This window comes from Phoenix dactylifera, chromosome 2 (assembly GCF_051530095.1).
Source record: "Phoenix dactylifera cultivar Ajwa chromosome 2, Ajwa_hap1_PhDact_Kaust_v1.1, whole genome shotgun sequence".
NCBI classification, from domain to species: domain Eukaryota; kingdom Viridiplantae; phylum Streptophyta; class Magnoliopsida; order Arecales; family Arecaceae; genus Phoenix; species Phoenix dactylifera.
The window spans coordinates 24,950,697-25,011,644 of record NC_143191.1 but is presented as its reverse complement, the minus strand read 5'-3'; the positions used below and the strand labels follow the sequence as shown (position 1 = coordinate 25,011,644).

Below are 60,948 nucleotides of genomic sequence, written 5' to 3'. Positions count from 1 at the left end.
GAGATGGATCCGTCAAAAAAACTCTGCATCCTAGACCCTCATCAATTTATCCCATTCTTAGCATGGTTTAGAGAACAGTTCTCTTATTGATGTAATCAATTATATTTTTTTCCATATAATCAATCTCTTTGCTGTTGTTTCGGTAGTTGTATGTTATTACTTCCTATTAGTGTTTTCTTTCTTTGCAAATTCGCATCATATTAAAAAGTTTAAAAACTTTTACAAAGGCAACTAATCTGCTTTCCTTGATTGACCATATCTATCTAATCCACCTGATCAATCTGTAACACCTGAAACCCACTATGCATGGATCTGTGATTTTCAGGAAATAGCTATAGACTAGATAAATCCTTGAATGTTTCTTGTATCCATGCAAGCTGAACATAAACTGATTGCGAAATTGCTAAAAAGCCACAGCACAAAGAAGTCTGGCACACAGTAACATAAAGCTTTTTGACCCCATACCCTAACAGGAAGGACTAGCACTGAAAAAGTATTATTCAACAAAATAATGCTGATGAACTGCAACATATATTAACATAAATGTGAGCATTCATTTCCAAGAGATTTCTTGCCCAACTTCATACAACGATAATGTGATTTCATGATACACCAGCAAAATAAGACAATATTCTTATTTATACACCAGCAAAATAAATGTTATTGTTTGGCTCTATAGATTGTGTCTAGTAGGCCTAGTGCCCATTTTGACTTTTCATTGATTCCAGTCCTCCAGGTCTTCAATTTGAAGCTTAGCCTCCAAAATTCTGAATCTGAATTGGCAGGCCAGCTTAAATCTTATTGTACATCGGTTTATTGTCTCAGGCTCTTATTGTACATTGGTTTATTGTCTCAGGGGGGCTTGCAAATTTATCAGAATCAACATTCAAGGCCAAAATCTGAGTGAAAATTAGCATACTCCCGGTTATGCATTTTCAAGCATTACTCTTTTACTATGTGCGACTTACCTTCCACATGGGAATACTGAAGACTTCTGGTCTATGGTACATGCAAGATCACAGTGGAAACTCTTTCTGAAGAACATCAAGGTTTCGTGAATCACAAGCTTCAAACATGTCATTCCGAGATACACAACTGTACAAATGGAAAGAGCATATTATCACATGCTTTTTGGTATGTTTTCCTCTAAAGAAAAACTTCTGTTTGTTTCAATGAATTGCTGCATTTTCCAGTTTGAATGCATATGTGCAAGAAAAGAAACTTATCAGCAGCATACCTGAGAGAAATCCGTAGATATTGCCACACATTGTCTGCTTTAGGATTCATTGAAAGTGCTCTCACATAGTATCGCAAAGACTCTTCATACAGACCCTGAACAAAGAAAGAAGAAAAGCAAAGGGGCGAAGTGTTAGGTAACCAAGCTACAAACAGAAACAGTTGGCTCATACAAGCAAAAACAATTATGTGTACTATAATATTGTTCTCTTCCAGATATCTATCTCTTAAAAAAGTTTATAATCCCTTTACTTTTCAGTTTCTTGTTGATGTTCGGGTTTTATTGAATTATTTTTAGGGGCTCTTCTGTTGCAAGTCTTTGTAAATGTTGTTTCAATGAAAACTGGATTCACAAAAATAGGTATGATTGTGATAGACCATAAAATTACTTTGGTTGTTTTCCCTTTTTTGGGGTTGTATAAGAATAGAGTTTATAATTGTTTATAAACAATACTTGCAAGAATCTGATTTGAAAGTAGATGAAAAGTAGTACTCCCCAAGAACATAGAGAACAATTGTTCTATGCAAGCCCAAGATAGGTTTTATATGGTTATAGACAAAAGAAATCTTACATTTATGTATCGTGTTTGGTTTATTTACAATCATCATTATAATGAATATTATTTGGCATATGAATTCTCCAAAATTTATAAATTTGGCAAGAGAGAAACTGCAATTTATAGAGGTTGAGAAATCACCATGCATTGATTATTGAGAGGTGAAGGGGGGTTTGGCTCGGACTTGCTAGGAATATAATGGTGTTGCCTGAAGTAAGAGCAAAAGAAGAAAGGGGGGTTTGGGGTGGAGGCAAGGGCTTAGCAGAGAGTGAAGAGAGGTTTTCTCTCCTGATTTGGGAACCTTGTAGCTTCCAAATCCCTAGATTTTAGTGATAACTAAAACCACCTTGCAGGTGGACTTTGTTATCTCAAAAATTGAGGAATTGTGAGGGCACGGTAATGCCTCTCAAACCCATTAAATACTTTTTTTATCCTTTATTTCTCTGCAATAGGTAAAATTTCTGATCATTAGTTAACCGCAGATGATAAATACACGCAACCAAACAGCCCCTAAAGGAAAAGTGGAAAAGAACAATGGGAATAATCCAGCTTGCTTCCATGATTCACCTTTTTCACAAAAAGGAAAACACAAGGAAGCAAATAGGAAAGAAGACATCAAGGCAAAACAGAAATTACTAGTCATTAGGTGTTGCACAGACTCGATCTGATCCGGTCAGTCTATTGGTCCCAGATCAATCGAAGATAGGGGTCCTTAAACAAGGGTGGGACCCCAAGTCCCTCTAGACGGTCATTCCGGTCTGCCCTAATATATCCTAGCAAAGACAAACTAGAATCAATACATCATGACCTTAGTTACCAGAAGCGGGTCAATGCAGGTACATAGAAATGCATATCTTAAAAAAAATTAATAAGAAACAATCGGAAAGCAGGCGTAGGTACAAGTTTCCAAGAAGATTCAGAACCAAGCACACTACCCTAAATGGAAGATTCCTACAACTAAGATACTGACATTTTGGGATGGCCTTGTGTCCCAATAATTCACAGCGATGCCAATTATTTCATGCGTTTTTTATTCTTTGTTTTTAATGGTTATTTGAAGGCTCTCTTGTTATTTTATTTAAATTCATGACTTTTTTCCATGATATAATTGATAAATGGTGTTTCATTTAAATTCATTTTTCAAGTTTTTCAATCTATTGGTACAAATACCAGCATCAGCACCTTAAACCCAACCATTGACTCAAACCCTAACCCAAATTTTGACAAACTACTCCTAAAAGCATCAAAATAATTTAAAAAAATAAAAAAGGGCATGCTAATGAATCACCAGGATGCCAACTCGTCTCAAGTGTCAGGATGAGAGTGTCCTGATAATGTCCCGAATTGGCCCCAGATTAGTACGGGCCCTGGGACCAGGATTAAACCCTTGGGTGCAGGCATGGATCATTACCTTACTAGAAACATTAATGCAATAAGCTACTTGAGAGTGTGACTGTGAACAACTACCAAAAGTCCCAGACTCCCAATTGTGCCACTCAAGTTCCTATACCATGAAACAGCACACAGGAAAACTAGAGTGGGCAAATTTGTCTTCCTCATAGTTGTCTTATGCATTCACCTCGAGTCTTCCCACTATTTCCAATTAAAAGAGGTAATATATCCCACTGTTTCTCCTCCTTATTTTAAAGGACAGATAAGAAGCCTATAACAACATACACAGGTCAGTGATCACAATTGGCCAAAGGCAGCTTATCTTGGCCAAGAATCAAAGAGAAATCTCCAGTGAGATGGGAAAAGGCAAGAAGCAATCCCTAGTAATTGCTCGAGTAACCAGAAAGAAACAGTACAAACAACAAAGCCAGTTTTTTTACCATCGTCAGATTTACTAAACAATGTGTAGCATGAATCACAAAACCATCACTTTTTTCACAAGCTAACTGCAGAAAATAAACAATTAAAATTAATTTCCATCTGGTAAAGGTTGTATCGGTTTTAAAGGAAAAGAACCTGATTGGCATAGCTGATACCCATATTGGCCCATGCACGGACATAATTGGGCTTCAAGTCTAGGGCCTGGGAAGAGAGGTAGAACAAGGAAAACAAGTAAAAAAACTACAGAAGCCAAAAGTTGATAATCCACTAGATTAAGCAGCAGGAAACTACGAAATGCTCCCTGTTAAAAGGATTCACTATTCATTTGAAAGAATGCAACATGCAGGCCCATTAAAGTGTGAAAAATGCATTCCCCAAAAACAATGATGTGATATTCTACTATCTAGAAGAAAATAACTATGGAGCTACAACTCTTGTAACAGAGCTGCAACCAAAGAAAAAATTGATGGATACAACTCTGTGAAGGCGACAGGAAGCTTGCAAGGATGCATGCCAGTTGCAGATTTTACAATGTTAGAATTTGGACAAGTAATATGGTCTGCCTGACATCACAAAGGCACATAAAAATGTGATGTGTCAACTAAATAGCCCAAGGAATCAAATCAATGGAGATATCATGGCCTCTTTTTGATCTTTTAAAGAAGGTAAAGACCTGTTTAGGAAATAGTCTGAAAAGATGCAACGGAAAAGATAATAAATCTACCTGTTGGTATGCCAATATTGCATCTGCACTTTGAATGCTGTTTGCTTGAGTTGCACCAAGTTTGTTCCAGAGAGAGTAATCACGTGGTTTGAGTTTTAATGCTGTCTGAAAGGATTTTATGGCTTTGTCATATTCCCTTGACAGGTTGTATAACACACCAAGTACTATATGGACATCAGCATCATCAGGTGACATTTGAGCAGCTTCATTGAACAACCTTGCTACCTGATATACCATTTAGTTTTTTTAGCAACAACATTAGATGCAATCCCCACTATATCAGTTAAAATTTTTTGAAAAAAAAAGGGTTGATAGAGCAAGTTGATTGACCCAACCAACTTGCTTCCATTGCCATCTTGCAGTAATAAGAAACGAACATCAAGCTTAGTTTTCCGAAGCCACCAAAACCAAGAAATAGAAGGGATGGTTATTTACATCATTAGACTATTCACAAGGTATTTGTCAAGGATAAGCCCTAAAACCAGAAGACCTGGTGCACCGAAATCCAAACTATTGTGCATGAGGGTTGAAAAAAACAGATAAAAACTGACGAGCTTCTCTCGTCACTCATCTTAATGTACTAAGAACAGTGACAAGAACTTGAACGTGATTGTCTGGACTCTGGAGTACTTACATCACCATAATATAGAGAATCAGCTTGCTCTGGGGGGGTAAGCCCCCCATACTTTGGATGATTTTGAAGCCATTTGTAAAGATACTTCAATGCCTCTGGTTGCTCTAGTTCTGTAAATATCATGGGAAGAAAAGTATCTCAGACCAGAAATTGGTTAATGATCTTAAGTATCTATACGAGATTATTGGTAACATAAATAAGTAGAATTCAGAGAAAAGTGGACAGAAAAATCAAGCATAAGTGTTAAGAATGAAAAGAACACCAAGAAACAGAGCATGGTCGGTTCAAACAAAAGATAATAATCAGCGAGGGAGAAAAAAAATGGCGAATGAAATTTCTTAAAGTTTTATCAGCTAAAGCAAGTATTTACTTTGGACGTGAAGTGTTTCCAAAAAGTGGACATAAGAAAAGCGATTAACACTTTTGGTAGTCATCAGTCTGCAACAAAGAACAAAGGTAGTCACAAACAACAGTGCTTCTAACGAAACAGTGAAGGCAAAGTACAAGTCCAGATGTCCCATACTTATTTTCAGTAATAATACGAATGATTCCTCATCAATTAAAACATGCATGTCAATTATTTGCGCAAAGCAAGTGTTAGTAATTTAGAATAAAAAGCTAGTAAAAGAACTCAGGGAAACATGCCCCAAAATTATTACCTGTTTAAGTAATAGGATTTATTGGTTTAGAATACATAAAAGCAGGGAAAATTGGCAGTCTAACATAAATTATCTGACACACAACAATTACACCAAAGTAGTCAAAGATCACGGTTCACGGCACATAGTAATTTCATGAAGAGTTATCCTTACCATTGGTATGACTAACTCCAAGAGCAAGAAGCACTTCAAGGTTTGTTGGATCTACTTCTTGGGCACGCATCATGGATGCAATAGCCTGAAATGCAAACAATTAATTTACCACAAACTGAAATAAACAGAACCCAAAATGCCACATCTGGAATGAAGCGACATATATGAAGTATATGACAGGATTTTCATCTTTCATGTCTATCAATCTCAGCTTCTGTCCAGTAAGATATAACAGAAAACAAATTTCCTTGGTTAAAGCAGTAAGGCACCGAAAGAAACTGGATGATAACCAAATTCTCCAATAAGACTGCTACCTCAGAATTTTCTGACACAAGCAAACATATAATGACCAAGTTTTAATTATTAAAAGACCTATTTGACAGGTAACACACAAATACAGACCAATGCAAAAGTATGACGGCATAAATGCATCTTATGATTTCATCAATGAGAAATTATGTGTGCTTGAGGTTTAATACAGACTGACATTCCATCTTCACAAGTGCTGCTACTTGACATTATACAAAAAATGGCCATATTAACAAGCATTCTTCATCAGCGTAGAGCCAGACTCATCCAACCTATAATAATATTTAACAGGATGTAAAGCATAGCTTCACTTATTTTCGAGATGACCCATTCCAATATCCAAAAGGGGCTTGTGAACCAAGCATCGCCACATCTTGCTACAGGAATGCGACTATGTAATTTGAAAAACCAGAATCATTGAAATATACAGATGATATTTTAGAATGTGAAGCACAAAATTTGATAGAGATACATGTATCATATGCCAAGATGTTCAAACTTCAAACACTCCTTTATATGCACCAAGGTACGTCGTACCGGTAGGCATCCAGTGCACGCCCGTGCGGGCGCTGAAAAATGCGCACAGGCTCGGAGAACTGCACGCTAGGCATGTTTTCCTGCACATCTTCCTGCACGGGGAAGCTTTTCCACGTTGCAGCCAGCGCACCTGTTGCGGACCCCAAAAAACGCCACCACAAATCAGCCACGCCAAGCCAAGTGCATGCCGGCTCAACTGAGGCCAACCTCGGCCAAGGCCAAGAATCGGGCCAACTCCACTGCATAGAGGCTTGCCCAGCCCTCGGCCAACCAAGTCAGAAGAAAGCGCTCAGGCTAAGCCTATCCACATCAAACTACAACAAGCTAAGCTCGACCGCATTAGCGCGCGTCCAGCTAAACCCAATCAAAAGGGCTGTGCACCAGCAAGCACAAAGAACCCATGCGCGCCCAAGTAGCACGCCACCTAGCTCTCAGCCAGCCCATGCCCAACAGAAGACCAAGTCAACAGCAAGCCGAGCCAAGTGGCACTCATCCAAAGGCCACAAGTGTGGGAGCATAAAGGAAAAAGCCCTCCATTCCGAGAATGCAAACATCAGTAATCCATGGAGGAGTCCTAGGACTCTTCCATTGCCATCCGATCTGTGAGAGCAAGGGCCCAGATTCAGCGGGCCAAATATCAGCACCTCATGTGCGTGCCAAGTCACCAATCCGTGGACATGAGGAAATACAAACAAGGCAGGATCATCAAGGTGCCAACCAAAGGCAAGCACAAAATAAGAAAGATCTCCATGCTGCCAAAAGAATCCCCCATGCGTGTGACAAGTCAGCAATCCATGGCCAAAGAGGACATCAGCTGGACACTTGTCAAAGGATGAACGGATCACGCGCTTCGGCCAACCAAGCGCGCACCCAAAGGATCCAGCCTTCCACCTTTGCAATTTCAGCATGTGACCTGCATGGGAGAAGTTTGAATTTGAATTTCCTATGTGGTCGATTAGGAAGTCTTTCGAATTTTAAATTATCCCGCCAATAAGCCATATGTGGCACATGAGTCTCAGGTCTATATAAGAGAGTCTTAAGCCTCTTGTGAGGAATATCTTTGATCATTGTATTTGCTCATTTGAGTTGTAAGTCCCTTAGGAAGTCGGCCGCAAAGCTTGGGAGGCACTTGTGCCAATTTTCGGTTTAGAGGTTAAGCCTTAGACTTGGGCTAGAGTAGGATAAATCAATCCTCTCTAGATTGTATTAGGTTAGTATGAACCCTCCCCGTCCTTACTAGAGTTCTTGTTTGCGCTGTCTTTTGGAATTGAATCCATTGTTTTCTTCCCCATACTGTGTGGTTCTTCTTGCCGGGCCCTTAGATAGGATCTTCAAGCATAGACAAGGATTCCAAGACAGCAAGAGATAGTCGCGTTACCCGCCTAAAGATGGTCCCATGACAACTATCTCATCTTCCTCGGCGGATTCTTGGCGCGGGGTTTGGGACCACAATGTCCCGCGGGCCAACACTGGTGCTTTCTTTGAGATCTTCGTCGGAAAAAGTTTCAAGAAAAGCTCCGTCGAAGACTCTACTTCGAGATTTCATTGAGATAGATCGTCAGGCACTCACCTTCATGAGGTCCAAGGAAGGGCGATCTAAAGAGGTAACGCACTAATCTATTCCTTAGAAAATTTATTTTCAAATCTGAGTTTATTTTGTATATCTTTGAAAGATCTGAAGTTTGGATTCAAATCTGGATTTTTATATCTTTGGTGAGATCTGAATATTTTGAGGATTTTTGGTCTATTGATGTATTAAGAGAACTTTTCTTTGTAAGGAAAAAAGAGTTTTACTGGTCTGTACCTTGTTCATATAGGGATAACACAACGGGAAGGCTACTAGTAATACCCAGTGTTATTTGACCCAACTGTTCGTTGGAGGGTATATTAGGGGCCGCATAAAGAGAGGCTACTAGTAGTACCTTGTGCGCCTTTTCTAACTTTAGTGCTTTAGGGAACAAGTAGTGCATCAAAAACCTCTTTAGGTTGAGTGATTTTAAATCTTGTAATCTCTTTTTGTATAACCCATACGTGGGATATTGGTGATTAATTGAGTGGTGTAACATCTTTCAAAGAGGAGGGCCGGATCATCTCTTGGGTGACAGCCACAGGAGGAGTGTTTGTGTTTGTTGGGGGCTGATTTTACATAGATAGATCATAAAGTCGGGAGGTGATTCCAACACCCAACAAAGAATAGTTGAAGTCCTTGAAAATAGTAATGCCCAATTCGGCCGAATCTTAGAAAGTGTAATGAATACCTTGGCCGATATGAGGCGAGAAAGTAATGTCAATATTGAAAGATTAGAGAGAAGATTTGCTGAAAAAAAAGTGATGCAAGTAATGGGTTAAGAAAAAATATGAGGGAGACGAAAAAAAGGAGTAGAAAGAGGAGAAAAAGTAGTTGATAGATGGGCCAATGGTATCCCTGAAGAGGATCGGTCCAAGAGTTTGTATGAAGAAGAGAGTGAACCCGAGAGGCATCCTCACCCTCGGAGGCCCTAGGCCGAAGAGAACAAGAGGATAGAAGGAGAAGAAACCGGGTAGAAGTAGATAAAGATGTAAGAGTTTCGGGTTTCCAGGAGAAAGGGATTAGAAAACCCAAGATAGATTTTCCTACTTTTGGAGGTGGTGATCCTTATGAGTGGTTCGACAAAATTGAGCAATATTTTCATGTTTATGAGATCTCACGAGAAGAGAGAGTAACCCTAGCCAGCTTTCACTTAGAAGGAAGAACTAGTAGATGATGGAGGTGGCTAAGGAACCTATATGAAAAAGAGAAAAATAGGTTGGGGTGGACGGTATTTGAGAAGGAGTTCATGACTCAATAGGGGTCGTCTCCTGTTGTAAATCATCATGGCCAGTTGGCCAAGCTAAAGCAAGAAGGCAAGGTGCAAAGCTATATCGATGAGTTCCACCTATTGCAAACCATGGTGGACGGGTGGTCCGAAGAAGCTTTGCTTGGCACCTTCATCGACGGGCTCAATCCTTGGCTTGCCAAGAAACTCAAACTCAAGCAGCCCACACGCCTTCAAGATGCAATGAGAATGGCGGAGATCCTTGACCAACGCGGCTACTTCGATCAACGGCCGGCCAAAGAGACATCCAACTGCAAGGACATCAAATCCTTGCATCCGAGAGCACCACATGCAGCTGCAAGCACATCCAAAGCGCAGCCCCAAGAAGTAAAAAAGTTAACACATGAAGAACTTCAAGACTACTTCAACAAGGGTTTATGTTACAAGTGCGGTACCAAGTGGGAGAAGGGCCACCGATGCAACCGCAGCCAAGTTTCTGTGCTAGAGCCTTGCAGTGAAGAAGACACCAATGAAGATGTTGCAACTTCAAATGGAAGCCAAACTGAGGCTGATGCATCTGATGAAGAATCCGACTGCGCCTTCATGATTCGTGAATGTAGTGACTCGGATTCAACTGGCGACCAAGAACCAGGTGTTGAACCCGATTCTGCACCAGAAATTTCTGCGGCAGCAGAAATTCCAGATTCTGCATCACTCTTCCAAGCCGAGGTAACTTTGCAAACCAATGCTATTCAACATGCAGAATTTCAGGAGGCCGAAGAGGAGTCCAGTTGCATTGCCATCAGCGACGCTGATTGGAGAATCTGGGACCAGATTCGAGAAGCTGTCAAGCTAGACGCCCGAGCCTAAGAAATCAGCGAAAGGATTGAAGCCGTAGTCGATGGAGTCACCAACTTCAAGTTGAGATATTGACTCATTCTCTACAAAGGGTATGTCTATGTTTCACCTTAGGAAAGACATACTAGACCACTTCCATAATAGTAAGGAGGGAGGACATTCAGGATGACTTCGCACATACATTCGTGTGAAACATTTTTTTTTTGGAAAGGGTTGAAATGATGTAAAAAGAATGGTAGCCCATTGTGATGTATGTCAAAAGATAAAATATGACCCTAGGGTACCAATGGGGCTATTACAACCAATTCCTATACCTGGGATGATTTGAAAAAACCTATCCATGGATTTCATAAAAGGCCTACCAATGAGTAGAGGATATAAAGTCATCCTAGTGGTAGTAGATAGACTTAGCAAGTATGCCAACTTTATAGGCATCAAGCATCCCTATACAGCTAAGTTCGTAGCCAAGGCCTTTGTAGAAGTGGTAGTCAAATTGCATGGCATTCCAACGACCATTGTTTTAGACTGTGACCGAATCTTTTTGAGTAACTTTTGGAAAGAGTTGTTCACTTTGCAAGGCACCAAACTAAAGGCCAGTTCATCATATCACCCTCAGACTGATGGCCAAACAGAAGTTGTCAACCAAACCTTGGAGCAACACCTCAGGCGCTATTGCCACAGCCAACAGGCACAGTAGCAAGAATATCTGGTATGGGCCGAGTACTGGTGTAATATCTCCTACCATTCATCTATCAAGACAAGTCCCTTTCAACTCGTCTACGATAGGCCTCCTCCAACCCTGACATCCTACGAAAGAGGCACAGCCCAAACAGATGAAGTGGACAACAATTGATTTCAAGTGACGAAGTTCTGGCCAACGCCAAGAGTGAGCTTTTGAAGGCTCAACAACGCATGAAAAGGTATTATGATCAAGGGCATAGAGAGGTAACTTTCGAACCTGGACAATATGTCTACTTGAAGATAATACCTACATAGCAAAAAGCCCTGCAGAAAAGTTCAGCTTCAAGTTGTCCAAAAGGTATTATGGCCCTCCCCGTCCTTACTAGAGTTCTTGTTTACGTTGTCTATTGGAATTGAATCCATTGTTTTCTTCCCCATATCGTGTTATTCTTTTTGTCGGGCCTTTAGATAGGATCTTCGAGCATAGGCAAGGATTCCAAGGCAACAAGAGATAGTCGCGTTACCCGCCTAAAGACGGTCCCACGACAACCGTCCCATCTCCCTCGGCGGATTCTTGGCACGGGGTTTGGGACTGCAAAGCCCCGCCAGCCAACAGCGCCCCCCTGTGCGCGCTAATGCCACTATGTGGCATCTATGGGTGCTTGTTCCCACCGGCCGAACCAGATGGAACCGGACCGGTTCCGTCCAGTTCGCTCTTGTACCGGCTGGTAGGGGTTTCGTACCATTCGGTTCCAGCCCAAATAGGGCCAAAACCGTTTTCCACGGCTATACCGAACCGGTCAGGGACTGGACCGGATCGGAACCAGACCGAACCGGTCCGGTATGGGCTGAACCGGCCAGTACAGGCCGGTTCAGCATACCATGATATGCACATTAGTCGCATATACGTGAGAAGAACATTGGCCATTGCAATTGTACATAAAGGAATATTTGTCCATTCACTGGATTTCAGTTGTATTGCTGCAAATTTGCAACCTAACCAACCCCTACACTCATGTTTCATGATATCAAATCTCATGTGTGGCTTTTCTCTATGTGACCTTCAAAAGCAATTTATGGGATATTAACTTGTTGTGATTGCACATTGTTCATCCAAACAAGTGGACTTTAGTTGCATGATACAATTTCGCCAAAATTGCTGCATTTCTTTTGGGAAGACAATTGATTTCCCATCTTTTGTTCTGCTTAAAAGTCCCTGAACTTATGAAGTCTTGTTTTTGTAGTGGACCAATTTGTTATTAAATTAATGACACCAAGCCGTTATTGCAGCTGATGCTACTGAATCCAATTCTTTATTTTTGTAGCAAGAACTAAGATGTCTTTCCCCTACTTGTTGCATCAAAAACTAAATCTCAGGCTTCTGATAAAAAACAAGTAGTTCTAATGAGATTTGTAACATAAATACCTTTACACTTTGCAATGATTTAAGCAGCCAAGTAAGATGGATTTTGTACGACGACACTGCAAGAACTTCAAAAAAGCAATGTAGCACAGCTTGGTAAGGCATTTGTTTTGGGTACAAATCGCATGATTCAAATGTTTTCATCCTACATATTACTTCTTCTATGGGCAGGAACAAGGGATTAATTTAAGATAGATTGAAGTTGGATATTGGCTTTTCCAAGGGTCAATTACACCATTAGACTTTGGCATCAATTGTACATGATCTGCCAGTAATATTGCTTGCTATGATTGCCAGGAGGACTTTTTTTCTACAAAGTCAGCCAGCCGCTTTAAAACTTGCATAGAGTTGCCTAAAAATCCTAGGTGCAGGATTTTCTTTCTTTTAATTACCTACAGGTTCAGGCATTTTAAAGTTGGTAAGTTCCACCTAATGAATAGTACCTGCAAGCAAATCCCAACTTGTCCTTCTTTATTGGTTATGTCCTCTGGCTAACTCTTCTAGAGGTGCAGGAGAATACAAGAGAAAAGCAAATCAAACATATAATACATATAATATATATATATATATATATATATATATAGAGAGAGAGAGAGAGAGAGCTCTCTGATACGGTAGAGGCAATAAGGCATAGGAATGCACATCTTAAGAAAAGAGATGAAAAAGGTATCCTATGAACTTATTAAGAGCCTCTGAAGAACTCCATGTCCATTTAACATGATAAGATGAGAAAAAAGATGAAAATAAGATTTTTCCAATTTTCAGTAATAGAAGAGATAGGCTGCGGATCCTTCTAAGAAGGGAGACAAAAGAGACAGATGATAAAAAATTGGAAACACAATGTAAGATAAAGAACAAAACTAGGATTACAGCTGAGAAAGTAAAGAAAAAAGAAATGAGGATGGGAAGATGAGAAAGGAGATGACATATACACACGCTTTCATGCACACATGCACATGCACGCACACATAAAGCCAGAGTGTGTGTGAGAGAAAGAGAAGCGATAAAGGAGAATGACTCATATGGCTTAGGCCATTTTTGGAAGAGCTGTTGGCAGTAGAGCTTTTAGTAGAGCTTTTATAAAAAGTTGTTTGTTGTTTGGTAACTGCATTTCTAAAGTGTTGTGGCACTTTAACATGTGTTTGGTAAACAAACTGAGAAACTACTTTTGGTGTGACAAAATAACCATAAAGGACATTGCATAGTATTATACAACAGAGCATAATAAAATATAATACTTATTAATACATAAATACATGATATAGTATAATATTACTATAATGAAATATAATATTATCATAATAAAGTAATAAAATATTGTATACTATAGCAAAATAATTTAATATAATATTAAATTATTTAACACCATATCAATGTATTATGATATAGTGTAATATAATATTATATTTATAGTATAATACAATAATAAAGGTATAAAATATTATAATTATTATTGTAAAATATTATTTCGTGTAATTATTATATTTTATTATGGTATTTTGGTAAAAAAACAGCTTGTCGATGTAGCCTAAAAGTGCTTTTTTGGAGAAGCTCCAAAATGAAGCTTTTCCCAAAAAGCTGTTTTTAGCTTTCTAGAAAAGCTAAAACAGCTTTTCGAAATTTTTACCAAACATCCCTATTTCATCTAAAAGTGCTTTTAGAGGGCCAGAAAGTATTTTTTGGCCCTCCAAAAGCTCTGCCAAACGGGGTCTTAATCCTTCTTTTTCCCCATTTCGCACTATGACTTTTCATGAATTCATAACCTTGTTTCAAATGTCATTTTATAGATCAATTCCCTTATTCCTTTTGGACTGATCTTGACAACCAAGTGCAAATTATATCCACTCTTTATAGTGCATTACACAATGACTTTCGAAAAACTCATGACTCTTTAATATCATCACATCTAAGAGTGTGATACGACATTCGCCATGCATGCTGTCACCTCCCAAGATGTGATTTGCTACCTTTCACTACATGAGCACCACCACTGCATACAAGCAGGGAATGTAATATCCCTATAACTAAAAAAATTAAGACTTGCAATAGATAGTAAATAGTCAATCCAAATGATGCCCCATCATTAAGTTGGCCTCTTCCATCTTTTTTGACATATTTGTCAATAGTCGATTATTGCTGCAGTTCTAATGTCAAGGTTTTAACTTGAAAACCTACACAAGGGGAAAAGCAAGTCAATCAACTCAAAGATGGCTTTACAATGGTTAACCACCCAACTTACAAGCATGGATACCCTTAAACCTAGCCCTGAAATAGGAACAAGATTTAACAATGGAAAAGATAGAAAAGAATCTCCTTAGTATATGTCTTTAAAATATATCAAATGGTTCTGATGCTAGATTCTTCTTCATCGGACATTTAATATCCAAATGTGGTTATACTGGATATGTCAGCAAGTCTTCAGTATTTGTTTGCCAACTGCACTAGTCAATCAACCATCAAAGGGTGTCTCAATCAGCCAACAGCATGATATCATGACATTCTATGTCAGCCATCATCTTTTGCTCCTCTTGTTAGCCTTTAACACACTCCAGGTCAAGTGCATATCAACTTGATATTATAGTGCATGCATCACATTTCCTTTTACGATTTTAATTTTATTGCACTTTGAGCCACATAGAATTGCTATGAAGTCTCTCTTTTCTTCTTTTCCCTCCATCCTACACCCACTTCCACCCCTCCAAACCTTCAATACGTTTTTTTCTAGTTTTAATTGGATTTCATAACCTCTCCCTCTGTTATTTAACTGATATATACCTTTTTGACTAAATGCTGCTTTGCAATTACCCCTTATTTTCTTGTTCTTCTTGCCTCTATGTTCATCTCTTTCTTGCCTCTGGGAAGATTTCTTTTTAAATAATATGCGAGTTTTCATGCTTTGAGAAACTTTCATAGAAAACATGGTATTTCATCTCCTTTGCACTTTATGACTTCTCCTTCGATTATCGCTATCTGATTTACATCGCCTTGGTGCATTTAATTGTGCTTTATGGCCTTCACAGTCCATTCTTGACCATATGGCTGCAAACACCCAAAAAGTTCCTTCCTTAAACTACCTTCCATTCATAGATGTTCAAGCTTTGGGTGGAGGATCACTATTGATACTTGTCTTGCCACATTCAGCATGTGAGCTATTCTAAAGGCACTTGAACCAAGCCTGCCGCCCATGTAAATTCTTAAGTTACTTATGACATATCTGATACCATCTCTAGCTTTAGGTTCATGTAAAAGCAAGTGGCATCATATTAACCAGTACAAGTTCTCCAATCCAGGGAGTTGGTACAAGTTTGTTCATCAAGTAACCAACCTCCATACAAGTCAAATATGGACAACTCAGTAGTTGTTACTGAGACCTAATCTTCCTAAATCAAAAACATAATAACTTTTTAAGATTCATTATATTTTGAATAGCATCTGCTCCCGCAATGAATTAGGATCCATTTCATAGTTTGATCTTCTTTTTTACTACTAATTAATCCAACATCACCTGTCCACCTATTACATCATTTGAACTTGTGACCATCGCTGATCCCTTTGAAAAACTAGAAAAGATAGAGTGAGAAATATCACACAAAGAGGCTAATGAAAGACAAAGTGATGAAGAGCCAGTTCAGATGGTATAAAACTGTCCAGAGGATGCCCCAATGAGTAAAGGGGCTCAAATATGAGTCTCGCACTTGAGAAATGGAAGATTTAAGATAGCATGGATGAAAGCTATAAAAAGAATATGGAAAAGTTTGCAATAACACCAAACACTTACAAGTAATGTTTTACATAAAGATTCATGAAGCAAATCATTATATTTCAAACAACACTTGCACTAGTCCGACCAAGGTTCGATTGTACCGGTGAGCACCGGCACCGGTACGGTTCCGGTACGGTTCCGGTTCGGTACCGGCTTGGAACCGGTACCGAACCGGAGACGCGCGCGCGGAAATTAAAAAAACAAAACGCGTCCGCGCGCGTCCCAGACGCGCGCGGACGCTTCAAATGCCACAGAGTGGCATTTAATGCCACTCTGTGGCATTTAATGCTCCCACGCGGGCTGCCAGCCCGCGTGGGCACGGTGCCCCGCGCGGGGAACCGCGCTCGGGCGCGATTCCCTGCTGGGAATCGCGCGCGGTCGTGCGCTCCGCTCGCGCGTCCGCGCGCGTTTCCCAATTAAAAAAAAACGCGTACGCGGACATGTCAAATGCCACAGAGTGGCATTTAATGCCCCCACACGGGCTGCCAACCCGCGTGGGCACGGTGCCCCGCGTGGGGAACCGCGCTCGGGCGCGATTCCCTGCGGGGAATCGCGCGCGGGCGCGCGTTCTCTGCTCGCGCGTCCGCGCGCGTTTTTCAAAAAAAAAATGCCACAGAGTGGCTTTAAATGCCACTCTGTGGCATTAAGAGGCCCACGCGGGCTCCAGCCGCGCGCGGGCGCTCTTCCCCGTGCGTGGGGCGCGCTGCCCCGCGCGCGGGCACTCTTCCCCGCGCACCCACGCGCCCGGTTCGCACCGGTACCGGCTTGTACCGGCGCGAACCGGGCCGGTTCGCGCCGGTCTAGGTACAGAACCAATCGATTCCGACCCAGTTTGGGTCGGTACAGGTCGGTTCAGCAGACCATGAGTCCGACACCTTGGCAATTTGTGTAATTCTTCATATTTGTTCCCATACATGTAAAATAGTATTATTTTCCTCTAGCCTAAATTTGAAGATCTTATTCAACAAATTCCTCTAGGTTAATTCCAAAAATTTTCAAACTTTAAATGGTATTATATTCGGCCTTCAAGTCTTAACTCTACACATCATTGCTTAAGTCACCATCCTTTCTAGTAGAATCTCCACTACTCAACCCCATGCATTGTGATCTTGCTCTACCTTCATACTCCAAGTGCATTATCATCATTCAACAGTTACAACGACTATCCTTTCCTTCACGAACTGAGTGTCTTTCACAAACATTCCCATCTATGTGCATATAATGCAATCCATCTCTACTTTTCCCCCCTACATTATTCATATGCTACAAATATTTATCTAACCCTCTTTATATGTGACTTATAAGTAATCAAGTGCCAAATATTTGTCCTATTAATTAGCAGTTTAGCATCTTTATTACTGTTAACATTCTGTACCTGGCTCTGGAGAACTTCATTCTATAACAAGGTGTTATGAGAACATGAGTTTATACAATACTGTTTGCACTATCATTTTTACCCAATTCACTTAATAAGTTATATCATTTTTACTTGCACGTAAAAGTTTCCTTCTTGGAATCTATCATCTCTCTCTCAGTTACAACAGGACCCATTTAGAGGGATAACAACCCCTATCAAATACCATCATGAAGAAGATTTTCTACATTAGCTTACGAGAGAGATTTTTAGGACAAACAGAATAGAATATACATGGGGGCTTAGATAAAGGGATGGATGTCATTTGCACAAGGATGGCTGACATGGCACGTTGCTTGCCATGGCATGCCATCCCATGCTGATATGTCATGTCATGACAAAATAATAAACAAATCAACAAATAAATAATAGACTTACGAACTCTTTTAGCCAGGTGCCAAGGCATGTCAAGTATCAACCTATGCCAAACTAAAATTACTAGACTTATGCGGGCATCGCTTGATATTGAGTGGCTCATCATATATTAGTAACCAGCATAATGCATATTGTGAGTACTTTCCAGTATAATATGTGCCAATTGGCACAAACTACCATAGATCAAAACTTAAAACCAAGAATTGCTAAAACGACCCAAACCGGGCAATTTGCCTATATCAAACCGAACCAACATGAAACCAAGGATTGCTGAAACAAAGGTTGGTTTAGCCTATAAAACTCTCCCCCCTTCTCGATAGGTTCTCTTGAAGTCTCAATTGTACCCTAGCTCGCTCAAAGCGCTCTCTTTCGATGCTGGCCACAGCAAACAAGGCAAGTCCCCTCTCTCTCTCTCTCTCTCACTCTCGCTCTCCCTCTCTCCTCAATGGGTTCTCTCAATCATGCCCTAGCTCGCTAGAAGTCTTTGCTTCTTTCAATGTCGACCGAGTTGTTCAGGGATTATGGCTGCGGCCACCGACGAGGTAAGTCCCCCTCTCTCCCGCCCCCGCCCCCTCCCCGCCCCTCTTTGGCAGCAATCATCACCTTCGACCCCTCCTCTCACTTTCTCCCTCTCCCCCTCCATCCTTCCCTCTCTTCCTCCCTCTCCTTTTCCCTCTTCCCCTCTACATGAGCCCCTTTCTATCTCCCCTTCTCCTCCCCCACTCCCTCTCCCTCTCACTGATTCGGTACACATCGGATTGGCACAATATGGACTCCTACCACATAGAACTAGCCACCAGCCAGTACGATCCTTGGTACCTTCCAGCAAACCTTGCTTGAAACCATATAACAGGATAACATGTTTGAAGTTAGAATGGAAAAAAATCCCAAAAATTGATACGGAAACAAAACTAACCATATAGCGCAATAAAAGAATTGATTCACTAGTTTTGGAAAACCCAGTAAATGATAAATAATCATACTTCATTTCATGAAAATTTGCTACAATTGGGAGATCCACCTGCTATCATCACCAATGCCAAAGTGCATGTTTGGGGATGTTTGTGGAATCTCATAACACCACATCATGAATTCTGCAATCATAAACTAACAGCGAGAAGGACAATAACTTTTTACAGGTAGGAGTTCATTTACCTGTTGATCGTCATCGTTTTCTGCATGTGTTATTCCCAGCAACCTCCAACCTTCAGCATTGTCAGGATTCTTTAAAACTTCAGCCTCTAAAGCAAGAACAGCTTCACTTAAAAGCCCCTTGCGAAAGAGCTCTTGCCCTTCCTTCAAAGGATTGGGATGACCAACATAAGGGTTCATATCAGAAAAGACATAAACCCCTCTTGATGCACTGGACTGTTGCTTGGATCCTAGTAGTTGTTCATCGAGGTACCTATTAGTAGAAGACTAAAAGGTTAGTGTAAGGAAAGAAATTTTCAAAAATTTATCCAAGTCAATTGGGAAAGTATGCTACAATAGAAGATTAACAACTTGCATTCTCTTAACTGTTCAAGAGATTTCCAGATAAATGATCTTTCATAGGAAGTTAAGCATATCACTTGACAAAAGGATTCTGAAAGGTTTATAGTTTACACGGCCGGAGGGGATAAAGAAATTTTAATAAAGAAGCTAGTAAAGATAGCATATGCATAATGATTTACTTGAAGCATAATCATGACCATTTTAAAAGAAACTGTGCAATTAGACTTACTTATCATATGCATCTGCCCAATTATCTGCAGAACTTTCCCCAAAAAGACCTTCACTGACCTGCTGTCCAAATTCCTCGGCCCAGTCTTGGACATGCAATTTGGAGAACTCATTTACCCATTGATCATCAGCTTTGTGCTGTGGATGTTCCTTAGCAAACTCATCCGCCCACTTATCTGTTCCTTGTGAAAGCTAAGACATCAAAAATTGGTAGCACATAAGTCATCAGCTAACAAGCAGACTTTGGTGATTTCAAACCATGAGGTCCTATACAAATTTTCCAATTTCAACTTAATGAAGTATAATAGGGGAAAAAAAAAAGGAAAATGGTGCAAATGAAAACAAAAATTTGGTTTTAGATAATGAACATGACTAGCAGAGCACATAAAAAACCAACAAAGTTTGCTGTCATACTTCTATGAATAATTCAAAAAGAAATTAAATACTCTAGTATACTTCGCAATTAGTACAGCATAAAATAGTATTTTTCATGACAAATATAGAATACAATAATACACTTCATGATGAATACACAATATAATTTACCTTCATGATGAATACAGAATATAATTTACCTCTCCACGTACAAACTGATCAGCCCAAGAGTTAGGACTGACATTATATTGTGCTTGGTATTCATCAGCCCAATCAGCAGAGATAGATCCAGTAGCCGGCTTGATTTGATTCTCATCAACTATAAGCTCACCACGGCTCATCTTTGAAACAAACTGGAGAAACTTTGAATTCTTGTGGAACATGAAACAAAAATAATGTCAGATCTAAAGTACGCAGTATTGGCCCGAACCGGACGGTACAAGGCATACTTTACCATACCAGTTCGGTACCGATATCTAGTACAGGTGGCGTACCGACATGCGGTAAGCCAAAAAAACTCTGTACCGTACCAACACTGTGCTAGTGTGGCACCGGTACGAGGTCCGGTACCGAGACAGCAAGCCTTGGTCAGATGTCTACAGTACAAGAGATTTAAAGAAAACAACATTAAATGAGATTAAGGACAGTGTGGCCTATTAAGGCTAGCTAGTAACATTTAAAGTTCAAAGTTTCTTCTCTTGGGAATACCGGATACTCTTATTAAGCGCAAAAGTCAAAATGTTAAGATGACCAATATTCTATGATGAATTCCATATTGATGCTTCATCTCCCTTCTGTATAATTGGTGGTATAAACTAACCTAGTCTTGGTCAATAATTCTATATCATAGCATATTGATTGACACACTAGGGCATATCACATTATATATTTTCCATGTATGTACATATATATGCATCCATTCATACATGAACACAGATACAGAAGCACAAGCACACACAACCACCTTCCGACCCGCATTGAGACATACAATTTTAAGAAATTAACTAATTAAGTCACTATTTATGGTAAAGCAGCACTAAACCCAAACACAATATTAGTCACAATTCAAAACAGTCATAAGTTACATAGAGATGAAGCTGTTGGTTTGCACTGCATCCTCAAGACAACTCCCACCAACCATATATTTGAATTGTCTGAAATCAAGGAGATGCATGAAGCACAAACCACAATATACACAAAGCAATAGGAACACTACAGCCTAACCTTCTTCAAACAAATTTCTACTAAATATAATTGAAATTGAAATTTTGCACAAAATGGCCATGTTTCGTTAGCTACATAAAAAAATGTGTCAAGTAGGCCAGTGCTCTCAGTATTCATTGAGATTGAGTGACTGGAAACAAAAGAATGATGACTGCAATTTTTTTCTACAAAGAAATTACAACTGATATTTTTATACCTGAAATTTTGGGTTGGTATTTTGTGCTAAAGTATGTGCAAGCATACGGCTCTGCTCCATAGCTGCTACATTGGACATGTTTCCGCCACTTAGCTGACCAATTGAAGCCATTTGTGATTGTTCCTGAAAGTGAAGAAATTGCCAAGGCCTCATTAGCACTGATTTAAAATTGAACTGTAAATTATCTGATAAATTATAATACTAAAAATAGAAGACCTTATCCATGCTGAATTTTTTTTGTGTAAAAAGCTTTCTCCTGACAGTCAAGGATAATAATTTGCCACATATAAAAGTGCAGAGTAACATGAACTCAAGGGCTTGTTGGTTGCCTGTGAGTGTTACCAAAATAGATAATTATGGAACCTGGATTAATGTAAAATAGGATTTATGAAGAACAGAGGGAGACTTGTTTCTCACAAAACTCAATCTTCAGGTTTGATGATCTATCAGTTTTTCTAAAACAAGTATTATGCATAGCAGCCAAAGAGGTATTTATAAAACTCATTTTTTGTAGGCTACCTTGAATTGGTTTACGTAAAACCTGACAAACCAAACAGCCCTTAAGTCACTTTATCATTAAGCAGGTGATTGCCAGCTACTAAGCCCAAGGGGGAAGAACATTTTAAGATTTGCAAGAGTACATAAATCATTCTAAAGGGTAGAACTCAATGACTATGTCTTATCTAAACAACAGTAAATCAGGTTATAATTTCAATCATCTGCTAATTAAACAGCAGCTATGTTCGTAAAAATTTTTGGATGTCACAGCAGAAGCACCAACCCTCAAAATTTAAGTGACAGATGTCACTAAACAAGGATTTATTTGATTAAGTTCGATGGCATCCAACCAACATCCAACGATCGTCCAAAAAGAGCAATTTTATATGGGTTGGTAGTTGGTGGAATTTAGATCCAGCTTAGAATGGGCTGCTGGCAGCAAACAAACAAAAGGTAGAAACTGTGCTTAGTGTAATCTCAAACTCCATGAGTTTATAAAAGATTGTTATTTGGAGGATTTATTTTTCTTGTATCTAGATTCTAGATAAGAAGGAAAGTTACACTGAAATTTGTGGAGCCAGGCAGTTAATAAAATGAAGCAAGTTTAGAAACCAGAGATAGGGGCAAATGAAAGCATGAAAGGGAAAACAAGTGGGAGCAAGAAGGGATTGGAGATTCCCTAATAAGAAAAAACACCTGTACTCAGATGAGCTAAAAATAAGATATCTTTAAACATAATCAGAAAGAAATTTGGCAGTGAAGTTAAATTTAGTCAAGCTCAGAGTACTACATCTAGCATTTATATAATTCAGACAAATCCAGGTAGAGTTGATTCATGACAACGCCGAGTTGAATTTTGACCTGATTTTCAAATAAATCCATGAAATATAGCATCCATATTGTCTGACATATACATAAAAACACCATCCTCAAACCCTCACTAAATCCACTAGATCTAGCAGGGTAGAGGAGAATGTAAAAGAACCAACTCAACTAGGAAGACTTGCCTTCCTAACTCAGAATTTATAACCAGGTATATGTCATAAAAATAGCTTCACTGAATCGAGGTGCATGGCAAGGCAAATTGCCTTTTTCTTGAATTAAATTTGGTGTATCATCTTCTTATGCTCAGACTTTACACCAAGGATTACCACAAACGGTATATTTAGTTTCTCAGCATTTTTTTGACAATTTTCAAGGGAAAAGTAATATTTCAAAAAGAAAAAAGGAAAATAATATTAATTCATTCCAGCAGCAGAAACACCCATACTTATGATTGTTTTCCCCTTCTTTTTTCAGAAGGGGTGACCAGTATCAATAGGAGATAAAAGTGCATAATAAATTGACTCTATAGATCACCATCATGAAACAAAAGAAGATAGAGAACGGACTCCTGAAACTGTTCAGAAGTCTATATAGATGCATCTACTAACAGATGAGCATCATCCCATGCTATTTATGATTGGAATATGCCAGTTAACTTATGTCCATGCCATTAAATGATCTCACAACACCGTTATATAAATCATAAGTAATCCAGATATACTAGCACATGCATTTTTCAGTAACATTAGAGAAGTTATTCTTTTAAGGGGCTTTGGCAGTACATAACAATCCAATCATGCGATTCAGATTATATTATCTGCAGGACTCTTTACCTGCTCAAATTCAGATGCCCAACCATTAGCACCATGTAGTTGTTCAAAAGAATGAGCCCATGCCTCAGGGTCAGCAATCTCCCTCGGTTGATTAAATTCAGTAACCCACCTATCTGCAGAATTAGGCATCCCAGATTTCATGGCACCTTGAGACTCATTCCAATATTCTTCCAACTCTCGAAAAGGTCCATTCATAGGGCCTCTAATTCGATGATCACTATCAATATCCAGAGAGTGCAGCAATGCATTTAACTGAGACAGGCATTAGTTATATATAAGACCAGCAAAATTTAAAAAGAAAAGGCACAGAACTCGAATGATTGTAGCTACTAACATAGCAAAATGGTGTACAAAAGGAAATAGATGAATCTAAGAAAAAAGGCACATGATATCTGTGACTTCATCTAAACAATTCAAGCTAGCACACCGAGGGATAACAAGGTTTTCTTTGGTAAGAGAAAAAGAAGTTTCTTTCATTGTTCCCACTAATCACATTCAAAGGCCTCTTTCAGCTAAGAATATGAACATCAAGTAATATACAGAAGTAGATATTGACTGAGCATTAAATCTGGGCAGACTCCAGATTGATCAACCCAACAAACCTGAAAACTTTCAATGCAGCCCACAAAACAATAGCAATGACTTATAACTAAATATCATGTGTAACAAATAGGAGACTTTGGCCAACCTGGGCACTAATGAACTCTTCGCTTTTATCTGCAAAAATATGCCTAGCCATTATGCAGCTACGATCACGTATGCATTGTTTGTCAACTTCAGACAACCCAAGAACTGGTAGTGCTGCCGGACGGAATGGAACACCAGCACGACCACTGTCCACAAAGGAATGCAGGAAACTAGACAACACTCTCTGTGGTGGTCCTGCAAAGAGAAAAAGTGATATAAATTGTGTCGACGTTTAAAGAACTAATATGCTTTTGCACTTCTCTTCCAATATGTAATCGATAAGGTTTGATCATAGGTTTAGAAGCTTTACATCAATATTTTCTGTATCAAGATAGGAAGAAAAATTATGGCTTAAACAAATCAGACCAGGGTCTACTGTGCCGATACCGGGCACCATATCAGTTGCCCGACGAAACAAGTCAGTACGAACCCGCACCATGCCGTGTTGGGCCTAACACAGAAGACTGTGGGAAAGAAGAAGAGAGAGAGAGAGAGCAGGGGAGGGAGGGAGAGGGAGAGGGAGGGAGACTGGCAGAGGGCCGGCGAAGACTGGTGCTGGTACAAGCCCTCTGGCAACCTCCCTCCCTCCGTTGCTCGCTCTCTTTTCTTCTCTTTCCTTCTCCTTTTCCTTCTTCGGTGACGGCGTCTGGGTTTTTTTGTTGAAACCGTCCCGGTCCGCCACCGGTATAACTCGGAACGCCCCAAACCGGACAATTCAGGATGGTTCCGCCGACCTTGGATCAGACATAATCTAATAATAACCCCAATATCTAACAATTGTGGAATATAGAGATGTATCTGTACATCTAGTCCATATAGGGATTCATTAGGATTTTTTTTTCAGATCTGCATGACGATACGGATATTGATGCATAATTCAAGCAACATATGAAATATGAATATCTGGATACTAGAACACATATACGGATATAGAAATCAACATTTCACAAAATAGCTTTTTCCTTATCTTAATAACATATTTAGAATTTAATTAAGTTATATGATTAGTTATATATAATACTTCCTATAAAGAACAATATATTCAATAGATCTATTTACTTATCATATTTGTCATATTTGACACATTCATATATGTTTGAAACAGATATAGGACCATAGGTGCGGTGATATCCAATTTCCACCCAATATTTGTTTAAAATATAGTAGCATTACTTGTATTTAATTTGTTTCTGGATGTATTTTATGCACATATGGATATTACTGATTTCGATCTGTACCAAATGTGTAAAATAAAAATAGACATACTTTAGCAGATTTACATATTTAAATTCATATCTCTTGAAATGTATATGGATATATCAATATCATCCATGAATGATTAAAATATCTCTAGTCAAAAGAAGAATGTGCATCCAATCACAAAAAATATATACATCAAGAAAAGTTCAAATAACACATAGTAACAGACGTATAACAATGCAGCCAATAAGCTCTTGCGTACTGCTCTTGAATCAGTTTCGTAATGAATTTGATTGAATTGGTTACACACTCTCTCTAATACATGTAGCCATCAAAAGAGATGAAAAATAAAGATAGTAAAATGAGTAGTTAGTAACAAATAAGAATTTGTTTCTCGTGTACAATTTAATCCAGAAATATTGAGAAATTATTTAAAAAGAGTGTGATTAAAACTTTTAAATCATTTATGGTTATCCTTGAAATTTGCTTTATAAACATCAAAAGCTTTTTTAACAATGTCAAATTAAAAAATGATGTGAACAAAACTAAAAAAACCATATATGAGCTTATTAGGGAAGGGGAGCAGTTTGGCAGGGTGTTTAGAAATAGAGGAAAGAAGGATCCAGTGGATACATTGGTTACAGAAGAATAAGGAAATGGATTAGCATGCAGGGTTGTTTAGAGAGAAAAGAAAAAAGTGGCACGTGGCTGGTGGCAGGTGGCAGGTGATAAGCATATAAGGTGGGAGGGTTAAGGGAAAAGGTGGTGGTGTTGAGTTTGGGTGGGTTGGTGTTGGGTTTCAAACTGTTTTCAGATCAATCCAAAGGTCGCTCATACCTAGCACAAAATATTATTTTTTCTATTCAACACAAGCCCAGCCCAGAGCTCCAGCCAGAAGTCCAAATTTAGAAGGCTCAAATCCAATAAGCTTTGAACCAGCTCAAGCCTACGGTGGATACTAAGCAGATGCCAATAAAACAATTTAGTCTAATAAATATATTGCCTGACAAATATCACCTAAGAAAAACTCAATTGGAATGTAAATTAAAGGATTAACATTCCACCCAGATGATGATACAACTACACCATCAAGCTAACCCCACCCCTTCCTCTCCCACCATTCAGATTGAATTTCTGCTATTTCAATTAAAGGAACCTTTAAATCTAATAGGAGATCACTGAAACATTCCAGTTGGTGCATAATGTTGTCCTGTGGTGCTACTTTACAAATCCCGGACTGCAGCATATGCATTCGCGAATCTATATTTAATCTCACTAGATGTTAAGATCATAGCACTCTGTAGGGCACTTAACATCTTATCCAATAATGATTATCATGCTTGACAATTTTCATCTGACAAAATTGGAGTGCTATAAGCCTATAACAATCCTTGGGTCATTTGTTGGTGATCACTTTGGATGAAAGCTCTCACCAAAGAACCCCAGTTTCTTCGAAATCGGCTTGTCAAATATTTCAAAAATATACTTTGCACATCATTCACTAAAACTCTTGCGACTCATTTCTCATACTCCACTATTTTTTACCTTGCTTCTCTCGCCTAATTGAAAACATATCCATGAGACAAATTTTTATCTAGATCATGTAAGGACACAACATTCTCACTTCCACAAAAAAAATCTCCCTTCCATATATGTGATCTTATAGGTTTCTAATAAGAACATGTTCATTGCATTCTATAATTCCAACATGATACAACAACTGATAAAAAACCAAGGCTACTCCATCTCTATGATCAAAACGTGTTCCTGTAATAAGCCAAAAGATCATAAAATTAGGAAACATTCTGCAAAGATTCATTGGAAAGTGGACAATGTTAGTCATGCTTTAACAAGTTTATAAAAAAAAAGTATTTTCTTTGAGAACAAAATAAAAACCTTGATATCGCATAGGATATGGATTTTGGCGGCCTAGAGTGCAAGGTCTTGACTAGACTATCTTCGTGAGATTGACGACCTAAATCTTCAAAGGAGAATGACCAGGGATTTTTTTCAGATAACAAAATAATACTTGATGAAGCTAAACAGATTCTCTGTCATGCTTCGCAACCTATGGGAAGTCATCAAAGGGTACATTAAGGAGGTGTTATAGTCCTTTCTTGACAATAATGTTTGTTTTGCACTGTCTTCCTGCAACTACTATGACTCCTATTCACAAGAATTTAGCCAACAAGAGCAATAGATTGTGAAGATATCAGCCTAAAACAAGGGTTTTAAAACATCTATTAGTTGTACACTAGCTCTATACATAAAGAAACATACAGGTCAAATTCCAACGAAAACAGTGCAGTTATTCAAGGCTACAGAGAAGTTTCTCTTTTTTTATTTGCCATGAACTACCAGCTTTCGTGTTGACACACTAGCATACAAGTGATATTTAGTCTAGATACAAAATGTTAAGTTTCTATCATGATGCATTGAATAGGTTTCTCAGCTTTATGATAACACAAATGGACTGTTATAATTTGACAATATCTGTTATATCCTTCACCTTGAAAGTTCACTTGGGGTACATGGTAAGAAAATTCCAGATTGCACCCAATTTTTCCAATTCGGCAGTTCGATATATGATTTATCATTCATGGACATTGATAAGATCCTTCCATTTAGCAGCACCTTAGAATGGCATAGCCAAGTATGTTGTTATAATTTGCTTAAATGCCTCTAATTATGCCTTTAACCTAGAATTTTCTAGGGCTACAAGGTAAACAAATTTCTGATATCATTGGTAGTACACTTGGTATCATGAGTTAATGAGAAAATTATCTGAATGCAATTTTGAGCACTCAGTTAGCAATTTAGCAAAGTCTAGAGGCACAATTCATTAGATGGGGAATAGGATTACCAATATTACTATATTATTTAATCTTTCCTGGTCTCAATATTTTTTTCTTCAACTTTTATTGCAATTGTGACAAATCATCTTCAAGGGGAGGTCCATTTACTTTGAATTGTTAGGCGGGCAGCTGCTGTGCTTTAATGACCCTAGTAGCATGTCTCTTTGGAGAAAGGAGCAATCTAGTTAGATTCCTTGAATGTCAAGTAATCTTTTGTATTGTTATGGCCCCAATGGAAAAGTAGGTCTCTTTCAGGAAAGGTGATGAAATTTCAGCTTTCTAGAAAGGAGATGAAGTGAGCTGATTCAAACAATTCTTTCCTCTAGAAAGGGTCCTGGAGATCAAGGATTAAAGTATCATGGTGCCAAACCCATGCAAATTACAAATTGACAAGATACCATACTACATCATGCAAGGTTCACCATCTCGATGCCGGACCCTGTACCGATACCATTCTATTACAATGTCCGTATGCAATACCGAGACAGCAAAGTGTGCTGAGTGTTGGTACGGTACTGATACAGTATGGTATTGACCAGTATGGTGAACCTTACTATCATGTCATGCCATGTCAGTCGCATGCCACAACTAATGGCGAAGGAAATAGACCCATTTTGATTTCTATTAGCCCATGTTGATCTCTACCAATCCAGCACACACCAACACAGGTCATAGGCTCATGATGCAAGCATACACTCCCCTACACCATGCATATAGTTCTCCAACACAATATGTATTGTACAATAGATAGTGCAAGGTACCTTAATCCTTGCCAAAGAGCTTAAAGGTCATTAGGGTGATAGTCTAGTTCAAAGTGGATCAGAAGCAATAGTGTGTTTTTAACAATAATGTGGCTTTATCTAAATGTCGCATGGCCTTACTCCTTTAGAATTGCAAAGCTGGAACTTTTCAAGTACATGGTTGTTTTCACAAGTAGGGGTTAAAATTGATAACGTGATCTTGTATCCTCGAGTTTCTACAAGATTTTGACAACCTGCTTCTTTCTTTAAATTTAGAGGACAGTTTTTGACATTGGAAAGTTTGGCCCAACACATCGAACGCCATTAAGGCTCCACATGTTCATTTAGATTATCATTTTAGAGAAGATCCAATCTTGCGACAAGTTAATGTAGGAAAATATTCTGCAAATCATATGAGAGTATTAATAAGTACTTTCTATATTGCTACTCCTTATGTCCTTAAGAAAGATATTCTGAAGCATAGGATTACCACATATCACTTATATCTGTTATGTGAGAGGCTATGATGCTAAAAGGAAATGAATCTTCAGCCACACCCATGACACTGAAATGACTGGGATTTCCGAGAGATCTTCCATCAAGTTGCACTCATATAGATGTTGTTGTATCCATCTTATTCTAAGTATATTCCTTTTAAAGATTAGTGATAGTCCTTTTTTTTTAATAATACAGGAAATTATTTAAAGGAAAAATGACAAGTCACAAAAAGAGACCCAAAAGAATCCAAAGGAAAAAGTGGCAATATATTATTAACAGAAGGTTTTTATGATCTAGAATACCCTTATTAGCAAGAAAGTCTACAAATAAATTGACAGCTAGATGATGCCCGACTTTTATTATTCTTAATCCTACCAAATGTTTCCCTTTATTAGCTAAGCAATATTATAACTTGAGTCACCCTCCACGATATTTTCATTAACTAAAACTTCCCCAGATTCTTTAGTTTACATGAAAGCCTTCCCTAAATAAGAGGTCTTCTGCCACTTCATCTAGATTACCAACATAAGCGAATAATACAACAATTTCTCCACCCGAACAATGAAAATACTAATGAGCTGCCATTAAGCTATAACTCAATTATATTCCAAGTAGGAGTTACCCAGCTTAGTAATAAACTTCCAATTCTCTCCAATTAACACCAAGAGATGTCGCCAGGATCTATGAAGAAACCACTAATATAAATCGCCATAAGTATCTTCAAACATTTCACTGATGACAATTTTACTCTTAATTGAGGTGGCAAGTTTTTCCCTCCTGTTCATTTATCCCAACATACTGCCCTTGGTTCTTGCACTATTCTTTCAAACTTCCTTGCCTGAGATAACTAATCCAGCCAATAATAAGAAAAGATACACCAACCTATAATCAAGAAAGCAAATTCATCTGTATCAAACCATCTTCCAATTATAAAAAAGGTTATTTGGCTTATCAATGTCTCCAACTAAAATGTATAAAGGAAAGAAAAGTACCACATCCGAATTGCTATTTTGCATGTGCTCCTAAATAAGATCCTTAAACCTCCAAATGACTGTTACTGATTTAGGAGCATATGAATGGATTAGAAAAAATAGTATAACCGTATTCTGGTATTAGAAGAAGGAACTTCGTATCAATCCTACATCATTGCCTAGTGAAATTTCAAATCCTTGAGTGGTTAAAGTCCAAATCAAAATGAGCATTCAGAAATATTTATCAAATTCTTGCCAGCTAGTTTAAGTGCCTTCCCCTATTAAAAGAGAAAAAAAAAAGAGTAGCATGATAATCATGACCTAAGCCAAAACTAATTAAATTGCAAAGGCTTTCCAAGTATCAAATATGACTTTTTTATCCCTTCAGTAAATTATGTTCTATTAAACGCCTCCATCCAAAATGATTAAACCAATTTATCTTCATTCTAGATTTCTAGTAACATTTTTTTTGCGTTACATTATGCACTTCCACTACTGAAACAAATGACCATACTATGCCTCTTCTTTGATAAAGTATGCTTTACTGAAACAACCAAGGCATCTAAACCAGGCAAATTATAAGAAAAAGCAGGCTGGTAGGTAGATACCATAATGAAAATAAAGAAGCCAAGCATGAAGATAAAAGAATATATATCATGCTAAAAGCAAATTGTCCTCACAAGATCCTGAGGTTGGTGCATTAAAAATGCAGCAACATAGTAGAGAAACTTGCTAAAACTACCACAAGGTAGCTTTTTTTATAAGCAAGCTTTAAAGAGGTAAATTTCTGTCCAAACAAGCATGTAATTTAAGGAAATAGCAGATGAAAACATCAGGTGAAAGAAAAATGACATATGCACCTTAAAGCATACTGAGGAGCAATTTTGTGCATTTCTTAGCCAATTGAACTTGCTTCTAATTACAAAAAACCAGCTAAAATTGCTGACATATGGCTGGTTTACAGGATTATTAATAACAATAAAATAATAAAAAAAAAATATCTGAGAGCATACCATCCCAAGTGGGTTGAAGGACAGAACTGCCACTATGGTCATAAATTTGCTCAAACTCAGCAAAGTGAGGCTGACCTTCTCTACCCTGAGCATGGGAAAGAACCGGAGGTCGATGAATTTCATCCCAAGCATCTTCAAAACCATGATCAGCAGTTCGGAAGCCATGTAGAAACTCAGAATTCTGTGGAAGGTCAATTACAGTTAGAGAGGTTCTACAGAGTAAGATTTTTCCTTTCAAAGGGTAAAATTATACCCGGGCATCCAGTTGCTGATGCTGCTGACCCTCATATTCTGACCCCGGAATGGTTGTCAAAGGAGCTTCAGGCCCAAAGTCAGAAGATGAACCAGGGACATTAACTGAGGTTCCAGGAAGCCCCTTCAACTCCTGTTAAAAAACAATAGGTAATGGATCAACTGATTGAACAGGGGAAGGAGAAACAAGGAGGGAAAATCAAAGCACTAAATAGGGACATTCATGTATTCACAGATGTGCACGAGTTACAAAAGCTCCATCAACTGCTATCGACTATGTTTACTTGACCAGCACCTGTATTCTAAAGTTGGAAATGATTTATACAAGATTTCCAACAAGACTAAGGTCGAGAAGGTTGAGCATTTACCATGTTAAGCTTATTTAACTACATTCAACTGCTTATCTCTTCTCTAAAAAGGCAAGAACACATTTTATTTGCTCGAAATTTAAACAATCAAGTAACAGGAACTTTGTTCCAACAAATAACTAAACAAGTTTATAACCATTTAGTAATTAAATTTCACCTAATGTCAATCATACATCACATGGCATGAGTCAACCAAATCAAAACATTTAAAGAGGGTCTCTTGTTTGCCCTCTTTGTATCATGACTCCGTCTAATATGGTGTATCCAAATGGCTAAAAAAAAAAAACTCATGCATGCAAGTCAGCTCAAGAAACAGACATTTCCTCAAATGACCCAAAGTTATACTCTTCTGTAAAAGAGCTGAGAGGTATATCCCCAGTGAAGTTGAAAGCCTCCTCTTGGACTTTCAAACTTTGGATTAATCGAGTCATTTTTAAGATTCTGAAAGCCCAGCAGCTAATCAAGTAGGCAATAGGCATTGATAGGACCACGATCATCCACCATATAGAGATTCAAAAATCTCTTCTTTCCTCCAACACCATCCCGAAGAACAAACAAAATCAGGGATGCTAATGTTGATACTGAATGCAAACACATAAATCTAATACCATCTAGATGTTTAAGCTATAGAAAATGCACGTGTTGGCAGAAAATTATGGGTGTCTTGGCTTCATGTCTTACACATAGGCTATAACCGTTATGGCTCTCCCTGCTATGAAAAATTATAAAAGGATACAAGTTCACCATCAAGCAAGCCTTAACTAAGATGCTACTAAGATCCTAGTCACCTGAATTGCAGAGTGGATTAAGGTGTAGGTGTGGGTGGAAGCAGTTATGTCAAAAAGATATAAATAGCAAGCGAGCACTTAGAAAGCATGTGCAAGAGCAAGTTTCTGAAAACATTATGAAATGGATGCAAAATCCAAAGGAGCACGTACTTGAAAATAAGCTAAGGATCCCTATGTGGTTGTGTTGTTCCAGCAAGAATATAGAAAGATAATTAATTCTCAAACCCTAATAAAAATCCAAAAGATTTTCTTGTCTGGGGCAGTATTCCTTCAGAAAAGTTCTAAGAGAGCCTCAAAGAATTAAATTTTTGAGACTTTGCACCAAGATTCAGCTGAATGAAGCAAAAGATAAATGCGCCTTGTACTTTTACACGTTTAAAAAGCTATACATGACAGATGACCCCAGTTATCAATATTCCTCGCTTAGCAACACAAAACTCCTATGGAAAGGGAAAAATAAATGCTCACACAAGTAACGACAATTTTATTAGAATATGTCGAAAACAAGAAGCAGAGTAGATTTCTCTGAAAGGTGGACAAAATTCAGTGGAACCAGTGCATAAAAACACGTCTCCAGGTCAATCAAAGAGGTGTGGAGAGATAGACCCGTATTATCAACTATCTACACGGATATTAATGGTTTCTCGACAAAAGATGAGGTTTTGAGTAGAATTCTTCGAAGAGAAAGATTAAAAGATGAATAATTTATCAGTTCCGCCGTTAGTTTGCACGTGAAAGTCCAAAAGAAGTTAAATCATCAAAACAACTCAACAGCTGGACTTTGTTTAATAGAGAGTAAACAAGTTGTGAAGTGAAAACTTCTCACAAGAAATCCAACACTTCTAACAAACTGCACATCAAACACCATCCACGAGTTGAATTCTCGAAAAATATGCAAGAAATTTTGAATATCCGGTGGTTTTGATCGATTTGATCTAAAAAAAGAACCGACCAAACGAATTCTTGAACTACGATTCAAGATTCGAGCCACAAGAAGGTACCTGGGCCTTGGACGACGACCCAAGAATGGTGTTGGCGAGGGCGCCGAAGGGATTGGAAGAGGAGGCAGTGCCGGGGACGGCGCAGGCCGCCCCACCGGTGACGAGATCCCTCGCCGCCATCGCCGCCCTCCTCTTCGACTCGTCCGAACGCTGGGGCTCGCTCGACTTCGAATATCCTTCGATGATTTTCTTGCCACAAATTTATGGTTTTCGTGGCGACGAGAGTCGCACAACGGAGGATGAGACCACCGTTTCGGTTCGGGGTCGGATATAAACATACCCCTCTCTGCCGCGGTCGTAATGGGAATCCGTTCCCACGGGAGCCATCCAATTACCTACCCAATTATTTAATCAAGCCGGAGACTTCTTGGAACCTGAGATGGTTTTGCTGGAACAGTTCGATGCAGCGGTTCTATAATTGATGGATCAAACGGTTGAGGTCATCAGGGGACAGCTGTTGATTGAGGGGATGGATGGTTGATGATTTGGCTTCATTGAGATAACGATGGCATGGGTTGCTTTCCCAGGTAGGGCAAACCACATCTAATGGACCATTCTAATACCCACTCCACATTAGCCATCCTTATATTTAGGCTTCGCAGTAGAGTTTTTACAAGTAAAGATTTTATAAAAAGTTGTTTGCTGTTTGGCAACCACATTTCTAAAATACTGTAAAATTTTAATATGTGTTTGGTAAACAAATTAAAAAAAATATAACAAAATGACCATAAAAAATATTGCATAGTATTATACAATAGAGCATAATAAAATATAATATATAATAATACATAAATATATGATATAGTATAATATTATTGTAATATAATATAATATTATTGTAATATAGTAATATAATATATATACTATAACATAATAATATAACATAATTTGAAATTATAATATAATATTATATTATATTATATTTATAGTATAATACAATAATAAAGATATAAAATATTATAATTATTATCATTATTTATTAATACTTTATTAAATATAATATTTTTAGGAACTATTTTGGGTTTCTTGTTTTCTTTGTTGGGACTTCTACATATTTCTACGATATAAAAGGACATTTTCCGTAATTATAATATTTTATCATGGATATTTTGGTCTAAAAAAATTATAAATCAAAATAGTTTTTCGATGCATGCTAAAATTTATTTTCCAAATAAGCTCCATTTTGAAGTTTCTCCCAAGAAAGCTAAAATAGTTTTCTGATTTTTTTACCGAACATTTCTATTCCATGCAAAAATACTTTTGATGGACCGGTACTAGTCTACGAGACCCACCAAAGGCTCTGCCAAACGGGGCTTAAACTATTTAAGATCAAAGCAACCGGTCTATAGACCTGATCCATCCGATAATTTCTCCTTACAAGCCAGTAGATCTTGCTGTGATGGCCCGTGGGGGTACATAGCATTCACCAAGCTCCAACTGCCACGTAGGAAGAGAGTGTAGCAAGTAGTGGAGCAAGGATGAGCGGCAATACTAGTTCTTTTACAAAATAATAATGACTAGCATTTACAATGCAAAGTGCACCCAATTGCTGGAGCTTTTGCTAATGTTGGAGCTAGGTCCACTGGAGTTACAGAATGGACTAAGGACAACCTTGGACCTTGTTAGGACTGATAAGAGTTCTATGTTTTGTGGACTCTGCAAGTGTAAATGTGTAATGTTTGCATGGTAGAGGGTATATACACACACACACACACACACACACACACACACATATACATATATATATACATATATATATATATATATATATATATATATATATATATATATATATATGTATATATATATATATGTATGTATATATATATATATATATATATATATATGTATGTATATATATATATATATATGTATAGATATATATATATATATATATGTATATATATATGTGTATATATATATATATGTATATATATATATATATGTATATATATATGTATGATATACTGTAAGGATCATATCCTATGGGACTGCCAGCTTTGATACAACAAGATGCCATGTCCTATTGACAACTCATGCAGAGTATACTAGAATTCATTGACTTGAACAATTGAACAAAATTAATAAGGAATAAAACTTAGAAGTTTTCTCCATCTTAAGCAATAATTTATGACATGCTTTAAAAATAGAAAAGCACTTTTGGAGAATCCTAAATTTAAAATTTAAATTATGAATCGCAATTAATGTTTTTAGATTTCTCATTGAGAAATAAAATTTGTGATAAATGTGAATAGTTCATAAAATACATTCCAATTCCTACATGAACATAGGACTTGCTGCTCACAATTGCAATAGGACTTCTTCCAACAAAAACAAATAAAGGAAAGAAATTCCATAATGCAAACGAGCCATGATAAAATAAATTTGTATGGTGAAAAATAGAAAAGAAAGAACTTCATCTTTCAAATTCATCAAATTTGGATTTGGATATATCAATTTTCTTAATTAATCATATTTAAAATCAGTGAGTTGCGTGATCTTGTGTCTTTGCTTTGGCTTTTGCTGAAGCTTCTTGATCCTTAACCCACCCTTATAAGCTATGTTGTCAATGTTTTGGAAATTGAATCATTATAAAGTATGCACTTTTGAAAAATCACTTGCCACTATATTAATGGGTACACCCAACCCCAATGAGTCTGGAAGCCGAATCCACGCTACTTGGTGTCTTTGGACCACATCCCATACACAGCAACCACCATGTCGGAACCATCGGGAGCGAGGAGCAGAGTCGACCACGATGGAGCTGGGAGCGAGAGGAAGACTCGCTCTGCTAGTGGTTCCATTGCGTGGACGGAGGAAGCGGAGCATGTTTGAAATGGGAGCTGAAGCAACCGTGTGCATAGCCTGGGTCTCTCGTGGATGTGGGACGAGAAGAAGAGAAGGATTCCGAAGCACGTTCGAAATGGGAGCTGAAGCCGTGTGCATGGCCCGGGTCTCTCATGGATGTGGAACGAGGAGAAGAGAAGGATTCCGAAGCAAGGGGCGTGGACGTGAGAGTTGATGAGTGATGGTGAGGAGTTGATAAGTGATGGCCCGGATCTCACGACGGGAGGGGAAGAAGTATTTAATTCTGTGGAATGTCTTGGGTTTGGGGATGTGAAGTAAGAGTTTAGTTTTTATTCATCTATCCTCTGTGATATATGGGTTTCTCTGACCCAAAGTAGAGACCTTGAATAAAGCTCACCTATTTTTTTCAACCACCCACCTCCTCTGACTGGGACCTATCATCTGGTATTAGAGCGATATTATGTCGAATAAGGATAGGATAGAGCATTTGGAAGTTGAGATGAGTACTGTGCAGTACGACTTGGCAACACGGATGGATGGGCGCCTTATTGAGGTCCTAGAGGCTATCTGACACCTCCAAATCTCAGTTCAGTCACCACCACTACTTGAGCCAACGGCATCATTACCTCCGTCACCACGGGAAGGAGCCCTCGGGCGAACGGAGGATGGTATTGTGATCCAACGTTATCCAAGAATGGACTTCCCACGGTTCACCAGGGATGACCCGATCGTCTAGCTTGATCGAGCTGAGCAATATTTCGATGGCCAAGAAATTCTAGCCAACCGGCGGGTATCCACCACTTCGTTCTACTTGACAAGGAAGCTAACCACTGGTGGCAGTGGATACGACAGACATACCAAGACGAAGGAGCCGTAATTACCTAGAGGGTGTTTAAGCGTGAACTGCTGGCTCGGTTTGGGCCCAATGAGTATGTGAACTTCAACTAGAAGCTATCACGTATTCAGCAACACGGGACCATGCGGGAGCATCAATAGGAGTTTGAAAAGTTGGCCAATCGAGTCAGGGGTTGGCCACCGGATGCACTCATCGGCACCTTTGTCGGAGGACTCAAGGAGGAGATCGCGAAAGAGGTGTGCATAAGGCGACCCCACTCTCTGCGGAAAGCAGTTACAATTGTCTGTATGCGGGAGGAGAGGCTGGAGCAGAAGCGAAAAACACTCCACAGTGTTGCACCACGAGTTGCTGGCGTCCTGAGAATCTAAAGCCTGCTTACTACCACACCACGGCTACCTGCACCGACCCCGATCCAACGTATCACCTAGGAGGAGATGCAACAGCGGTGGGAATGTGGCCTTTGCTTCAAATGTAATGAGAAGTTCACTCCAAGGCAGCGATGCAAGACCCCTCAGGTTTATTTAATCGAAGCCGATCGCTTGGAGGAGGCCAAAGGGTCTAACGGTGGCGAAATCGAGCATTACAACAAAGACAAAACCGAAAACGAGGCACGACCGGTGATCTCTCTACATACTCTTTCCGGATGGGATGGGCTTCGAACGATGCGAATGGTGGCACATATCCAAGGACAACCATTTACGGTCCTTATTAACGGTGGCTCAACCTACAACTTTGTTAGTAATCGTGTCGTCAAATTACTCCAACTTCCCATTGATGCCACAGTCAAGTTTGGACTCCGAGTGGCAAGCAGAGAGGTCCTTCAATGCCAAGAAATATTCTGGTCGGTGGAGGTGGAGCTATAAGGGAAGAAGTTCCTAGTTCTATATGCTGCCGCTTGTAGGGTTGGATGTCGTCCTATGTATACAATGGCTAGAGCAACTCGTCCCCGTGCTCTGCAACTGAAAACACCTGATAATGAAGTTCTAATGGAACGGCCAAGAGTGTGGGCTTTCCAAGCAACCAGCCAGACCTGCCCGAGCCTTATATTCTCAGAAAAGATAGAAGGAGATCAAAGGGAATACTCAACTCTTTGCGATCATGGTTAGAGGCACAGAGGAACATCCATCTGAGGTAGAGAAGAGAGAGCTGCCTATAGACCTCCAAAGATTGCTAAAGAGGTACTCCTCACTCTTTGAGAAACCTCAAGGACTACCGTTGAAATGAGCGTTTGTCCATCGAATTCCTCTACAAGACGGAACTTCAGCGATTAACGTCCGGTCGTATCGATATGCTTCTTACCAGAAGAATGAGATCGAGCAGCAGGTAGCTGAGATGTTGGAAGCTGGGAATATCCGAGAGAGTTAGAGTCCTTTCTCCTCTCCAGTCCTATTAGTAAAGAAAAAAGACGACACATGAAGGTTCTGCACAGACTATAGAGCTCTCAATGCTATCACCAAGTTGGATCTCAGAGCAGGATACCACCAGATTAGAGTCCACCCCGAGGATGTCCACAAGACGGTTTTTTGCACACACAACGAGCACTTTGAGTACCTGGTGATGCCCTTTGGATTGTGTAATGCCCCATCGACTTTTCAGGCTGCTATGAACTCCATTTTCAGAAGGTACTTGCGTAAGTTCATTCTGGTCTTTTTCGATGATATCCTGGTGTACAGTACCACTTTGGAGCTTCACATGACTCGCCTCAACACTGCACTAAAGATTATGTCTGACCATCGCTTCTATTTGCAACCCTCTAAATGCTTGTTTGGACAATAACAAGTTGAGTATCTTGGCCACATCGTCTCCACTGCTAGAGTGCAGATCGATGCCACCAAGATACAAGCAATGAAGGAATGACCGCGACACATAACTGTGACAGAATTAAGGGGATTTTTGGGATTAACCGGATACTACCAAAAATTTGTTAAGAACTATGGAGTCATAGCCGCCCCCTTGACGACATTGTTAAAAAAAGGGCAGTTTCAATGGAATACATAGGCTGATCAAGCATTTCACCTCCTTAAGCAAGCGATGACGACCATCCCAGTGCTCGCCAACCCCAATTTTTCAGAAACCTTTGTGATCAAAACCGATGCTTCAGACAAAGGGCTAGGCGATGTGCTGACTCAAGAAGGGAAGCCAATCGCTTACATGAGTAAGGCGTTGGGTATAACAAAGAAGGGGTGGTTTACTTATGCTAAGGAAATGTTGGCGATCATGGAGGCAGTGCGGATGTGGCGGCCATACTTGCTGAAAAGAAAGTTTCAAATACGCACCGACCAAAAGAGCCTACAGTATTTTTTGGAGCAGCGCGTGAGCACGCCGGAGCAGCAGAAATGGGTAGCCAAACTGCTGGGGCATGACTATGAAATCACTTACAAACTCGGGAAGGACAACTCTACTGCAGATGCTTTATCATGCCTACTCGAAGGGGCTGCACTTCATGCCCTCAGTTGCCCCATCTTCGACATCTAGGAGGAGATACAGGTTGCCAACCATGAAGAACCTTACCTGCAACACAAGATTCAATAGCTTAGAGCCGAGCCTGACCGCATGAAGAATTATCAACTCAAAGGAGGGATTCTATACTACAAGGGTCGGGTTCTGATTCCTCCCAATTCGTCGTTAAAAGCAAGGCTGATGGAAGAATTCCACAACACAAAAATCGGTGGATATTCGGGAGCACTAAGAACCTACAAACGGATTTCCCAAGCCTTCCACTGAGACTTGATGAAGAAAGACATACAAAGATTTGTAGCGGAGTGTGTAATCTGCCAACAGCACAAGTACGAGGCTTAATCTCTGGCCGGACTCCTACAACCCTTGCCGATACCCGTTCAGGTGTGGGAGGATATTTCTATGGATTTCATCGAGGGTTTGCCTTGGTCCAGAGGAAAGAATGTGATATTGGTCATCATCGATCGGCTCACTAAGTACGCAATTTTCTAGTGCTATCCCACCCATATACTGCAAGGGAAGTGGCTGAGCTCTTCGCCAACCAAGTTGTACGATTACATGGTATACCAAGGTTGATCATCAGTGATAGAGACCCTATATTCATGAGCAACTTCTGGCACATATTCTTCAAGCTTCAGGGGATATCACTGAACATGAGTTCAGTTTACCATCCTCAATCCAACGACCAGACTGAAATTGTCAATCAAAGTGTCGAACAGTATCTCCAGTGTTTGTGCAACCAGTTTTCGAAGACATGGAAGCACAACTTGGCTTGGACGGAGTACTGGTACAACACTACCTATCATGCCACTGCAGGCATGATCCCCTTCCAAACACTATATGGACGAGCTCTGCCTGTTGGGTTACCCCCACATGCGTTGCGACGATCGCAGCGGAAAGACACGTGCGGGGGCGTTCATCTCATGAACGTTCTAGAGAACGTAGATTTCAAAAATTTTCTAGAGTTCTCTAACTCAGTTTTATGAAATCTAAAGGGAAGATTAAAATTAAAAGACATGATTAATTTCAGATCTACTACAATTCCTAATTGTATAGAATTTATAAAGATCTAATCATTACCTTTGAGCGGGTAGAACTTCACCGCTATCTGATGATCGTAGGATTTCTGGTTCTTTTGAAGCCGCACAAGCGTCCGGCCTCTACAGGTATCCACACGAGGTACAGATCGCTCCAAGATCTCACCAGGGTGCTAGCTCTCTTGCAGAGATCACTTTTGATGGCTGAATTCCTCTCTCTTTAATCAACTCCTTAATTACTTTGAGAGAAAGAAGAAGGAAGACGACGAATGTCGAAGGGGAGGAAGAAGAAGACGACGGCTCTTCTTCTTTCTCTCTTGCTCACGCCAAAAGGAAGAAGGAGGGAGAGGGTGGCGGCTGATTGAAGGCTCCAATTCGCTTATGCATCACGCCTGGTCCCTTTAAATAGGCATCTCATGCCTACACAAACAAGGAATAATTTCATCAATCAATCAATCCTTGATTCATCCCTCCAAAATCAACAACACCCCTTACTTAATTCTATCACAACCCTTACTTAAAAGTGATTGGAGAGAATCCAAGGGATGTGCTCGTGCCATGTAGCAATCCGCGTGAAAGAGGAGGAGGAGCATCTAGCCCTCCATGTGGCATGGGATCAAACTAGGAAAGGAGGGGCGGATGCCCCTCCTTTCTTCATGCGTGTGAGAAGGAGGAGGGGCGGACGCCCCTCCTTCTTTCCTTCTTTGTTCCACACGGCATGAAGGAAGATCCCTTTCTGGTTTTTCATGCATTTATTTTCTAATCTAATTAGGAATTACATAGTCCCACTTGGCCAATTGAATTCTAATCTAATTAGAACCCAATGTTTCTCCAAATTGATTTATATGAATCCTAATCCAATTAGGACTTGAATTGGACTTCATGAATCAAGTTCCTTATCTAATAAGGAGTTCTAATTAATTAGGCCTTCCCATCCTTATCCAATAAGGTTAAGCCTAATTTAATTAGGTCCAATTAAATCAATTAAATTGCAATCTAATTGCAAATTCTTCTTTAACTTACTAACTTTTAGCGGGTTAAACCAATTGTCAATCAAATTGACAATCAATTTTAATTGTGAATCTAAACCGCAATCCAACCGTCGGAACGATCAAAACCTCTAATGTGTGTGACACCGTAGGTTCTATTCTGACTGATAGTGAGATATTATGATCTCCACCATAATATCATCGAAACTCCTTTCAATGGGTTGAAATGATTTCAACTCTACTCTTAGGGTTCACTGATCACCAAGTGAATGCCTTTGAGTCTCACAATCCACTAGTGACACCTAGCAGCATATAGTGACAACCCAGCAGAATGGAAGGGATGAACCTCTAGGTGCAGTTAGCGTTTGATACAGTACCTCCACTACAGTAAAAGTGTGAAAAGCCGACGCTTAAATGCCGACGCTAAGGGAAAGCGTCGGCATTTCCTGCTCCCGCGCCAACCTTTCCCGACGCTCTTTGTGAGCGTGGGAAATTTGAAGCATTGGACGACGCTTAAACGCGTCGTCGTAGACTTGAGGCTAAAACGACGCTTATAAGCGTCGCCAAGGCCCCCTTAAAACGCAGCGCCCGACCCCAAGCCCGCATTCTTGCCCTAGCTACTCCCGATACCCCTTATTTTTCTCTCCGGCGCTGCCCTTGCCTTCGTCTCCGGCGCTGCCCCCATCTCCCTCCTCTCCGGCGGCTGAAAGCCACGAATCGGACTTCCTTGACGCCAACGGCCACGTTCCAGAAGGCCTACCTCCTCTCCGGCGTCGACCGACCGACCCCAACGCGCGCTCCGCCCGAGCTAGTTTCTCCTACTCCATTCTCTCCCTCCGTCTCGCTTGTTCTCCTCCTTCTCCTCCTTCCTCAACACGCTCCTTCTCCTCTTCTTTTGTATAAGCCTTGATCGAGCTTCGTCCTCGAGAATCACACCAACTATGGCAAAAATATGTTTTAAGGGGATCGGAGCAGCTCAAACTAGGTTAGTGCCTCCTTTGTAATGGAGATGAGCAACATTTGATATTAGAGACATCAATATGTGCTGTAAACGATAAGCCACCTACTAAATTTTTTCTCTGCGGAGAAGATGGATTAGGATCGACAAGATCGTGCCTACTGTCTAGACTCTTTTCAGCACTTCTGGGTTACTAATAGATTTTTGCAGTAATTTTTGCATACTCAAATTTCTGGGCTACATAATTTGGTGCATTTTGAAGAAGTAATTCTCATATTTAGTTAATCTTGTGGAATTATGCCTGACTTAAAATATGTTATTAAAATGCACTTTCAGAAATTTAGAGCCTCCATTAATTCAAATTTCTTAAAAAAAAATGTGTATATGATACAGTGTATACATATAAATATATATACATACTTACATTGTTCATACATAGATACTTATATGTGTGTATATATATTCATGCATATGATGTATATTCATTGATATGCATGTATTAATAGTTTATGTAAATGCATATGCACATGCATAGATTCATGCATATGTTCAGTGAGATGTATAATATTTGTAACATATGTGCGCATGTACATGTATACATGGACTTATTTAAGTGTTCATATTATTTGCACAGACTATTTTAGGTATGAATGTTTGCATTTATGTATTGTTTTGGTCAAGAGCGAACTATGTAGGACAAAAATGATTGCTAGCTTATTAATTGGCAATTTCAGCATGAGCTTTTGTCCCTTGTTATGACTTGCATTAATGTGAAGATATCATTTAAGTCTATTTTGTATCATGGATGAAACATATTGACAGCTTTGAGTTGCTCTATGTACCTTAAAGTTTGTTTGGCGTCACTTCTGTATAATGCTTTTTCTTCTACTGTTGCTGGCTCCAAGAACCTTCTTAGTCTATGATATAGTCAATTTAGATAGTAATATCTTATTGTTACATGGATATGTTTGGCAGACCCTGCCAATCTAGATTGCACAGAAGGGTAAACACCTATAAGATAATCATAATAATTAAGATGATTTAATATTTATAAATGCATGTAATATGTCCGTATAATGTTACAGGTTTATGTGTGGTTTATCACTTTGATCACCAGAATATGACAACAGAACAGTTCTATCGTTAACTCAAGCAATATACAAAAGGGAAACTAGTTAAATTCTGAAATATGTGCATTTCCAATTTGATGCAATGTACAGACTATTGCATGACTTTATGTGTTCCTGTTTTGTCTAGTTTGGTCACCCATCAAGCAATGGAAAAAGTAAGAATAGTAAAAGAATTTCTTGTTCAATCTTTATTAGAATGTTGATTTAATTGTTCATATGACAACTAACGAAATTCTTTTTGTTACGAACAATAGAAGGTTTAGGTGAAGACTTGTTGCCTATATGAGATAATTGGAGATAGTTTTTTATACAAGGAATTTGTTGTAAGTGATAATGATGGCCTTTATGTTGATTCAACATGTGCTTGGAAAAAAGAGACATTGATGTTCATCCTGAGGTTTATTACTTTGTGGATACCTTTGCTCAAAATGGCTTCCAGTAATGGACTGTTATTTTTGTGATCTCTCTGCAATAGGTTTTTCTCACAAATCAGCAAAGTTTGCCCATTTGTTTGGAAAACAAAATGTTCACTTGTCCATTTTGATGACTATGTGAGTAGGTTTTGTGGCAAGTTGGTTGTTGAAGAATATAGGTTCTTCCAGAAGATATGGTGTTGGGAATTGTATCCTAAATGTCAATCGTCAGCATATTGATGATTGAATATTGTAAATAAATTGACAAATTAATAAAGTATTATTTGGCATTATTCATCATTTCATCTTCAAATGAACTCTTATATGATGAAGTCCTTAGGACTTATGTTATGATAAAGGAGGATTTATCTTTGAGTCCTTAAACTTGTTCGCGACCAAATGATATGTTGTTACTAGGACGACAACATTATCGAGATTAGGTCGTTGTGTGACATATACGTTGGTTGTCCTCTTAACCAAGGAGTGTGGAGACACTGGTATGCCATACAGGTGAAGTGTAGGAGTACATTTCACTGAACGTGACCAATTCCGGAACGCTCTACTGTCGAGAGATGTTCCGAGTGGATATGGGTATAAGTTTGGCCCTCTGACCTGAGACCGCAACCTGTGACTAGCAAGCAACTCACTGTACTTTGGTACCGGACTACCTGAATTTCTAATTCAGTGACGGAAGGTCACTGGGTGCAGTCAAGTACTTGCGTAGTCAGTTGTGAGTCAAGATGGAATTGACCCCTCCTGGAAACAGGAATAATGTCTTGTGATTAATTTAGCAAAACCTTGGCCAGGGTAATCCCAGTGAGGAGTCACGGGATATCTAAAGTTAATCACATAATGGATGTACTAATTATAGGGTTGACAGTGAGCTCTAAGTCATCCTGGCATTAAGAGTCAAAGGGATTGAATTATACAGTAACCATAGTTCAGGGTTCCAGAATATTTGCTTCGCATATATTCGGCCTATTCGGACGTCGGGTACCATTGCTAGATGGTCACATCGATTAGTGTAGGAAGTCGTTCCTATACTACCGGCTTAGGTTCGAACCTATGAGGTCACACGCATAGAAGATTCCTGATTGATCAAGAAGGCTGATGAATGATTAAGAATCATTCAGGGGTAATTTGGTCAATTCGATTGGCAAATTATCTTATAAAATAATTAAAGTAATTATCGGAGGATTAATTAGTAATTAGATTGCTAATGAACTCAATTGGATTGAGTAATTAGACTAAGGATGAGCCAAATTGAATTAGATTCAATTCTGGGCTCAATCAGGGTTTTTGACCTGATTGGATTAGGTCTGAATCAAGAGGACTTAGGTTGACCAAATTAAATTAGATTAAATTTGTGCTTAATTAGGGATTGACCTAATTGGATTAGGTTCAACCCATGGTAATTGAATCATTCTAATTGTTAGGATTTAATTAAATTAAATGGGTTTGATCTGAAACTATTCGGATCTTGAAATCCACTTGTCACATATCCATGCATGGCGCCATAAATTGATTTTTAATATGATTAAAAATTAATTTAATTTATTTAATGGTGCCATGGGACACTTGGCAACATCAGGGACCTCTTTCATTATTAGATGGGTCGAAATGGAGAGATAAATTCATAAAAAGAATTGGATAAGATCAAATTCTCTCTCTTCATGACATATGCCATCCTTATCTTTATCTCACTTCTAATTAAGGTTGAATTTCGAATTTAATCACCACAAAATCACCACGTGACCCTCTAATCTGATTAGGGGCATGGGAATTTCGAAATTGAAAGAGAGAAGTGGCAACATGATGAATGGTTTAGATTAGATCAAGCTTCATCATGTAATGGCACATGAACTTGAATTTTGAATTCAAAATTCAAAACCCCACAAAATCCTCCACAAATATGGGATGGTTGGCATGAAGTTAGGTAGGAGAGCAACATTAAAAGGACCTCCATCATCTGGTGGTCGAATTCAAGGAAAAAAGAGAGAAAAAGAAGAAGAAAAAAGGGAAAAGAAAAGAGAGGAACCCTAGTTCATGCATGGAAAAATTCTGCATTCAATCTAGCTGACTTCTTCCTCCTCTAAGTCCATCGCGCCATTAGTGTTAGGGGTCCCTGATAAGAGTCTTTAGATCAGATCTAAGTCCTCTTCAATCCCTTTAAACCTTTCCTCCAAGTTCTTCCAAGAAGGCGGATCAAAAGTTGATAGTGTTTGGAAGATCAAATTTCAGCCTCAAGAAATTCTGCGCAAGCTAGCACTTCCGCAGGATTGGATCTCTTCAAGAACTTCGCGTGGACTTCTCGTAGAGGCCATTCGTGTGCGTGGCTGCGAAGTCGAGGATCAGATCCACAAGTTTCATCCATCATAAAAGGTATTAATCCTACATTAATCTTTTATTATGGTGTCAAGATCTAGGTCTAATTCCCCGAGGTTTTACCCTCTTTTGGGGCTCCTCACGGAGATATCTCCAGAATCCATTCAATGGATATTCGGAGATTAATCGGAATAGAGTTCTTAAGTTTCAGATCTGATAGTTAATCATGCATGAAAGTTTTAGCATAATTGTTTAAACGATTCCGGCATAATCCTATATGTTCTTAAGGTGCTAATTTCTAGATTTGATCTTGTAAGCATGCATGAATTAAATTGTTTGATTCGATTTTTTCGCTGCATTTTAAAACTTAAAAAGAACTACGTATGGCTTGATCCCCCTTATGAAGGGGTACGTAGGCAACCCAATCAGGTTCAGCCATGGTTTTAAAAAAAAAAAAAATCCGCATGCTTAACACCGAAGAACCTAGGATTCACTTTCAGTGGTATCAGAGCCAGGTTCATGTTTAAACTTTTATGTTTTAATTCTTGTAATTAAATCTGAAATCATGAGCATGCTTAGATTAGATCTAAAGTATTTTTTATGATTGATTTAATTGCTGATTATGCATGATTAACTAGATCTGAAATTTTGAATGCATATGATGCATGTTTGTGTTAAGATTTGTAACATAAATAAATCTGAAATCATAATATTGTTTAGATTAGATCTAAATAAAATTTATGATTCATATGATCTCTGATTTTAATGAATAAATCAGATCTGAAAATAAAAGTGAAAAAAACAAATACATAAGATGTATGTTGTTTGTATTAATTCATGTTGTTATGTATATGTGATGCATGAACATTAAATATAATGACTTAAACATGAATTTAATCTGATTACATGTGATTAATTACAAAAACTCAGATCTGAAAATATGTTTTAAGAATTGAAAGATTGTAATTAATATGTAATTAAAAAGAAATATGCAATGATCAAAACTTTCATAAGTCTAAACTTAATTGAGAATTAAGTGTTATGAAATAGAATTGTAACTCAATTAATTGACATTGCATAATTCTTTGGGCATATGGGTTAGCTTGAATCAAGTTCCTAGGATTGGGTTAGACCTAAGGTTAGAATCATACATGGACAAATAGAATTAATTGATCAAATCTAATTAAGTAGTAACTAGATTAGGTCAAGAAAATTCTAGATCAATTTACAATAGTTGTAGATGGATCAAGTCCATGTCTTTGATTAGACCAAGATGGAACTTGATTTAGGCTCAGAGGTGTAGCCCGAGTCATTTGAGTAATCAAATCGAAATTGATTAACCAGTCGGTGTCTAAGGTAAGTTTGGCAGTTTTGACCGGTGGTTTTTAATTGGGAGCTACTCGCACTGATTCGTCTTTGCCGAGTTAATGGCATATCCCTTCCACCGATCTCACTTACCTGGCCGACATGGTCAATCACATTTTGATTGGATCACTTAATGATTCGAGTTAGCCCATGCCTATAAGGAAAATCAGTTTGACTGATTTAGGTGTCTCCTTAACCGGTTTGAGTCTAATCTGATTTGGTGAAGTCAGTGGGAGAAATTAGACTAACCGAATCTTCTCATCTATCCTAATCATGAAATCCTCTAAAATTATTAGGTCCTTAAAATGAAATGGTTATGGGGATAACTAGGTCATAGCCTCCCATTAAGTTGGGTGATAATGGGTCCAATGTTTTGATAATTATTGGAGGCGCGACACGCCTGGTACTTATCAAGCATTGGAATTATCATTCAATATATGATGAGTTAAGTGTACCTTCAATAGGCGGTCAGGTGAGCCGAGCCACACTCGGGCTTGGTCGTCTATTAGTTGATTAGACTTAACCCTATCATTTAATGGTTGGACCTGACTAGGGTATTCGGTGGAGGCGCCACACGCCTGCCGAAGAACCTAGGGCAAAATTATCACTAGAAGTTGCTTGGTGAAGCAACTGGTTTAGAACCTACCAATAGGTGCATATGGGTTAGCCGAGCCACACTCGGGCCTATATGCGATCTATTGGGTTCTAGTGCTCACTAAAGAATTAGGAGTAATTTTTCGAATTGGAGGTAGAGGCTACCAATTTGTATAAAATAGTGGGAGTATCTTTAGACTAAAGTCCAAGTCTACTGTGTTTAGTCAATTCATATACTAATAGCCAAATTTTCTTTTATGTAGAAATGGCCACAAGTTTGTCACTTCGCTCATTATTGGATAATGACAAGTTGACTAGTCCCAACTTCAATAATTGGTATAGAAAGCTGAAAACTCAGCATAGTCAGACCAAAAGGATTAAGGATGACCAAAGTCAGGCAGAATGCTTCTATTGTAAGAAGCAGGGGCATTGGAAGAGGAATTGTCCTCAGTACCTTACCTCACTTGACCCGAACAGGCTAAGCAAGAGAAAAGGGCAATCAGTTGCTGATCAAGGTATTTATATGATAACACCTTGTAATTTCTCTATATGTGATAATTCAACCTGGGTATTAGATACTGGAAGTCCGTTTAATATATGCAATTCATTGCAAGGACTTCAGGTCAATGAGAGATTTGAAAACAGCGAGAGATTCCTGAATGTTGGAGATGGAAGATCTGTTCCAGTTCTAGCTTTAGGAAATCTCAAACTTGTTTTCAATTCTCATGTAGTTGTCTTGAGTGATTGTCACTATTGTCCTGCATTCTTATTGAATGTAATTTCCGTAGGCCTTTTGGCCATGAACGGTTATGAAATTTCAATAAAGAAATATTCTTGTGATATCATTATGAATGGTGTTACTGTAATGAATGGACAATTGAGCAATGGCATCTACTTGTTATCACAACCTGTTAATGTAATGTACACGTCAAGTAAGCGTCCTAGAATAGATAATGTCACGGATGTCTACCTTTGGCATCATAGGCTAGGTCATATTAACAAGAATAGGATGAACAGGTTAAGTAAAGAGGGAATCCTCAATGTTAATGATTGTGAATCATTGACAACCTGTGAGTCATGTCTTCTTGGTAAGATGACCAAATCACCTTTTACCGAAAAAGGTGAACGAGCCAGTGATTTATTGACCCTTGTACATTCTGATGTATGTGGGCCAATAAGCACAGATGCTAGAGGTGGGTATTCATATTTCATTACGTTTACAGACGACCTTTCTAGGTATGGTTATGTCTATTTAATGAGACATAAATCTGAAGCATTTGAAATGTTCAAATTGTATCGTAATGAAGTAGAAAAACAAACTGGAAAGAGTATTAAAACTCTTCGATCAGATCGAGGAGGCGAATACCTTTCCAATGAGTTTTTGACATATTTAGGAGAGAATGGGATTCTCTCCCAATGGACTCCTCCTGGTACACCACAGTATAACGGTGTATCAGAAAGAAGAAATCGAACTCTGTTAGACATGGTTCGATCCATGATGGGGTTTGCAAGTCTGCCCATATCCTTTTGGGGATATGCACTTGAGTCAGCCTGCTACATTCTAAATAAGGTTCCAAGTAAGTCTGTAAATAAAACACCACATGAGATGTGGACTGGACGTAAGCCAATGCTGTCTCACCTTAGGGTTTGGGGGTGTCCAGCATATGTCAAACGTTTGAAGACAGACAAACTTGAACCCAAGTCTGACAAATGTTTCTTTGTTGGTTATCCTAAAGAAACTAAAGGATATTACTTCTACTTTGCTGAAGAACAAAAGTTATTCGTAAGCAATAGAGCTGTTTTCTTAGAGAAAGAATTCCTTAGTGAAAGAACTAAAAGCTCTAATGTTGAGCTTAGGGAAGTTCAACATGTAGAAGATCCGACACCATCTACTGAACTAGTTGAGTCAGATTTGATTAGATCAGATCCAGAACCCATCTTAGATGCACCATTAAGGCGATCAGGTAGAGTACCACGTCAGCCGGACAGATACTACGGTTTCTTGGTCCAGGACGGGGATCCTGTCGAACTTGATGAAAACAATGAGGATCCGATCACCTACATGGATGCTATGCAGAGGCATGACTCTGATGCATGGCTTGGAGCCATGCAATCCGAAATGGAATCCATGAAGGTCAATGATGTATGGACATTAGTTGACCCACCCGAAGGGATTAAACCCATAGGGTGTAAGTGGATTTTCAAAAGAAAACGGGGCGCAGACGGAAAAGTAGAGACCTATAAAGCCCGTCTGGTTGCCAAGGGATATCGTCAACGTTATGGTATTGACTATGACGAGACGTTTTCTCCTGTGGCAATGCTCAAATCCATTCGGATTATGTTTGCGATAGCAGCACACTTAGATTATGAAATCTGGCAGATGGATGTTAAAACCGCTTTTCTAAATGGAGATTTAGAAGAAGAGGTGTATATGATGCAACCTGAAGGTTTTATATCTGCAGATGAGTCTAAGGTGTGCAAGCTTCAAAAATCCATTTATGGATTAAAGCAAGCTTCACGGAGTTGGAACATACGATTTGATAAGGTGATCAAATCATATGGCTTCATTAAGAATGAAGAGGAACCTTGCATTTATAAATGGGCAAATGGTTCAGTTATTATATTTCTTGTTTTGTATGTGGATGACATTCTTTTAATCGGGAATGACATTCCTGCATTACAAGGAATAAAGGTTTGGCTATCATCTCAATTTGCCATGAAGGATTTGGGAGAAGCATCTTACATCCTAGGGATGAAGATCTATAGAGATAGATCTAGAAGATTGCTTGGATTATCCCAATCCACATACATTGATACTATACTGAAAAGGTTCAGTATGATTAATTCCAAGAAAGGCTATCTTCCAATGGGCCATGGAATTAACCTTTCTAAAAGGGATTGTCCGACAACCTCTCAAGAAAGAGAGACTATGGATAGAATTCCATATGCTTCGGCAGTGGGATCTATAATGTATGCCATGACATATACTAGACCAGACGTGGCATACTCACTAGGAGTAGTGAGTAGATACCAGTCTGATCCAGGTAGCAACCACTGGAAGGTTGTCAAAACCATCCTTAAGTATTTGAGAAATACTAAAGATCAGTGGCTTGTCTACGGTGATTCTGACTTAAAACTTGAGGGATATACCGATTCAAGTTTTCAGTCAGATCAAGATGATAGCAAGAGCGTGTCGGGATATATCTTCACTCTTAAGGGTGGGGCCATCTGCTGGAAGAGTTCCAAGCAGCATACAGTGGCAGATTCTACATGTGAAGCAGAATACATTGCAGCATCTGATGCAGCCAAGGAAGCCGTATGGTTGCGCAAGTTCATCACCGAGCTGGGAGTGGCACCTTCCATTGATGGTCCAGTTCCTATATTTTGTGATAACACTGGAGCCATAGCTCAGGCAAAGGAACCTAAAGCACATCAGCGGACCAAGCATATTCTGCGACGTTATCACCTGGTTCGAGAGATTATAGAACGAGGTGATATTGATCTTCAGAAGATTGACACAAAAGAAAATCTGGCTGACCCATTTACCAAAGTCCTCGGCATCAAAGAGTTCAACGAACACAAGTCGAAGATGGGTATTAGCTATTGTGCCGATTGGCTTTAGGCTAAGTGGGAGTTGTTGGGAATTGTATCCTAAATGTCAATCGTCAGCATATTGATGATTGAATATTGTAAATAAATTGACAAATTAATAAAGTATTATTTGGCATTATTCATCATTTCATCTTCAAATGAACTCTTATATGATGAAGTCCTTAGGACTTATGTTATGATAAAGGAGGATTTATCTTTGAGTCCTTAAACTTGTTCGCGACCAAATGATATGTTGTTACTAGGACGACAACATTATCGAGATTAGGTCGTTGTGTGACATATACGTTGGTTGTCCTCTTAACCAAGGAGTGTGGAGACACTGGTATGCCATACAGGTGAAGTGTAGGAGTACATTTCACTGAACGTGACCAATTCTGGAACGCTCTACTGTCGAGAGATGTTCCGAGTGGATATGGGTATAAGTTTGGCCCTCTGACCTGAGACCGCAACCTGTGACTAGCAAGCAACTCACTGTACTTTGGTACCGGACTACCTGAATTTCTAATTCAGTGACGGAAGGTCACTGGGTGCAGTCAAGTACTTGCGTAGTCAGTTGTGAGTCAAGATGGAATTGACCCCTCCTGGAAACAGGAATAATGTCTTGTGATTAATTTAGCAAAACCTTGGCCAGGGTAATCCCAGTGAGGAGTCACGGGATATCTAAAGTTAATCACATAATGGATGTACTAATTATAGGGTTGACAGTGAGCTCTAAGTCATCCTGGCATTAAGAGTCAAAGGGATTGAATTATACAGTAACCATAGTTCAGGGTTCCAGAATATTTGCTTCGCATATATTCGGCCTATTCGGACGTCGGGTACCATTGCTAGATGGTCACATCGATTAGTGTAGGAAGTCGTTCCTATACTACCGGCTTAGGTTCGAACCTATGAGGTCACACGCATAGAAGATTCCTGATTGATCAAGAAGGCTGATGAATGATTAAGAATCATTCAGGGGTAATTTGGTCAATTCGATTGGCAAATTATCTTATAAAATAATTAAAGTAATTATCGGAGGATTAATTAGTAATTAGATTGCTAATGAACTCAATTGGATTGAGTAATTAGACTAAGGATGAGCCAAATTGAATTAGATTCAATTCTGGGCTCAATCAGGGTTTTTGACCTGATTGGATTAGGTCTGAATCAAGAGGACTTAGGTTGACCAAATTAAATTAGATTAAATTTGTGCTTAATTAGGGATTGACCTAATTGGATTAGGTTCAACCCATGGTAATTGAATCATTCTAATTGTTAGGATTTAATTAAATTAAATGGGTTTGATCTGAAACTATTCGGATCTTGAAATCCACTTGTCACATATCCATGCATGGCGCCATAAATTGATTTTTAATATGATTAAAAATTAATTTAATTTATTTAATGGTGCCATGGGACACTTGGCAACATCAGGGACCTCTTTCATCATTAGATGGGTCGAAATGGAGAGATAAATTCATGAAAAGAATTGGATAAGATCAAATTCTCTCTCTTCATGACATATGTCATCCTTATCTTTATCTCACTTCTAATTAAGGTTGAATTTCGAATTTAATCACCACAAAATCACCACGTGACCCTCTAATCTGATTAGGGGCATGGGAATTTCGAAATTGAAAGAGGGAAGTGGCAACATGATGAATGGTTTAGATTAGATCAAGCTTCATCATGTAATGGCACATGAACTTGAATTTTGAATTCAAAATTCAAAACCCCACAAAATCCTCCACAAATATGGGATGGTTGGCATGAAGTTAGGTAGGAGAGCAACATTAAAAGGACCTCCATCATCTGGTGGTCGAATTCAAGGAAAAAAGAGAGAAAAAGAAGAAGAAAAAAGGGAAAAGAAAAGAGAGGAACCCTAGTTCATGCATGGAAAAATTCTGCATTCAATCTAGCTGACTTCTTCCTCCTCTAAGTCCATCGCGCCATTAGTGTTAGGGGTCCCTGATAAGAGTCTTTAGATCAGATCTAAGTCCTCTTCAATCCCTTTAAACCTTTCCTCCAAGTTCTTCCAAGAAGGCGGATCAAAAGTTGATAGTGTTTGGAAGATCAAATTTCAGCCTCAAGAAATTCTGCGCAAGCTAGCACTTCCGCAGGATTGGATCTCTTCAGGAACTTCGCGTGGACTTCTCGTAGAGGCCATTCGTGTGCGTGGCTGCGAAGTCGAGGATCAGATCCACAAGTTTCATCCATCATAAAAGGTATTAATCCTACATTAATCTTTTATTATGGTGTCAAGATCTAGGTCTGATTCCCCGAGGTTTTACCCTCTTTTGGGGCTCCTCACGGAGATATCTCCAGAATCCATTCAATGGATATTCGGAGATTAATCGGAATAGAGTTCTTAAGTTTCAGATCTGATAGTTAATCATGCATGAAAGTTTTAGCATAATTGTTTAAACGATTCCGGCATAATCCTATGTGTTCTTAAGGTGCTGATTTCTAGATTTGATCTTGTAAGCATGCATGAATTAAATTGTTTGATTCGATTTTTCCGCTGCGTTTTAAAACTTAAAAAGAACTACGTATGGCTTGATCCCCCTTATGAAGGGGTACGTAGGCAACCCGATCAGGTTCAGCCATGGTTTTAAAAAAAAAAAAAATTCGCATGCTTAACACCGAAGAACCTAGGATTCACTTTCATATGGAGCAATATTTTAAAGGACCAATGCAAGCTTTTGATTCTGCTACTGTTTATAGTGTGCAGTGACCTTAATGTGTTTCTTATGATTGATGCATGGCGTATTTAAAAGAAATCTGTATACTTTAGAATAGAAGCTCCTACTGACTTGGGTTGTAATGCTAGTTGTTCAGTTTTCTGCTGTCTATCATATTAATTTCCCCGGCAGTGTTTGCTTTTATAATCTAGTGATTCCAACATATTTATGCATTCGCTTGTCAGTATATTGCTTTTGCCGTGGATGATTGAAGTTGTTAGCTATAGAATTATTCTACTACTGGTTCTTTTCTGCTGGCATAATCTGTATGGAACCTTCCTTACTGCAGATCTTCCAGACAGTAGCCCAGAAATTTCAAACTGTGGTGCAGTGCGTTAGTGTAGCTGTTCATTATTATTTGGTTCGTGGAATTTGATCCTCCAGATTATCCTTGGTAATAAAGTAACAAGAATATTTAATTATTTGCCATTATCATAGATTTTATGATTTACTCATGAATTGCCCATGACTGATTCAAAAACTTTGATGCCTTACAAATTAATGATGCTATATGTTGTTACTGGTGGTCTTGTTTTTGCTACTATTTATGGTTAGTTCTCACCAATTCTATTTTTCTTGTGAAGAAATATAATAGATAGTTCAATAATCAAAGTTTCTTTATTTTTGTTGTTTTTCTAATCTTTGATCACCAGAAATCTTTCCAAACGTGAATTGTCCTCATTAGCTGAACTATGCCCAAGAGCAGTAGAGTATAGAGATCAAATTGGTTTGGTATTAGAGTATCCATGTCATTCAATTGGAGCACATGTTAAACAACTGATGATCAAAAAGATTGACACAATAGAAGCTTATACATGTTAAACAACTGATAGTTCAAGCAAGCTATATATTGCAGGGCTTTAGTTTCTATCATTTCTCTGTTCTAATTGCAATTTGAGGAGTCCTAATTAGAGTAGGATAAGTGCAAAGTTTAGACCAAAAAAGGAATCTTATATTCTAGTTGTTCAGTAGATGCAGGGAGACATTCTTGTTGTATCAACATCATCGAATATACTTTATATTATATTTTATATATATATTATATTTTGCAGTGGAAGTCCTGCAGAACTTGTATGACGATTATCTAGCTTATTGTTTTCTTTGTATTGAGACAGGGGATGTAACTTGTTTAGCCACTGTTCCGGTGGACATGAAAGCAGAAGCCCACTTCATTGCAAAGGAGGATGGGGTCATTGCTGGAATTTCTTTTGCAGAGATGATTTTTAATGAGGTTGATCCATCATTAAAGGTATAACTCCTTGCTATAAATTCTCCAAGATTCAATATAATGCTCGCTAGTTTCATTCAGCAGAATTTTTCTGGATAATTTGATAGGTTGAATGGTCTCAGAAAGATGGAAACTATGTTCACAAAGGCATGCAGTTTGGCAAAGTATATGGTAAAAATTTAGATTATAACATGACTTGGTCTTTTGATTATACTCATGAGAATGCTTGTTTATTTTTCTTTTTTATTTGTTATGTTAAGGATGTGCATGCAGCATTATTGTGGCAGAAAGGGTTGCCCTCAATTTTATGCAAAGAATGAGTGGAATAGCAACACTTACCAAGGTAGCTTTCCATGTATCAACTAATATTCCATGGTCTTTTTTCCAGCCTCAATCAGAATAGCTTTACATTTTGCATGGTTCTTCATGCACATATTCATTGTGTTGTGTTGGGTTTGCTAGGGTTGTAGTGGTACGATAGCTGAAATTATACTGCCTTTTTTTGTAAAGTCCATCTTGAATTTGTAAAGAAAACATAAACATAAATTTCCAGACCAGGTTTCCATCAATTGAGGTCACGCCTTTCATATCTAATGTGTTCAGATTTATGGCATCATTCTCATTTTTATAATTGTTATGATGTATTTTCTGGATGCAAGGCTAATGCTGGGAAGATTTTGCTGTTTGGTAATTCTCACATGACTGCAATCGAGTGATTAACATTTTATTTCAGGACTGTCTTCATGTATTCTTCTTGGGCACTTGTTCTTATTGGGCAAAAATTTCTGTCAACTAGTATTTTCATATGCTGCTTGCTGCTTGCATGTAGATTTTCAAAACACACACACACACACACATAACTCACCTTAGAGCACGAGAGAGAGAGAGAGAGAGATTGCCCCTCCATAATCCCAATTTAGAAACAATCTTATTCTTGTCTAGTTAATTATGATTGCAGCATGCATACCAGGTAGGGCCTCTGATTCGTTTTATGTATATCATGTATGGGTTGCAAGCTACTTCACTGATTCGTTTTATGTATATCATGTATGGGCCTCTGAATTGGCATCATCTTGCCAGTCTGTATTCAATCTTTGATTTGTAAACCTACTTCACAAATAGGCATTATAGCTGCTGCAATCCAAAACAATCTGATGACATGGCAGTAATTTAAGCTGAGGGGAACGTGACACATACTATATGCCAGGATTCGTGCAACTTCAAGAATAGCACCAATCAAGATGCAGGTGAGGACGGCTTCTTTAGGTCCACAAATCACTATCATTCAAATTACAGATCACAGGCTAACGAAATTGCAAATATTTCGTTATCCAATCACAGGCTTCATAATTGAACAGTAAGATGGTCATCCTTTCTTGTGCATGATTCACTGGCAACATGCAAATATTTGCTGGGTAAACTTTGATTTCATTCTCTGAAACTTTAGATAATGGGAACAATTTGTATTGGGTAATCCTACTGTTTGCTCGGCCGGAAGGATTGCTCATAAACCCTGTGCTTCTTCAGATCGGGATACCTCCACAGGTAATTCTCTTTTCCCTTATGTTACTCAAATTCATTACCTGTGCTTGTAAATCTATTCTTCTCCTAGTCATGATTTAACCTAATAATTGGCCAGAGGATATATAATTATCCAATCCCAAGCTTGGTTTGCTCTTATACTCGCTATCGAACATATTTCAAGTCCAATAATCCTTTTGTGATCTCTACAAGCAAAAACAGTCAGCTACAACTTTAATGATATTTTTCTTCTTTCATCGCTTGATTCATAATCAGCTACAAATACCATGGAGCTTTAGCATAAATTATGTTTAAAAGAACAAAACATTTAGCCTCAACAGCAGGCCAGAGTTGCTATGAATTTAGAATATTAGGCTACTTTTAAACTCTCAGAATCATGGACTGCTCATCGTATCAACTTATTGAGCTTTTGCATATATTTATAACACTTTCAACTTCCTGAGCGATTAAATTTGACTCTATTATAGCAAAGTCTTGTTGCATTTGACTTCCATCTATAGTGTATCTTGCGTTATTAATACGTTTGCTTTGACTCTTGATTTGCAGATTACTACAGCAACAACCACTTTCATTGTTCTTGGTTTGCAGATTATATTTATAACTTTTGTCTTTCTTATTGACTCTATGTGAGCCATGTATAATTGTTTCTCTAAGCTGCTGTTGGGAAATAAAAATGTCTTTCTTATTGTTTCTTATTGCAGCTGTTGTACCCAAAAAAAAAAAAAAGCAGCCCAGAACTTTATTTACTGCTAGACAGGTACCTTGTGCTTTGGTTGTGGTTAATTGTGCTCATGTATTAATTCTTTATTGTTGGTCAAACAGGGTGGTACAGTGCAAGTTAGGTATTTATTGTGCTCATGTATTAATTTTAGACTCAGTCAAACTGCTACAGTGCCATTTCTCCCAGCTACCGGGAACAAAACCTTAAAATGGAACTTCCAGGTTTTTTCAGTGCACCCTTGTTCCGTAGGATTGGCAACATATTGTTGGATGCTGATTTGCCCAACATTTTCAAAACCAGAATATTGGCCCAGTCAAGGAAGCTTGGTGATTTCCGGCATATACACTGCCAAGAGGCCATTGCATATATGATATTGCAGACATCTTCAAGTGAGTGATTCTTTCTTGCATTTACATTTTATTCAATGAATATGCTTCTGATGCTCACTCCCAGCATGCAGTGAAAATGCTTCTGAAAAAAGCGTACAATTGTTGATAAATTTTGTGACAGTTTGGTTCATGTTATAGTTTTGAATTAAAGTGGAAGGCTGGTTGAATTTTGACCTTATTTGTCATTCTTAGTATATTTGACATTGCAGATGGAACTTTTTTTCTTTTTCATGTTTCTCCAAAGTGATTTCAATAAGATGAGTCAGCATCCAGTGAACATATATTAGTTAATGACTTTGAACTAACCAGCAAGAGATAAAGCCCGTAAAGCATGCATGACGCAATGCCCTCATCTTTTCAACGTTATATTCTTACAATGCCGGCGCCAAGGTTGCATCTCCCTGATTCTGTTTTATTTTTTTTCCAGCATTTTGCCTGTCCATAGAGGAGATTGTGGTCCGGAGATCCTTGATATTATCTTGAACAAGGTACCCGTCTACTTCAAAATCATGTAATAGATATTTTAGTCTTAATTTATTAGTTTTCGTATCCAACTTTTTTAAAGTTTGGTCCTTCTCAGGATGATCCTGATGGTGATTCAGACATGAACAACCAAGCAGGCTTCTTCTGTGGCTCGCCGCCTGTGCGCACTAACAACCCAGTAGACCAAGATGCGAAGTTCGCTAAACAAACTCGAGAGTTGGCTTCTCATTTAGGAAACTTGATACATATTGTAGATTGTGTACTTAGGAATTTGACTTGTATGTTTTTAGAATGTTTTTGAAGCACAATGTAATCAAATATGATAATATGAATGTAATCAAAGTTCTTGTTTGTGATCATATTTTGTTATATATGTGATTCAGTGTATTTGTGTCTATTGTTTTGTAAGAATTTAATGTACACAGAGTATTTAAAAATTACTGTTACAAAATTTTTTTTTTTAAAAAAATTTAATGCCGACGCTTATAAGCGTCGGGAAATGCAACAGAAAAAGCTAATGGCACGCCTTTAACGACGCTTTTAAGCGTCGGCCTAAACCCGTTGTCACCAACCCTTCTCCCCGACGCTTATAAGCGTCGGAGTATGATTGAAGAAACGACGCTTAAAAGCGTTGGGAAATGCAAGCCTTTAACGACGCTTTTAAGCGTCGGCCTAAACCCGTAGTAACCAACCCTTCTCCCCGGAGTCTGATAGAAGAAACGACGCTTAAAAGCGTCGGGAAAAGCAAGCATTTAACGACGCTTTTAAGCGTCGGAGTATGATAAAAGGAACGACGCTTAAAAGCGTCGGCATAGACCAACGACGCTTTTTAAACGCGTCGGGTTAAACCCGACCCACGCCCACCTGCCCGACGTCTGAGCCACGCTTTGCGAAGCGTGGGCTGGGAATTCGCCGACGCTTATAAGCGTCGGTAGAGACAAAAAAAAGCGCCGGGAGTTATTCCTTCTTTTGTAGTGCTCTATCGTAGATCCCGACATGACAGAGGTTATGGATAACTCGTCAAACCCCATCGTCTGTCTTATATCAGATTTATTTGACTCAAGTTCGAGATTGGAAAACTCTTTTTCCAGAACTGCCCTGGCCAAGGTCTTTCGAACTTAATCTTATAAATCACATAGGATCACTCCTAATCTATCAAGATCGATAGATCCCATCTAGATGTAACCTTAATCCGACAACGAACCTACTGCAGCCAATCTGCACCACAAGAACCCTTAGGGCTCATGTTTATGTGCTCGTCAAACTACAGCAACCTCACCTGACTAGTTGAGGCATCGAAGGTCTAAGTACTAGTCATACA

General features: G+C 38.8%; 2 protein-coding genes and 1 long non-coding RNA gene across 7 annotated transcripts; 2 read left to right on the top strand and 1 right to left on the bottom strand.

Annotated features, from left to right (window-relative positions):
- Positions 1-512: 512 nt before the first annotated feature.
- LOC103718940 (peroxisome biogenesis protein 5-like) lies at positions 513-34,402 on the bottom strand. Of its 4 annotated transcripts, none has more exons than XM_008807956.5 (15): positions 33,998-34,402; positions 31,842-31,973; positions 31,589-31,769; positions 24,313-24,506; positions 23,625-23,876; positions 21,469-21,591; positions 20,249-20,419; positions 19,675-19,865; positions 19,107-19,356; positions 5,797-5,881; positions 4,985-5,094; positions 4,351-4,575; positions 3,762-3,827; positions 1,238-1,332; positions 513-1,095 (listed from the first exon to the last, which is right to left on the bottom strand). In XM_008807956.5, the coding sequence occupies exons 1-15, from the start codon at positions 34,115-34,117 to the stop codon at positions 1,017-1,019; spliced, it is 2,274 nt and encodes a 757-aa protein (XP_008806178.2). In that variant the 5' UTR covers positions 34,118-34,402; the 3' UTR covers positions 513-1,016. The 4 variants fall into 4 exon arrangements, with proteins under 4 accessions (XP_008806178.2, XP_038974252.2, XP_088571811.1 ...); XM_039118324.2 differs by having other exon boundaries at positions 31,664-31,769; positions 33,998-34,392; XM_088715685.1 differs by lacking the exon at positions 3,762-3,827 and having other exon boundaries at positions 31,664-31,769; positions 33,998-34,350.
- A 21,911-nt stretch (positions 34,403-56,313) lies between these two features.
- Positions 56,314-57,359, top strand: LOC148714623 (nicotinate-nucleotide pyrophosphorylase [carboxylating], chloroplastic-like). Its single transcript, XM_088717220.2, has 3 exons — positions 56,314-56,513; positions 56,600-56,663; positions 56,753-57,359. Exons 1-3 carry the CDS (start codon positions 56,415-56,417, stop codon positions 56,893-56,895), a joined length of 306 nt encoding a protein of 101 aa, XP_088573346.1. The 5' UTR covers positions 56,314-56,414; the 3' UTR covers positions 56,896-57,359.
- Positions 57,360-57,827: 468 nt separating this feature from the next.
- Positions 57,828-59,807, top strand: LOC148714622 (uncharacterized). 2 transcript variants are annotated; one of them, XR_016399197.1, is made up of 4 exons: positions 57,828-57,849; positions 57,940-58,791; positions 59,572-59,632; positions 59,710-59,807. It is a non-coding gene; the product is annotated as an uncharacterized LOC148714622 (long non-coding RNA). The 2 variants fall into 2 exon arrangements; XR_016399196.1 differs by lacking the exon at positions 57,828-57,849 and having other exon boundaries at positions 57,873-58,791.
- The last annotated feature ends 1,141 nt before the right edge of the window (positions 59,808-60,948 follow it).

What these genes read in the sequence shown, in the direction of transcription:
- LOC148714623 (XM_088717220.2), top strand. Translation starts at nt 56,415, where the DNA reads ATGAAAGCAGAAGCCCACTTCATTGCAAAGGAGGATGGGGTCATTGCT. An exon ending in AGGTTGATCCATCATTAAAG is followed by an intron (nt 56,514 to 56,599) that starts GTATAACTCCTT and finishes ATAATTTGATAG; the next exon opens with GTTGAATGGTCTCAGAAAGA. An exon ending in GCAGTTTGGCAAAGTATATG is followed by an intron (nt 56,664 to 56,752) that starts GTAAAAATTTAG and finishes TGTTATGTTAAG; the next exon opens with GATGTGCATGCAGCATTATT.
- LOC103718940 (XM_008807956.5), bottom strand. Translation starts at nt 34,117, where the DNA reads ATGGCGGCGAGGGATCTCGTCACCGGTGGGGCGGCCTGCGCCGTCCCC. An exon ending in GGGCATCTGAATTTGAGCAG is followed by an intron (nt 21,592 to 23,624) that starts GTAAAGAGTCCT and finishes CTTCACTTTCAG; the next exon opens with GAACAATCACAAATGGCTTC. An exon ending in ATTCTCTATATTATGGTGAT is followed by an intron (nt 4,576 to 4,984) that starts GTAAGTACTCCA and finishes ATGGTATATCAG; the next exon opens with GTAGCAAGGTTGTTCAATGA.